Below are 72,089 nucleotides of genomic sequence, written 5' to 3' on the forward strand. Positions count from 1 at the left end.
ATTTTTGTTAACTCAAATTATTTTTAACTAAATTTAATTATTAACTTTTGCTAGTTTCTAAAAATGTTAAATTTTAAAAAGAGTATTTTATTTTATTTTATAATAAATAACTTTAGTTTTTAGTTTTGTGTAACATTGATTTTGGTATACCGAATTCAATATATACCGAAATCAATGTAAGGTAAATATAGGGGTAGGTCGGTACGATATACCTTAAATTTTATCCATATCTTATACCTTATTAAAAATTTCGGTATAGAAAAATTCATACATTACCTTACCTTGTTTTCGGTATACCTTAATTTCGGTATGGTATCTGTATTATAAATTTCATACCTAAAAAATATAATAACTTAAACAAAAAAAATTAAAACCAATTTAATATAGTTACTACATAAATGTTACATAAAATTAAAAATTAAAGATATTTATCATAAAATAATATATATTTTTTTAAAATCTAACAATTTTAAAAACTAGCAAAAATTAAAAATTAAATTTAGTTACAAAATTAAATTATCAAGAATAAACATAAGTATATTATTTAAGTTAGACTAAAGTGTATACAAGAGATTGAGATTCAGAACGGTCTTCAATTGCATTTGTATTTGCATTTGTATCTGTAATTTTTTTTTTTAAATTAATAATATAATTAATGTTATATAATAATTATAATAATAATAATCATCATTATTTTTAATTTGTTCATTTTCATTTAACCGTTCAAATTCATCACCTATAAGATATTTTTCTAAGTTGAATTTATTTTTTTAGCCAATCATTTATACACTCAAATTGCTCATAAAATAATCAACTATCCTTTTAGTCAAACTTAAAAGCATAATCCGATGAAGATTGTAAAAATATTCTTAACAATAATTGAAAAGATTGGATACTTAGTTTCACTCATTTTTACCGTTCCAAGAGATTTAAAGTTTGATTAAATCTTTTTTCAATATTCTTGATAAAGTAAAAATAACATATTACAGTCTAATTATATTTTGATTACATTTTTTAAAATTATGTTTCTATAATTAAATTAATATATAATTTATTTAATTTCTTATAAGTATAATATATATATATATATATTAATTTATAAATATTATTTCGGTAAATCTAGACATAACAAAATTTTAAAAATCTCATACATTTAACGTCCAAATAATTTCGGTATCAGTATCATACCTTATCTTTTTCGGTATACCTTAAAAATTTATATTTTTCGATATATTGCGGTATGATATTTTCGATATACCTATAATATCGGTAATTTTCCCACTCCTAGGTAAATTTATGAATTTTTTATACTGAAGCTATCAATAAGGTACAATGTATGGATAAAAAAATTAAGTTATACCTTATTGACTCATCCCTAATTATTAGGTCGCTAAACAACGAATTTAAACTCCAAGAAAACATGATATTAAATAATAATACTTTCATTAAAAACATCACTATTCATTAATCAAAATATTAAAATATCATTTATTTTAATTTATATTTTATTTTATCATTAAATGTTAATACTTTTTAAATCTTTTTATAAAATAAAAATTATCCCTCAACCTTGTTTGAAAATTTTTAAACAACTTGATTTTCTTAATAACCCAATAAGAACCTGGCCTTAAATTATTAAGTAAAATAATAAAATATTTTTTATTTTTAAATTAATAAAATTATTTTATCATTTTATATTAACACTTTTTAAGCGTTTTTATTAAACAAATTTTATTTTTTCAAAATAAAATTAATTAAATAATTTATAAATTATTTAAATAACTTGCCTTTATACCTTAATTTTATACTTTGTGTGATAAAACTTAAAATTAAGATACGAGTATGAGTATAATACTGATTTTTATGTATTCAATATTTGAAATGGTAGGATAATATTTAGGGTTTAGAGTTTAAGGTTTATAATAATATTTAAAATTAATATTAAAAAATAAATTAAAACTATTATACTCTTATATATTAATTATAATAATTAATAAATGAATTAATAACTGATCAATATATTAAGGTATATAATTAAATATATTAATTAAAATAAATGTTAATCTTTTTTAACATATATATAATTAAATATATTAATTAAAATAAATGTTAATCTTTTTTAACATATATATACACAAGATGTATTTAAAATAAAATATTTCTCTTTGTTCTCTATTTTATAATTAATTTAGATATATTATATTTTTATTTTATGATGTTTCAAATTAATTTAGTAAAAATAATTACATAAATTGTGATCAAAGAAAAGAAGAAAAAAAAGTCTGTTGTAATTCTAATGAGAAAAAAAATAAAAGTTCATATAACACAAACAACATCTTCATTAATGAAGATTGAGGTTACAAGTCCAATGCAGTTGTAAAATTTAACCATGATTTAAAAATATTTTATAAAATTGATTGAGTTAAGTATAAAGTTTAGATACAAAATATTTAAAAATATTTTTTTTCAAGTAAGGTGTAAATGTTGATGTAGAAAAAGAAACATTATAAAAAATAGATAATTAAAAATATATTCATAGATTTGTTAATTTTTATCGTTAAAACTCAATCTCAAATCAAACCCTTAAAAATATACATTTTTATATTATTGACTTTAAGCATTTTTTACCTAAATATCTGAAAATAAAATTAGTTGTCTATCTAAAAAGAAAATTGAACCACATAGCATGATTACTAAAAATGGATGCAAAAATTAAAAACCAAAATCTAAAAAACAAGTCACAGCACTGAAAAGAAGTCACAAAAAATGCTCATACATTATCTTGTGTCACTACCGCATGAAAATTGAGAATTTATTTATAATATTTAATTAACTCTTCTAAACTATTATATTAAAATCAAATAGTATGCTTATTACTTTACAAAAAAAAGTTATATAGTTATTATTAACTAATTTATATAAAATAAATTTATTATCAAACTAATTTAAATAATATATATTTTAATTATTTATTAAGATATATATATATATATATATATATTAATAAAAAATAAAATCAGACTATTATCTTGTTATCATAATTATATTTATTTATTTATATATATATATATAATATTATTAAGATATAATATTCATGATCAATTAACTTTGATCTGTCCCAATCCGGTCACCAATCTTTTGAATAGTAAAATAAAAACTAAAAAAAACTTTGGAAAAGTGAAAGAATATGAAAGAATAAGTTTTGAAATACGTGATTAACACATTTCTTTAAAGCATTTATATTAATTTTTTCTTGTGTTATAATTTATCGTAAAATTTTACATAGTTAATATTGATTCAACACTACAATCATTATTTCACAAATTGACAAATTATCAGAAAAGAAGAATGATATAGTTGATACTTTACATTAATATCTGAAAATAAAATTAACAATGAATCATGAATTTAACATTTGACCTTAATCATCTTTTTTTCTTTACATTTATTATTCATTAAAAAAATGTTACATGATTTTTAAATTGTTAATAAATTAATAGTAATAAATTTGTTAATGTATCTTTAAGAGTTAATTATATAACTAATAAATTTAAATTATTTTTAATTTATAAATTTATATCAAATTTTACCATTTAATTCAAGTTTAAATTTCATTTGTTTTTTTTATTCAAATTATTATTTCCATTTATGAATTATTATATCAAATTTTATCATTTAATTCACATTTAAATTTTATTTGTTTAATTTTAAATTTTACATTTCACTGTATACTCGCACGTTTGAACGCTCGGCCCGTTTTTGGAGCCCTACTTCAAAGTGATCGATTGTGAGTTCAACAGATTGTCACACTTTTAAAGTCTCCCTTAACACAAGTTATATAGTTGATGCAATTCACCATCTTCAAGTCTTACAACACCTCTATATGATGTCGAGATTTTTGAATGTTTTAATTTTCAAATGTTCTTTTATTAATATTTTTAAAATCTTCTTGGAAGGTATATTCTGTAATATAAATTTTGTAATTTAAAAGTTAAATACTAAGTTGAAGTGATATTTGATTAATTTATAAAATTATACTATTTTATTATTATTTATATAATTAAAAAACTCTATTTAAAATAAATAAAATAAATCACGAGACTTGTTTATTAGGGTGCACGTGTACGGAAGGCCCAAGTAGTTGATAGAGTCCGCCAAACAATCATATGCCAAACAAGGCATATGATGGTTCATGTGACACGAGAGGTTCTATATATAAGGCGGCAATTCCTATTCCGCGTTTATGAGTTTTTCTCCGTCGTCTCTTCTTTCTCTCTTTCGTTAAACACGAGGTTGGCAAAACCCTAACCCAAGGTTTTTCCATGCGCCTCTTCTTTACATTTTCATCTCCATTGTTTTAATACATTCATATAACAGCTCTTCTTACTTGATTGATCCGACTGTTCTATCTTCTAAGATCAGTCCTTTTTAGATCTTGCATGTATGTATAGATTTATCTGATGCTGTTTATTTGATCAGTGGTAGATGTTAGTCATTACCCTGTTTTCTGTTTATGATGTTTTTTCAACTTGATCTTAAGGATATAGAAGATTGTGGTGTAGGGTTTGCTTTGAAATCTATTATAATGTTCTCCTCTCTTTGTACAGTAATGGCTTCAAAGAGAATTCTGAAAGAGTTGAAGGACCTGCAAAAGGACCCACCTACTTCATGTAGTGCTGGTTTGTACATTCTAATGGTTATTGGATAATTAGACGCATAGTCTAATTAGTGAAAGTTAGACGTGAGTCTAACTCCTTCAGACAAGTCTGAGGTAGAACCGGAATTAGACGTGCAGTCTAATGGTTATTGTAATTAGATGTGTAGTCTAATTCTATTAGACCAGGCGGTCTATTAGACTCGGTTACTAGAAGGAGATGTTTAATTTCATTAGACTGATTTTCACAATCTGTCTAACTGAAATACGCCTAATGCTCAGTTTAAGTAGTATGCTTGAAACTAGCATTTCACCTACCCACGTGCTATAGCTGTACCCTACTCCTGTTCCACTTTCTAGTGAAGATCAGTACAACAACTACATGCAACCAACCAAGGAATGTCACGTAAGAGAATTTTCCTCACATTACTTGTTTTGCAGGTACATCCCTGATGGAATATTCGGCGCACTACCAGTGGTGTACGGCCACGATCCTTGTGCTCAGAACCTGCTGTGTACAATGGAGGCTTTCTAATGGAAGAGTGCCACGTTTCATTCTAAAAGATTCGACCGTTAGTTACTTCTTAGTATTTATCAAATCTCAAGGACAACGGACAATCGGCCTTACGAATTTTTCTGAATACAATGAACAAGCAATCTGATTTTGTAGAGAGAAACTACTCAATCATCTTGATTACTGAATTCATACTATGAAGTTGCTTTCTGATTGTACTGTGTGTGAATCAAGAGAGAGCTAGAATCAAAACACCTTTAGTTGAGTGATATTCTTCATCTTGTAATTGAACAGAAAGTGTTTTGTTCAATAGTGAGGTAAGTGTGTGTAAACTGTATTTGATTTGAATTATATTATAGTGAATTCTTCCGGTGGTTGGAAGAAGGGGTGATGTAGGAGAGTTTCTCCGAATATCCATAAACAAACTGATGTATTCTTCATTTCTGTAATCTTTTCATATTTCATCTTGTGCTTCAAACCCAAGTAAACAATTCCGCCTTGAATCTGTTTCAAGTGTTTACAAGAGTTTGCGTAGAATATAAAGCGAATTAAATCCCTAACAGGATTTTTTTCAAACCGTTTTTCATAAGCCTTCATCCTTAGACAGACCCCCGCCTCTATCGATAAAGCCGATCCTATCAATTGGTATTAGAGCAAGGTTTCTATTCTCAAGCATCAAGAATCTGAAGCATGTCTATCATCAATGAAATCCCTATTCTGTCAATGGACAACTGCAAATATTGGATGATAGGATGCAAGCTCACTTGGTTGCTCTTGACTGTGATATGTGGAGTGTCATTACTGATGGCCCCATAAAGATTTCAAAGCCAAGAAGTGAGTGGACTACTGAAGACAAGATGACCAACAACCTGGATAATGTGGCAAGGAATATTCTGTACCAGTCGATCAACATGAACATATTCTATGAAATCAAGTTTTGTTCCTCTGCTAAAGAAATATGGGACAAGCTCAATCGGATCTACGGTACAAATACTCAAGCTAAGAAGAACCAGAAAGCATTCATATGCAATGAGAATAAATTCAGATGGGCTGACAGTGATTCAGAGGAGTCTCTTGCTGAAAAAGAGAACGAACTTGTAACTTGTCTGATGGAAGATGGCCAATCTAAGGTAAATGATATCTCTGCACCAGAATTTACAAACGAGGAGTTAACTAATGCACTCAATGAAATGACCATTGAGTACAAGAAGTTAACTGACTCCTTTTTTGAAATGAAAGTCAAATATGAATCAACTGTTCTTTCCTCCAACAAAGGATCTGAATCAAACGTTTTTAATGAAAATTTAACAGAGATCTCATCTGAGAATGAGATGCTCAAGGAACAAATTCAGACTCTCTTATTTGAAAATAAGAGATTAAACTATGTAGTCAGTGCATGGACAAGGTCTGGAGACGCTGTCAAATATCAGATCAGCATGCTGAAACCTGTTGGATCTAGATCCGGATTGGGATTTGATAGCAATGACCCTAACCTGTCATGCAAAAAGTCAAATCCTCCAACTGACAAGTTTAAGCCTATAAACTTTGTCAAAGGAAGTATGAGTGACATTGAATCTGATCCTATTCATGAAGAAGTTGCTTTAAAAAATGAAATAGTTTATGTCCCGCCTACTGTTAGCTGACTTAAGAATAAGCTAGAAGCAGTTAACAAGTCTGGCAATCTAAAACCTGACTCTAAGTCAAGGAATTTTAAAAGAAAATCTTCTTCAAAAGTTAAGAGATCAGTGGCTAGCAGAAAGTTGTCTGCTAAGTCAAAAACATACGCATTAATCACGACCAAAATGAGAAATCCATCAAAATAACTCAAATATGGATTCCTAAGGGACTGATTGACCGAGGACCCAATTGAAGGTGGGTACTAAAAGATTGTAAATATTTATTTATGTAGGTACAAATAAACGAAGGACTAGAGGAATCTGTATGGTATCTTGATAGCGGATGTTCCAGGCATATGACAGGAAACAGACGGCTTCTCACTGATATATCAGATTGCTCTGGACCTAAGATCACGTTTGGTGACAACAAGAAGGGTAAGATCATGGGTAAGGGTATGATTATCCATGGTAACCTAACTATTAATGACGTGCTGTCTGTTGACAATCTGTGCTATAATTTGATCAACATTAGTCAATTATGTGATAATGGCTTGTCAGTAGATTTTCAAACTCATGCATGTCTAGTTAAAGACCAAGATGGAAACATTTTATTGACTGGAAGTAGAGTATGAAACTCATACAAAATGAATTGGCAAAAAGAGTCTTCTGATCCTATGTGCATGATTGCCAAGAATGACCAGAAATGGTCATGGCATAAACGTTTGAACCATTTGAATTTTAAAACCATCAACAACATTTGTTCAAACAATTTAGTTATCGGTTTGCCCAAACTTCAGTTTTCAAAGGACAAGATATGCACTGCTTGCCAGTTAGGCAAACAGGGCAGATCATCGTTCAAAAGCAAAGGGAAATCACAATCCAGACGTATCCTATAACTTTTACATATGGATCTGTTTGGTCCAATTCCTGTAAAGAGTATAGGAGGAATGAGATTTTCCTTAATGGTTATTGATGATTTCTCTCGTTTTACATGGGTTGCATTTTTACCATAAAAAGATAAAACTGCTGAAAATTTGATTAGGATATTTAAAGGAATTCAGAATCAGAAATCTTTGAATATCACGTGCATTAGAAGTGATCAGGGAACTGAGTTCACTAACAGATACATATCATCTTATCTCGAGGAGACTGGAATTAGGCACGAGTTGTCTAGTTCCAAAACTCCACAGCAAAACGACATTACTGAGAGAAGAGTGAGAACTCTAAAGGAAGCAGCGAGATCTATGCTTGCTGAATCAGATGTACCTCAGAGGTTCTGGGCGGAAGCCATTAGTATTGTCTGCTATACACAAAATCGGTCAATAATTAACAAACATTTTGATAAAACTCCCTATGAATTGTATTATGGGAGAATTCCTACAGTGTCTTATTTTAAGATATTTGGGTGTAAATGTTTTATCCATAACAATAGAAAGGTTTATTTGACCGCTTTTGATGCTAAAGCAGATGATGGATTCATGTTGGGATACTCATCAGTAAGCAAGGCTTACAGAGTATACAACAAAAGAACACAGACTGTTGAAGAATCCCTCCATGTAGTTTTTGATAAGCCTGTTGAGAGCAAATCTAATGAACCCATTGATCTTGCTGACAGACTTAAAGCGACTAGTCTTGAGTCTATAAGTGAAGAAGAAGAAACTTTGGATAAGCGGATGGCTCTGTCTGATCTAGTGGCTGATCCTGTTGAAGTTCAACCAGATATTCAAACTCCTGTTCAACAAGAAGTTGAGAGTTTGGATGTTGCGGTGTCACTAGTTCAGATGACCAACCCCCTTGGATCCAACTTCAGATGGAACAGAAATCATCCACCAGAACTGATAATCGGAAATCATTTCTCTCCTCGAAGGATAAGACGTCAACTGATGGATGAAATGGCCAACTCTGCATTTATTTCTCAAATTGAACCCAAGAAAATTGGTGAAGCTATAGTTGATCTAGATTGGATAAATGCTATGCAGGAGGAGTTAAACCAATTTGCTAGAAATAAAGTGTGGTATCTTACTCCTAGACCAACTAACAAGTCAGTCATAGGAACAAGATGAGTCTTTAGGATCAAGTTTAGTGAAGATGGTCTAGTCATTAGAAACAAAGCTCGTTTAGTTGCTCAAGGATACAGACAAGAGGAAGGTATTGATTTTGATGAGTCCTTTGCACTGGTTGCAAAACTAGAGGCAATCAGAATATTCCTAGGATATGCATCATTTAAGAACTTTAAAGTCTTTCAAATGGATGTGAAAAGCGCATTTTTAAATGAAAAATTAAGTGAAGAAGTATATGTTGAGCAACCCCCTGTTTTTGTAGATCATGTTTTGCCAAATCATGTTTATAGGCTTGACAAATCATTGTATGGTCTGAAACAAGCTCCTAGAGCTTGGTACGACACTTTTACCAATTTCTTGTTTGATCATGACTTTGTTGTTGGAACAGTAGATAAAACTCTGTTTAGATTTACTAAAGATTCTCACATTCTACTTGTTCAGATATATGTTGATGACATTATCTTTGGCTCTACTAATCCCAAATTGTGTGAGAAATTTGCTAAGCTGGTGCAGGACAGATTTGAAATGAGCATGATGGGAGAACTTACATTCTTCCTTGGGCTTCAAGTCCGTCAGCAAGAAAACGGAACTCTTATCAACCAGGCCAAATACACCAAAAAACTGCTAAAGAAGTTTGGCTTGGAGAACTGTTCTGAGGCAGCTACTCCAATGAGCTCTTCGACTAAATTGGATAAAGATGAAGATGGTCAAAGTGTCGATGTAACAGCATATAAAGGACTCATCGGATCCTTGTTGTATGTAACTACTAGCAGGCCAGACATTCAATTTATTGTTGGTGTCTGTGGCAGATTTCAGACTGATCCTAAACTCTCTCATTTCACTACTGCTAAATGTATTCTTAAATACTTAAAAGGGACTCAAAATGTGGGACTGTGGTATCCGAAGGATTCCAGTTTCAATTTAACCAGTTTCTTAGATACAGATTATGCAGGGTGCAAAATCGATAGAAAAAGCACAAGTGGAACTTGCCAGTTCCTTGAAGATCGTCTAATCACTTGGTTTAGCAAGAAGTAGACATCGGTCGCCACGTCTACAGCTGAAGCAGAGTATCTTGCAACTGGAAGTTGTTGCTCTCAAGTTTTGTGGATTCAACAACAGCTCAGAGACTATGGGATTGAGGCTGATGAATCTCCAATTTTCTGCGACAACACAAGTGCTATCGCAATCACCTACAATCCAGTTATGCATTCTCGGACAAAGCATATTGAAATCAGGCATCATTTCATCCGAGAACATGTCAATCAGAAGCAGATTCGTCTTGAACATGTTTCTACAAATCAACAAATTGCAGACATCTTCACGAAACCTCTACCGGAAGCTAAGTTTTCTCACTTTAGAAACATGTTAGGTCTTGTTGATCTTGATTGATGTGATTACGTGTATAAATTAAGGGGGAATGGTATTGTTCAAAACGCAACTGAACAGACATGAAAGATAGAGGTCTTAATTTGTCCTAAGGATTCAGAGTTTGAGAAACACAGCTACTTAGACGTACGTCTACTTTAGCAGTTTCATCTTAATCTGAAGTTATCGTCTTGGTTATTCTAACATGAATGGTTAGACGGATGCGTCTAATAGACGGACACGTCTAATAGAAGCTAGACGTTTTTACGTCATGAGCAAGAGGATGCTCACGTCTAACCAGACATGCGTGTCTCACGTGTTGTTATTGCATAATTAGACGTATACGTCTAATAGACTGATTTTCGAAAGGAAGTTGAAAATGTGAAAAGGAAAAATAAACGTCTAACTATTGATGTAATTAGACTCTTCATCTTCTGGCTAGTTGGACAACTGTCCTTTGCTAGTTTCTGCTCAAGTTTATTTTCCCGCCGAAAATCAAATCAGTCATTCCTCAAAAGAATTGAAGACACGTGTCTCTCAATATACAAAGAATGACTAATATTTCTGACAACTTTTGCTTGTACATAAAGTATTAAATGTTTAGTTTCATGCTAACATTAAATGATACGTTTATTGGGAACAGACTCTTGGGTTCTTGACGGTAAGAGTAATCATTAGAAAATTTCTACACATTAGACATTGATATTTGTAGGGTTATTCATTCTAAAGATTAGAGCTCTTCGAAATCCCTCTCTCTCTAGAATTCGAATCGTCTAAACCCTTGTTCATCAAGTCGAAATGTCATTCTTTCGTCCAAAGTCGATTCAAGTGGATTTTAGATCCGTATCCACTCTACAATCTCCGGGAATGCATAAGATGTTTGAGTCTTTAAAAGCTTCCGGGCTGAGAAAATTCCTCACCCCTCATGAAATCTATCATGAACAGTTGGTTCATGAATTTTTCGCAACCGCTGGGTTCTATCAAGATAAAATTATCGTTGGGGTCGTGATGGGCCAGATGATCTCCATAACAGAAGAGTCGTTTGGTGCGTTTTTCCAACTTCCAAAAGTAGGTATTGATGATTTCTCAACCACTCCTCCTAATATAATGATTATAATGATGAGAGTCTTTTCTGATTCTCCTCAAGTAGACATTCATGGAATGAAAAACCTTCTGAAGGTTGAATTTGCTCTGTTAAGCGATATCATATCGAAATCTCTTCTATCCAAAGAGTCTTCTTACAAGTATTGTACGAAGGTCTTCCAGATAATGGTGACTATCACTAGGGGCGTTCCTATCAACTGGACAAGCTTCCTCTTCGGAAATCTTGTCAGAATGGTTGTTGCTCGGAAAACTATCTTTGGTTTTGACGGTCCTTTTAGCTCTCTTCTGTGCTTCCTCCTAAATGAACCCGGTAAGAGTTTTCCCCTTCCTTCTAAAATCCTGAACTACTAGAAGGTTGTAGATTACATTCAAAGGGTGGAGACGCTTAAGTCTAAGAAAAGGAAACGAGAAGACTCCAACTCCCCTCTAACCGCAGTCTTAGAGATCTCTTAGGTTGAAGTCTATCATTTCCAAAGTAAAGTCTAAGAAAAAGAAGAAGAAGAAGAATAGAAGTTAAATTTCTTTATGAAATTTCTTTTGAATATTTTGATGATGTTTTTGTGATAAACTTATTCTTGGTTACTTTGAACAATGTTTTTGTGTGTTTCTTCTGAAAACACTCATTTGTAATTCATCTGATTTTGATATCTTGAATGTTTTACTTGCATGCAAACAGGTTTTAGTTTATTTATATGATGAATGCATATTAATATATATGCAGGTTTGCAATTTCTTCATCAAAAAAGGGGAAATTGTTGGGTCAAATTATTTTGACTAAGTGTTGAAATAATTTAACCACTGAGATTTTGATGATGAAATGACTTATGAGTTTTGATGCAGGTGTATTGAAACAATATTTCATTAGACTTGGCTCTAATGAGGATCATTAGACCGATTTTGGCAATTAGATGCATAGAATTAGACGTACAGTCTAACTCATCGAAGTTAGACGTGTAGTCTAATGAATGCATAGAATTAGACGTACAGTCTAACTCATCGGAGTTAGACGTGTAGTCTAATGAATGCATAGAATTAGACGTACAGTCTAACTCATCGGAGTTAGACGTGTAGTTTAATGAATGCATAAAATTAGACGTAAGTCTAACTCATCAGAGTTAGACGTGTAGTCTAATAGACTTGTAATTAGACGGATGGTCTAATAGATTATTCGGAATTAGACGTACAGTCTAACTCATCGGAGTTATACGTGTAGTCTAATATATTTGCAATTAGACGGATAGTCTAATATATTCGGAATTAGACGTGCAATCTAACTCAGTGGAGTTAGACGTGCAGTCTAATAGAAAGTGAAAGTTAGACGTGAGTCTAACTCCTTCAGACAAGTCTAAGGTAGAACCAGAATTAGACGTGCAGTCTAACTCAGTGGAGTTAGACGTGCAGTCTAATGGTTATTGGATAATTAGACGCGTAGTCTAATTAGTGAAAGTTAGACGTGAGTCTAACTCCTTCAAACAAGTCTGAGGTAAAACCGGAATTAGACGTGCAGTCTAACTCAGTGGAGTTAGACGTGCAGTCTAATGGTTATTGTAATTAGACGTGTAGTCTAATTCTATTAGACCAGGCGGTCTAATAGACTCGGTTACTAGAAGGAGATGTTTAATTTCATTAGACTGATTTTCACAATCTGTCTAACTGAAATACGTCTAATGCTTAGTTTAATCAGTATGCTTGAAGCTAGCATTTCACCTACCCACGTGCTATAGCTGTACCTTACTCCTGCTCCACTTTCTAGTGAAGATCAGTACAACAACTATATGCAACCAACCAAGGAATGTCACGTAAGAGAATTTTCCTCACATTACTTGTTTTGCAGGTACATCCCTGATGGAATATTCGGCGCACTACCAGTGGTGTACGGCCACGATCCTTGTGCTCAGAATCTGTCGTGTACAATGGAGGTTTTCCAATGGAAGAGTGCCACGTTTCATTCTAAAAGATTCGACCGTTAGCTCCTGCTTAGTATTTAACAAATCTCAAGAACAACGGACAATCGGTCTTACGAATTTTTCTGAATACAACGAACAAGCAATCTGATTTTGCAGAGAGAGAAACTACTCAATCATCTTGCTTACTGAATTCATATTGTGAAGTTGCTTTCTAATTGTACTGTGTGTGAATCAAGAGAGAGCTAGAATCAAAACAATTTTAGCTGAGTGATATTCTTCATCTTGTAATTGAACAGAAAGTGTTTTGTTCAATAGTGAGCTAAGTGTGTGTAAACTATATTTGATTCGAATCATATTATAGTGAATCCTTCCGGTGGTTGGAAAAAGGGTGACGTATGAGAGTTTCTCCAAACATCCATAAACAAACTGCTGTGTTCTTCATTTTTGTCATCTTTTCATATTTCATCTTGTGCTTCAAACCCAAGTAAACAATTCCGTCTTAAATCTGTTTCAAGTGTTTACAAGAGTTTGCGTAGAATAGAAAGCGAATTAAATCCTTAACAAGATTTCTTTTAAACCGTTTTTTATAAGCCTTCATCCTTAGCCAGACCTCCGTCTCTATCGATAAACCCGATTCTATCATATATTACAACTAATTGAATAAACAAAATTATATTAAAATCAAGAAAATATAATTTTAAAAATCCAGATTTTTAAACTTTATTTTCAAAATTTTAGTTTGATCAAACATGATCAAAACGTGATTACAGTTACTTAGAAATTATCCAGACATGTTTATAAACATGTATTACAACTAATTGAATCAACAAAATCAGATTAAAAGAAAAAACACTGAATTTTAAAATCCAAATTTTTAAGCTTTTTTCTCAAATTTCAGTTTAATCAAACAAGATCAAAACTTGTTTACAGTCGTTTGGAAATCATTCAAACATGTATAGCAATTACTTGAACAAAAAAATCTAATTTAATCCAAGAACATAAGATTTCAAAAAATCTAGTTTTCAAGTTTGATTTTTTGAAATTTTTTATTCATATAGATTTGATCTAACTTCTTTCAACATAAAGCATATATGTGATATATAGAACGATTCTCAACAAAGAAATTCCATAATCAACATTAATAACAAGATCAAACCGATCAAACAAGAAAATTTGAAAACATTCAAAATTTTCAATTACAAATTGAAATTCAAGGCTTTTGGAATCATACCAACAGCTGTGGGAGGTGTTCAAAGTGGTCCAAAAGTCTGGATCGAAGCTTGGCTCACCGGAGAAAGTTTTGACAAAAATTGTTCTTGGCCGGAATTTGCAGGTCTTCGTCCGGGGTGAATTGGGGTGTAATTGATGGCTATTGTTTGATGATTTTGTAGTGGAAAGGTAGGGGTATTTATAGTAGGGGAAGGTCGGTCGAGGAGGGTTAATTTGAGACGAAATTAACCTCCGACGAGCTTATCCCTAAAATCCTATCCGGCAATTGGCAGTTTTATTTGCAGTGTGATAAGGCTTCTAGATAGAGGGTTATCGTAGGCGCTGACGAGAGGAACGTGTAGGCGAAAATATCAGTGGATTTGATCACTTGTGGCCGAAACTAGAGCTTTTGGAAGAGTGGACGCTTGCGACGATCGTGAATCCAGCGACCCTTGCATCTTAGCGAAGAAGACAAACAAAACGGCATCATTTTATGTAACGGGACGTTGAGTTCCGTCTGGTTCGTCCGCGGTCAGTCTAGTTGACTAATTGGGTTAGTCTGTCCCGTTAGTTGATTTAGTGCGAGCGCGCGCGCGTGGCTCTGCTACATTCGGCTGTGTGGACATCTGATGGTTCAGAATCCTGCTGCAGAGATTAAACATAATTTCAGCTACACAGAATTATGCAATTATATTTTAATCTAAAAGGTTATTAAAAATTGGTTTTTAATTTCTTTTAAATCCATTATTTTACTAAAAATTTCACAAAAAATATTTCAAGAATCATTTTTTTTTTTGGAATTTTGGAGTATTTTATTTAATTGGTTTAAGTCATGAATTAAACGTAAATCATGAATAAATCATAATTAAATATTTTTAACTCATTCCTTAGTCTAATTTGGGTAAAATATATACAAATATTTTATCCTCAAATTATTTTGAAAATTTTGTAAAGATTCTTTAATTAAAGTTTAATTATCATAATAATTAATCCTCACTTAGATTTTAATTACTTCTTTAAGTTATTTTAAATATAAAAATCTAAAATACTGTTTTAATATTATTAAATATAATAATATTATTTTATAAATAGGGTAAGTCAAATTTTTATACTTACACAATATTAAATAATATTACAATATAATTATATTTTAATATTATGTTTCTATAGATAAATTAATATATAATATATTTATTTCATTATAATATATATATATATATATATTAATTTATAAATACTATTTTGGCATATCTCGACAAAACAAAATTTTGAAAATCTCATACATTTAACGTATAAATAATTCCGGTAACGGTATCATAACTTACCTTTTTTCGGTAGACCTTAAAAATTAATATTTTCGATATATTGCAATATGGTATTTTCAATATATCTATAATATCAGTCATTTTTCTCACCCCTAGATAAATTTATGAATTTTTCGATACTGAAACTTTCGATAAAGTACAATGTATGGATACAAAATTAAGTTATACCATATCACTCATCCCTAATTATTATGTCTTTAAACAACGGGTTTAAACTCCAATAAAACTTGATAATAAATAACAAAAACAAAAAAAAAAATATTGTATCAATCATTTTCATGATTTCAACAATAACATCACTCAATTTATTAATTAAAATATTAAATTATCATTTATTTTATTTTATCATTATATATTAATACTATTTAAATCCTTTTGCAAAACAAAAATTATCTCTCAACCTCATTTGTAGGTTTTTAAATAATTTGATTTTCTCAATAACCCTTGTCTTAATTTATTATTAAAATAATAAAATATTTTTATTTTTAAATTAAAAATTTATTTTATCATTATACATTAAAACCTTTAAATTTTTTTATCACACAAATTTTATTTTTTCAAAATAACATCAATTAATACTTTTTAAATAATTTATAAATTATTTAAATAACTTGCTACATAATTATACCTTAATTTTAGACTTTGTGTGATAAAACTTAAAATTAAGATATAATTATTTAAAATTCATAATTTGAATTTGTTTAATAATATTTAAAAAATAAATTAAAATATACTCTTATATATTAATTATAGGGAAAATTATTTTAGTGACCCTCAAATTATTTTAATCGCATACTTTTAACCTTTAAATTATTTTTTGAAACAAATCAATATTTTAACTTTTAGAAAGATCACTAATGACCCTTTTTTTTCAACTTTCTTTTTAAAACATAACGTTTAAATTTAAAATATTATTTTATATTTATTATCTTTAACCATTTATATATATATATATATAACACTAATGATAGGTAACGCTGGGTCCGAAAAAGTCCGCGAAAATAGAATATTTCTTTTAAACACATCATATTCTTTCCCCTCTTATTAATTAATTTTTCTCTATATCTTTACCAATTAATTAATTTTTCTCTCTTTCTTTGAATTAATTAATTTATTTCTCTCATCTCTATTTAATTAATTTATTTCTCTTTATTAATTAATTTCTCTATTTTTATATTATTATTTTTTTTCTTTAATATTAATTAATTTATTCTCTTGTCAATAAATTATATTTTGTATTTTTTTCTTTTCTATTACTCATCAATAGAATCAACTTAAAAATTAAAAATAAATTTTTATATATAACTCAAAAATTAAAAATAATATCTTATTGAAATATCATAATAATATTTTTAAATAAAAAATAATGTGATATAATAAAATTACAAGAATAATGAACACAAAATTATGATGAATTTTATCATTTCACAATATTTGACTAACTAACGGTAGAAGAGATATTAATTTAGGGTTTAGGTTTAGCGAAAAAAGAAATTAATTAATAAATACAACACATTATATTTTATTTAAACATATTATTAAAATATTTAATATGAGAAGTGTTAAGTTTAGTTAAATAGTTAAATAAGAGATAATAAATATTAAAGAAAAAAATGAATAAAATTCATTTATTAATAATTAGTTATTAAATTAAAAGATAAAATAATTAATCGTGAGAATATGAATAAATTAATTGGTAGAGGTAGAGAGAGAAATCAATTAGTAAAAGGAAAGAGAATATTCGATGTTTAAATAGAATATTCGATGTTTAAATAGTATATATATCATTTATCAATAATTTTTATATTTATATAATTATTAAATTTTCTTTATATATAAATAAATATATTATATATATATAATGAGGAGTGATAGAGTGAGGGAATTTAGTGAGGGAATTTGGTGAGGGAATGACGTGTCATCACCTTCATTGGTTGTAAAATGTATAAGTGGGAGGAAATAGAGAAAAGAGAGAAATTATTTGATTTTTTCAGCGAATAAGATTATGCCACGTCATTCCCTCACCAAATTCTCTTACCAAATTCCCTCACCTAATTATTTCTCATATATAATATAGATAATGTATTGATAAAAATAAATAATATATATATATATATAATAGAGATTTAATAATTATATAAATATAAAATTAATAATAAAAGTTATATACCTATCTAATATTATATATATAAACGATTTAATAATTATATTAAAAAAATATTGATTAAATATAATATATATAAAATAATTTAACAAAAATTTGACAGCTTGGGACAATTTATTTAAAAATTAATTTGAAGGGCTTAAATTAAGTGATCAAAGTAATTAGTTCTATTAATTATAAATCAATATATTGAGGTTTATAATTTAATATAATAAATAATAAAATAAATGTTAATATTTTTTAATCAGTATATTAAATTATTAATATATATGTGAAGAGATAATAAAAAATATTTCACTTTGTTTTTTTATTTTAATTAATTTAGATATATCATATTTTTATTTTATTTAAAGGAGAAAAAAAATAGAAAAATAATAAGAGTGGAGTAATTTTATTAAATTTAGAAATCATATTATATTGATTTTTTTTTTATTGGCTTAATTTTTTTTCATGTTCTAATAATTATCCTCACTATAATGATCTCTATTTAAATTATTTGAATAAAAAATATTAAAATACTTTTAATACTTGGTATTTTAATATATTATGAAAACTATGTATATTGAATATTGAATTATTTAAAATATTGCATAATTTTATTTTTGAACAAAATTATATTTAATTAATAATCTAATCAGTAAAGTCCTTACTCTTTAGTCACTAAACAAACAACATCTTCATTAAAAATTGATGTTACAAATCCAATGCAGTTGTAAATTGAACCCATTTAAAAATATTTTATAAAGTTGATTGAGTTAAGTATAAGTTTAGATACAAAATATTAATAAAAAAATTTAAAATAATTTCTTTTTGGTGTAAATGTTGATGTAGAAAAAGAAACATTATAAAAAAAATAGATAATTAAAAATATATTCATAAATTTATTGATTATTCTAGTTAAAACTCAATCTTAAGTCAAATCTTCAAAAAAATATACATTTTTATATTTTTGACTTTAAGCATTTTTTTTTTTTTTAAATATCTGAAAATAAATTATAAACTTACTAGAAAATTGAACCACATATGCACGGTTTCTGAAAATGGATGCAATAATTAAAAACCAAAATATAAAAAACAAATCACAACACTCTTGAGAAGAAGTCACAAAAAAATGATCAATATTATCTTGTGTCACTACTGCGTGAAAATTGAGAATTTATTTATAATAGTTAAACTCTTCTAAACTATCATATTAAAATTAAATAATATGTTTATTATTTAAAAAAAAAGTTATATAGTTATTATTAATTTATATAAGATAAATTAATTATCAAACTAATTTAAATAATATATATTTTAATTATTTATTAAGAAATATATATTTATGTATATTAATAAAAAATAAAATCAAATTATTCTCTTGTTGTCATTATTATTATTATATATATATATATATATATATATATTAAGATATAATATTCATGATCAGTATCATAATTCCATTACTGCCTCAATCCTGTCACCAATCTTTTAATTTGAAGAGTGAAAGAATATCAAAGAAGAATAGCATAATAAGAATATGAACTGTCTACTAATTTTAATTACTGGTACAATTTTCCTATTTTGTAAGATTCTTTCTTTAAAATTACATAAAATATATATAAAATATAATGTTATAAAATTAAATAAGTTCAATATACAAAAAAAACAAAATCATTGTTCTGAGTATATGTTACACATTTTTCTTAAAATATTTATATTATTTTTTTTATGCTATAATGTATCACTATTCAACACTACAATCAACTAACTTAAAAATTATTTGAACTAAAGAAAAAAAGTTATATAGTTAATATTAGGTGGTGTAATGAATTTGATACAAAATTTATTTATATTGTTGAAATAATAAACTATCATAAAAATAAAAATAACAAAATAATTAATCATGTATACATTAATTTTCTCTTTATTGTGTATTGATTATTTATTAAGAAAGAAAAAAAGTTACATAATTTTTAAATTATTAATAAATTGATAGCAATAAACTAATGGAAGTTACAATGTCAATTAAAAATATTAAATACATTTATTTTTTTAATTAATTTTAATTAAGTCATTTAATGTAAATTATATAATTAATAAATTTTAATTTATAAATTTATATCAAATTTTATCATTTAATTCAAGTTTGAATTTTATTTATTCAAATTATTATTGAAATTATGAATTAATTTAAAATTATAACATTTCACTCTATGGTATACTCGGCTAGTCGAGCCCTGCAGGTGACCAATCGTGAATTTAACAGCATTGTGAAACACACTTTTAGAGTCTCTAACGAGATTTATAGTTGATGTAACTCACGAGTTTAGAGTCTAACTCGAGATTTTTTTAATTTTTATTTTCGAATATTTTCTTAATATTTTTAAAATTTGTAATTTAAAAGTTAAATACTAAGTTTAAGTGATATTGTTTTATAAAATTATACTATTTTATTATTATTATTCATATAATTAAAAAAACTTGATTTAAAATAAATAAAATAAATCACGAGACTTGTTTATTAGGGTGCACGTGTACGGAAGGCCCGAGTAGTTGATATAGTCCGCCAAACAAGGCATACGATGGTTCATGTGACACGAGAGGTTCTATATATAAGGCGGCAATTCCTATTCCGCGTTTATGAGTTTTTCTCCGTCGTCTCTTCTTTCTCTCTTTCGTTAAACACGAGGTTGGCAAAACCCTAACCCAAGGTTTTTCCATGCGCCTCTTCTTTACATTTTCATCTCCATTGTTTTAATACATTCATATAACAGCTCTTCTTACTTGATTGATCCGACTGTTCTATCTTCTAAGATCAGTCCTTCTTAGATCTTGCATGTATGTATAGATTTATCTGATGCTGTTTATTTGATCAGTGGTAGATGTTAGTCATTACCCTGTTTTCTGTTTATGATGTTTTTTCAACTTGATCTTAAGGATATAGAAGATTGTGGTGTAGGGTTTGCTTTGAAATCTATTATAATGTTCTCCTCTCTTTGTACAGTGATGGCTTCAAAGAGAATTCTGAAAGAGTTGAAGGACCTGCAAAAGGACCCACCTACTTCATGCAGTGCTGGTTTGTACATTCTTATATCAATACTTGCAATTATGTTCTGCAATTATGCTGTGTTAAAGAGAAACATATACATGTGAATACTCTTTGACTGAATTTTGTAAATGTAAGGCTGTTGTGTACTGTTTTACTTATATGGGTTTGGATGTAAACTAGTTTGGGTTGGATCATATAGCTAGGAATATGATGTTAGTGTAATGGCATGAATTTTGGATCAATAATTTGCTCTATAAACTTTGAATTCTTTCGATTTGTTGTGAATTCTGTGTGTGATCGATCCCTGATCAAGAGACAGTGGGAGTTAGACAATTCTTTTAGGGATACAAATCTAATAAGAGGAGAATTTAGCTAAAACTTCAACGGTATGGGCTGGTCTATTACCTTATTCTCAAAACATTTAATTGCCATGTTTTTGTTATGATTGAAGGTCCTGTTGGAGAGGACATGTTCCATTGGCAGGCTACTATATTGGGCCCAGCCGACAGTCCATTTACAGGAGGAGTGTTTCTTGTTACTATCCACTTCCCACCGGATTACCCATTTAAGCCACCAAAGGTTTCTTTTTTAAAAATTCAATCTTGCATTATTATGTTCATGTTGTACATTTTTATTTTATAGTGTTCAGTGTAACATTCATGTATAGATGAATAATGGTTGCTTCATTTTCAAAGGTTTCATTCAAGACCAAAGTGTACCACCCTAACATTAATAGCAATGGTAGCATTTGCCTAGACATTCTCAAAGAGCAGTGGAGCCCGGCTCTCACCATATCCAAGGTAGTTTTCATTTTCATTGTTCTAAAATCTAAATTTGTTCTGAATTCAAATAAATCTATGGTTCATTCATAAGAACTAAGAAGAAATCTTAATGTTAAAACAGGTTCTACTGTCAATTTGTTCTCTACTGACTGATCCAAACCCTGATGATCCTCTAGTCCCGGAAATTGCTCACACTTACAAAACAGACAGGGCTAAGTACGAGATGTCAGCTCGTTCGTGGACACAGAAGTATGCAATGGGATGAAAAGGAAACACTTATGCATCATCCTTTTCCCTTTTTATTTCAATCAATTTCCCTATTCCAGTAAATAAAGTAGTAGCAAAGATTGTTCGCTGGCTAGCTAATACTTATGTTACTGGTTTCCTTTTTTCTATCCGTATCTGACTAAGTTAATATGCTTTAACAAAACTATATGAAGCTATTTCATTTTCTTCATTTGAATCATGTTTGGTTAATTTTCTATTAGCTGTCATTCCTGTGAGCCGCAAAAGGTGAATCCCTTAATGGCTAGAAAGTTTAATGGACCACAATATGGGGGGTGAGAAATGTGGTCCATGTTTATAATAAGGATATGCATATTAATGAAAGCTACATAAGCTAAGGTTATGATGGGACCATGACCATATGAGGGCAAAGGGAAAGGGAGACAGAAGGGCTATTCAATGATACGTCTCTTTTTTATAAGTAATCAGCAATATGAATTTCCCTCCTGTTTCTTCTTGAATGGGTTCTTTCACAATTTTATTATTCCTTTTTTGTTTTGGTTGTGTGCGTAATTTGTATTAAGTTGGCCCGCAAACAACTTAATCATCTAACCTGACGTAGAACTCGTCGTCTGACGGGCTCGAACCTAAGATTCACAAGGAGGCTGAGATATCCATCTCTTAAGATTCACAAGGAGGCTGAGATATCCATCTCTTATTATCGCTAAGCTAGAAGACGGGTTAAGTTTACATTCTACATTTGGGTTTTCTTTTACCAAAACCAAATTAAAAGGAATGATAAAAACTATAGAATAAAATTAGGCAGTAAATGTTAAAAAAACCAGAGCAGGTTTCTCTTACCTCTGTGACATTGGAAAAAGACTACTCTTTCTGTGTGTATAGGCATGAGAGGTCGTTTTCCCTATACAAGCAGAAAGAAATCCAGCTTCTTATTTAAATATTTTTTAACTTGTTCAAGTCAACCAGTGAATATACAAGTAGAGAATTTGCATTCTTCTGTATATTGGGTTTAATGATTGACTAAATAATTTATAAGAATCAGTTGTCACATCAAATCTATAGAATTGAAATTTATGATTAAAGATAGATAGATCATCACATTACCACACTACTCAGATTCTGCTTCATATTTCTTTGTTTGTTTTAGCCTCTCTCTAAATTCTTATCTGACACTGTTAAAAAGTAAAAATATTTCCCCCTTTTTCTATCATATTTAATCGATCACGTTAAAAAAGTAAACATCTTAAATTTCCACATCGGTTAATTTTATAGAAACAAGTTACTTATAAGTAATTTGCTTTTGAGATAAAGAAAAAGGAAAGGAAAGCTACTTTTGTACACCCTATAAGATCTGCATGCTACTATTTCATGGCGAAGTCTATTAATAGGGAGGAAAAGCAAGCATAAACTCGTATACAAAAAGGAAGGTAAGCTAGGCTGGTGACGATAAGAGAAAAGTAGACAGCTTCCTTTTTGCATCTCTGATACAGAAAAAAGCACCGCTCTCTTCTCAATTATGTAAAATCTTCTTCCATATCTTCTTCTTCTTCTTCATATATTTTCAGATTCGCAGTTGCCAGATCGATTTTCATTTTCTCTGCATAATTTGCTCTCGCGCGATCGCCGGAAGATTTCTCCAGTCTCCAGGTGCAGATTGATTCGAAGAACAGCGCATTTCCTTATCTGAGGACTTAGGAAGTATCAGGTATGCGTTATCTATCAATCTATCTCCATGAAACAGAATTGTATGGAAATATTGAATCAATGCTTGACGCTTGTTTATACTTTTAGCAGAATTGTGTATGAACTCTCTAATTAGTTCTTCGCATCTTCAAATCGGAGTCACTCAAGCATAATGTGAATATATACTCAATATTTTCATCGATGTACATTTTTAGATGGAGAATCTCTCTGTTTATTGCATATTCCTACTGTTTTTTTGGTTGTAGAAGAAGTTTCATGTTATATATCTCCGTGAAACCAGAATTGCATGGAAATTGTGTATGAACTCTTTCATTAGTTCATCGCCTCTTCAAATCGGAGTCACTCAAGCATATTGTGAATATATAATCTCAACATTTTCATCGATGTACATTTTTAGATGGAGAATCTCTCTGTTTATTGCATATTTCTATCTATCACCGTTGAAACAGAACTTGACGCTAGTTTCTACTTCTAGAAAATTTGTGTATGAACTCTCTAATTAGTTCGTCGCTTCTTCAAATCGAGTCACTCAAGCATATTGTGAATAATGTACATTTTTAGATGGAGAATCTCTCTGTTTATTGCATATTCTTACTGTTTATTTGGTTGAAGAAGAAGTTTCATGTTACAGTATATATGGAGATGATATTTGTCCTTTACAAGCTGCAAAAATGTCACATTAGTCTTGATAAAAACTCTTGATGACATTGTAATAGATAAGAAGCAAGGGATGACTGCCTCGAGTAAAATCAGTCATTCACTCAAGAGAAGTAGGAAGAGTAAACTTGACTACATAGTTCCATCAATTTCCATGGAAGATATACATGATGCTAAAGAAGAGAGCGCTGTGAGGGAACTGCGTCAAAAGCTACTTGACAGGGACTTGTTACCTCTTAAACATGATGACTACTATATGCTGTTAAGGTCAGATTTCCATGAATATAATAAATTAGCATATTCATTGTTAATTTTCAAACTGTGAAAGTTGAACAATATGGTACTGTTCGACCCAAGTTGATTTTGGTTTTTTCGTATGGTGAAACCTTTCAACACTGGAAACCTCTATAGATATGTATGGATTCACTGTTCAATGAAATAGTATCAGCAACTAGCTTGCATTATTGCATTTAAAGTTCAACTAATGTTCATTCACTACTTTTAGCTTTGTTATTCTAGGTTCCAGCTATTCTACAATGGTTGCATAGCACAATAAGTTCTTGAATAAGCAGTTAGTATTTCATCTGATTCTTCTATTAATGTAGATTTTTGAAGGCTCGAGATTTCAATTTAGAGAAAACAATCCAGATGTGGGCAGAGATGCTTAGATGGAGGAAAGAATATGGAGCAGACACCATAATCAAGGTAATCACACCTGCGCATATCTCTTAGACTTATAAAACAGACAACATGTGTTGCATGGTAAACCATACCAGGACATATTGATTTCCTTTTTGAAATCTAGCCTTTCCTGTTTTCCTTAACACTGATCCTAATTAAAACGGGAACATTGGAACTATTAAAATATTAGGACTTTGAATTTGAAGAACTGGAAGAAGTATTACAGTATTATCCTCATGGATATCACGGTGTTGATAAGGAAGGAAGACCCATTTACATAGAGAGGCTTGGAAGAGCTAATCCCAATAAGCTTATGCAAATCACTACAGTTGACCGCTTCTTAAAATACCATGTTCAAGAGTTTGAACGGGCTTTTTCTGAAAAGTTCCCTTCATGTTCATTTGCTGCAAAGAAACGCATATGCTCAACCACTACAATTTTGGATGTACAAGGCCTGGTAAGTTGGCTACATTATGTACTAGGGAATGTGATCTCTCTTATTCATGTTACGTATTAGAAAGGTGGCAATATATTGAAATATTTGGTTGTTATGCGCACAGGGTATTAAGAATTTCACGAAGACAGCTGCAAATCTTCTTTCAGCAATATCAAAAATTGATAATAACTACTATCCAGAGGTAAGCTGCCTTTTATAAGCATAAGGTGCTTTGTGGTATATAGTTGGAGAAGGGCTTCATTTGAGTTCAATTATTATACATGTTATCTTCAGGGAATTTAGTACTATTTCCAATTTGATAACTTATTTAGGTTTTCTTGCATTTATCTATAGACACTACATAAAATGTATGTAGTCAATGCTGGTCATGGCTTTGAGAAGATTTTGTGGCCTGCTGCACAGAAATTCATCGATCCAAAGACTGTTGCAAAAATACAGGTAAGGATTATGATGAATGTATTTCTGGACCTTTTGCCAAATGCAAATTACGAAAATGGTCTGCTTACATGTTCTCGGATTTTCTTGGTAGGTTTTGGGGTCAAAATCTTTATCCAAGATACTCGAAACAATTGAGTCAAGGTTTGTTTTGCCTGGTTTGTCTCAAGTAGAAATCATCTTGGTCCTATGGACTTACATTTTCCCAATCTTCCTTCAGTCAACTTCCAGAATTTTTAGGTGGCTCATGCACATGCTCAACTGAAGGAGGGTGCCTGCAGTATAGAAAGGGTCCATGGAACAATCCTGAAATTATAAAGGTATTTAACGATTAAACTGTCCTACGCGGGTGCTGTTTTTTCTGGATTAAAGTATATATTATAAGTTAACCAATGAGTATGAAATGGATTCTCTCTTCTTTTGTTCATTTGTAGCTTATTCTCAACCTAGAAGCAAGATTTATGAGGAAAAGCTCCAAATTATCCAATCATCGTCGGGAAGTTGGTCCATGCCTTCATGTCCCAAAGGCAAGTGTCTGGCTTATACATCACAATCTGCTTAGTAATAAGAAAAAACAAAAGCACCATTTAAATCAAATCATTTTTACGGGATGTGCAGGAAAGTGAAGCAATTACAGATGCTCATTCCAGTTGTAATGTCGACTCAGTTGATGATAGAGTTAAGGTCCAGAATGCGATGCATCCTTGTGGTAAGATAAAAACGTGCAGTTTTAATAGTGCTTAATTTGTTTCTTCTGATATTCTTCACCCATCTTTGACTAAAGGTACAAATCAAACTGACCAACTGCTAAATGTTGAGACAATGAAGCACATTGCGAAGACAGTGATGTATTCCATGGCGAAAGTGGTTGTATTTATATGTAAAAAGTCGTTCGAATTATCTTGGAGAAGGGTAAGTCATGTATATCCATCCTCCGAAACTGGAATCGATAAGCTGCATGGAGCTGAAGCTACTATAGTCACATTCAGCGAAGAGAACAGACTTCTTTCGTGTTGTGTTGAACGTGTAGAAATATTAGAAAAGTTGTTGAAAGAAGTTGACAAGAAGCCAGCTGAAATTCCGTTTATAAAGGAACAAATGCTTCAGCAATCATTGGATAGAATAAGATGTCTCGAACACGACCTCAAGGAAACCAAAGGAGTAAGAAAATTTAAATAGTGTTGAGACTCATAGCTCGGTCTGACCAAATCATGAACTCATGTACTCAAAATCATGGGTTCGAGTATTCACCTTCCCATTTTCTACCAGGCTTTCTTCTTATAACTGTTTTTTTCTTTTGTGTGTAGGTCTTGCATGCTACGGTGAAAAAACAACTTGAGATTGAAGAATTATTGGAAAAGTCATATTCGTCGTCGTTGAGCTGCCGTGTAAGTCTTGCAATTTGAATAAATTTGAACATTAATTAAAGTTTAAAATTAAAAATAAAAAATTAATAATTTTTTGTTATTTTTTTTATTATTACAGAAGAGGGGACTATGCTGAAACAATAGAGAAATTAATTAAGGTGTCCTGGTTGGGTGGTATATATAGAAGAGAATAAGCAAGAAATTAAGAAATTAAATTGATCGGTAGATTTTTTTTATCACTAATTTGTAACGTGGTATGAATTATTGACAATTTTCTTTTTTAAGCTAGAAGAGTTTTGACTTTCTAACTTTTGAAAGAGCGATAAAATTAATCTTTCACGTTATCAATTGAGGAACGATAAACTTAACGAAAAAATAAGTGAAAGCAAGCAAGTTTACGAATCTGATATGGTTTGTCACGTTGCCCCACGTTTTGAAATATGAACGTTTCGGGATCTGAAATGACCGTTTCTGGACATTTTTATTTTTTTCTCTTCTACCCACGTGCGTTTCAGGATATTTTTAAAATTTTCTCTCCCCTACCCATATAATATGCCACGTCATTTGTGTACTTAGCTTTTTTTTCGTATTAATAAAAATCAAGATATTAACACGAGTTAGCCCTTATTATTATTGATAACTACATTTTAATAAGAGATCTATTTAAATATATTTAAAAATAAAATATAAACAAATGTTTCTAAAAAGATTTTCTCTAAAAGTTTAGAAGATGATTTGTTCTGTAGCTATAAGTTAGGGGTTATAATTTTGATATTAGTTCCGAGAATATGAAATCGTAAGGACAATTTCGTAGTTTTTGAGTTCTACGAGGGGCACATATGTAACCGACCAGTATTTTACTAATGGAGTCATTTTCACTCGTATTCTCGACGTTTTCTTTTGAAGAAGAACTCAATCCTGCAGATTAACGATAGAGACACTTTTCTCTCTCTTTCTCTCTCTCTAAATTCAGAGCGACACCGCGTTTTACTCGCCGGAAATTCCATTAATGATCAATATCTGATTACAGTTAAGATCCGGGGTAATCACTTCGTCAATTTTTGGTCCGTTGAATTGTTAAAGGTCAGAACTTTCTTATGCTATCGTATTTTCTAGATAGAAAAAGTAAAACCTCTGTAAAATGTTCAGTGATTTTCTTCTGTTAAGATTCTAGGGTTTCCTTATTTTAACCCTGTTCTTAAATAGGTCTTCATATTCTTTTTGTTGAGATTTAGTCAATTGTTAGTTGGTGTTGGTTTGATCTTGTGAGGTTAGGGTTTATAGCTATAGGGATTCTATTTGAAGCATTGCATGCTGGTTTCAGATGTTTTGTTCAATTGAGTCTTATCTCCTTTCTGGAATGAAGCTCAATCTGAGGTTGCTGATTGGGTATTAGTTAATTTTTGGTTTGTTTGTTGTGATTCATTTAGGGTCATGTCTAGTCATCGAGTTGACGAAGCTGAGGCTGAAAACATGACTGGGGATAATGAAGTGGATGGTGTAGATGATGATATGGATGAAGAGTTTCACGGTGAAGAGATGGATGGCTCAGACTCTGATGTGGATGAATACTATTACTTGGTTTGTTATCTTGATCTTAGAATGGTATCATAAACTTATCCATCTTTGGATTATTTTGGAATTTAACTATTGTTTCATTTGTAGAATAATAAAATAGCGGATACAACTGCTTCTCAAGCTAGGAAGGGGAAAGATATTCAAGGGATACCTTGGGATCGCCTTAGTATTAGTAGAGAGGAATATAGGAAGACGAGGTTAGAACAGTACAATAATTATGAGAACGTCACCCATTCGAGCCAAATGGTTGAAAAAGTAAGCAGAGATGTATTCTTTTATGTTCCAAATTGACTTTATATTAGACATTTTGTATTTAACATTGATATCTTAATACAGGAATGCCAAGTAACAAAGAAATGGGGATTGTATTATGATTTTAGGCGAAATTCAAGATCCGTGAAATCAACAATACTTCATTTCCAGGTTAGTTTTCTTTTCAATCTTCTAAATTGTGTTTGAAAAATTCGATCTTTTATGTGGCCCATGAAATTTGAAGTTTCTTTTTTTGTTTTCGCTATCAAATAACCTATTATCCCATTAATATTCAAATCATGACCAAAAATATCAAATTACCTTTACTTTATTTTGTATACAAATTGAAATGTCAAATACAAAAAAAGTATTTTAGTCATTTGAAGGATAACAAGCTCCTGTCTTACTATCTGAACTGATCTTTTCTTTTATGAAATAAAGTAAATATTCTATTACTTAATTGGGTGCATATCAATGCAGTTGAGGAACTTGGTTTGGGTCACGTCAAAGCATGATGTCTACCTAATGTCTCATTTTTCTATTGTTCATTGGTCTTCATTAACTGGTAACAAGACCGAGGTTCTTAATGTTTCAGGCCATGTGGCACCATGTGAGGTAATTGTTTCTTATTTGTCTTGGAATAATTATGTTATGTTAGTTACTGATTTTCATCTACTGCAGAAACATCCTGGAAGCCTGCTTGAAGGATTCACTCAAACGCAAATTAGTACCCTTGCAGTAAAAGATAATTTGTTGGTTGCTGGTGGATTTCTGGGTGAACTTATATGCAAGGTATCTCGAAATTTAACCATCATTCTTTACCTTGCTCAGGTCTCCTTAGATTCTCATTTACAGCTTGTGATTCCTTCCTGTGAATGATTGTGATGACCTGGATGTGTGATTTTGTCGTGTGCATTCTCTTTTCTTTGAGTTGTCGTATCTATTGAATGAAGTCACTTTGAGTTGTCGTATCTATTGAACGGACAGACGTTGAATACTGAATTTTACGTGTCTAATGAGTTAGGTCATAGAAAATAAATGCAGAATCAACTAAACAAAAATATCTAAATATTAAGTATGATTTGATATTTAGATAGTCAAATAATAATGTAACTTAATTAATGTCGGTAAATAGTCAAATAATAATGTAAATTAATTAATTGTACTGGATTACCGTGTTATTATGTAGCTTACTTTGAGATTAATCTAATTAAGTAACTGACTTAAAATAATTTAGTAATTTTATCAAATCAAGATTCATGACTAATGGATGTTAATAAATTTCACAGAATTTGACCAGACCTGGAATATGCTTCTGCACAAGAACTACATACGAAGATAATGCAATTACTAATGCTATTGAGATATATACCACTCCAAGGTAAATTCAGTAATCCTTTTGTTACAAGTATTCACTAGTTTAGAAGATTTCAGTCAATTGATCTTTTAAAGTCTCTGTTCCCAGTGGCGCATTACATTTCATCGCTTCAAATAACGACGGCGGAGTTAGGGTTTTCGATATGGAGAAATTTCAACTCTCTAATCATTTTATCTTCGACTGGCCAGTGAATGTGAGTTATTCTCTTTCGATTGCTTGCTGAGATAATAATCATGTTGCTTATGGTTCCTATTTTTTTCCGCAGCATACGTCTCAGAGTCCAGACGGTAACCTTATAACAGTAGTAGGAGACAGTCCGACTGGATTGTTGGTTGATTCGAGAACTGGAAAGGTATGAAAAACTAAATAGCTTGTTCATAATAATAATTACTTAATTAAATTTTCATTTCCTGTTTCTGGTTTCTGCAGACTATTGCTACTTTATCTGGTCACGCGGATTACTCGTTCGCATCAGCATGGAATCCAGATGGGGTCACGTTTGCAACTGGAAATCAGGACAAGACATGCCGAATATGGGATGTACGAAACCTATCAAAGTCTGTTACTTCTCTGAGAGGTAACCTTGGAGCCATACGATCAATTCGTTACACATCGGATGGTCGTTACTTGTCCACGGCTGAGCCAGCAGACTTTGTTCACGTTTACGATGTGAGAAGTGGGTACAAGGAAGAACAGGAAATAAACTTCTTTGGGGAGATATCTGGAATGGCTTTCAGCCCGGACACAGATTCACTGTTTATAGGTGTATGGGATCGAACTTATGGTAGCTTACTGGAGTTTGGCCGTCGAAGACAATACTCCTATCTCGACTCTATCATTTGATTTTGTGATAATAATTCGATTCTGAACTGGGAGAATGTTATTGTTTATTTATGGGGATTATTTTCTGTATATTATTGAACTTTCTTTGGTTGGTTGGAGGAACTTCTTGTAATTCAATTTGTGTTTCATCCTTTACTTGGATTATAAAGTTTTGTTTTTAACAACAAAAAAATGTCAATTTTCTAACATTATCATAAGATGTGATCAAATAAATCTTTGATCCAGAAACAGCCAATGAAAATCTTCCATGTCAACACCCAAATCCATCTCATTTCATTCTCATCCTTACAATTTTCCTAGTCTGTTTCCTCCATTGATTCAGATGTCAAAACCAGCAAACATTAACACAATTTCTATTATCTTCAACACTTTCTGTTCTTTCTGATATACACATTTTCAAAAAAAAACATAATGGCTTCAACCTTGTTCTCTGCACCAACATTCCAGGGACTGAGGCCACTCAACAAGCCCACTGATTGCCGTCTCTTCGCTGCCGCCAAGACCTCGGTTCGAATCTCCAACAAAACACAAATCCGGCCCATCATCAAGGCAGAACTGAATCCCTCTTTGGTAATCAGCCTGAGCACCGGCCTATCTCTCTTCCTTGGAAGATTCGTCTTCTTCAACTTCCAGCGAGAAAATGTAGCCAAACAGGTGCCTGAACAGAACGGTATCACCCATTTTGAAGCCGGCGATGTCAGGGCAAAGGAATACGTCAGTCTCCTTAAATCCAATGATCCAATTGGATTCAACATTGTTGATGTTCTTGCTTGGGGATCCATTGGTCACATTGTTGCTTACTACATTCTTGCCACCTCCAGCAATGGCTATGATCCAAGTTTTTTCGGCTAGATCCAAAACTGTAATCTTGTATAGTTGTTGAATTTGAAAAGGGGGGGAAGAATCAGCTTTAATTACTTGTGTACCACAAATTGTTTGTTTATCCAAAAAGATAATTCACATTAATATTTCATGTGGGTACATCACCACCACCTATATAAGGAGGAGGGGGAGAAAACTTCAACAAGTTAAGCCAGATAAAGAACAAAACTAGCAAAATAAACTGAGTAAGAAAACAAAGTGAATACTTTCGAACTCGATTCTCCAGCTTCAAGACTTCGTCTGAACCAACTATATCGTTGCAGTACATTTCCAATCTTTCGGCTTTCTTGCTTAAATCAGAAGCCTTTCTTTTGACATCTTCGAGTTTATTCACTACCTTGGCTGTAGAATTTCGTCCTTCCAAGAGAGCTATCTGTTCAACCGCTATCTTCTGGATTTGTCTCCGCATTGCTATTTGTTTTATTTCAGCTTCAATTCTCTTCTTGAACAGATCATCAATCTTCTCTTCCAATTCCCTTTTAACATTTAACATTGACAAGAACTCTTCCTCGGGCTGTTCCAATTCCCCGTTTTTTACAGCATTCTCAAGTTCAATTACCTTGGCCTCCTTCTGATTAAGCATGAAGATTGAATCTTCAAGCTTTTTCTTTAACATGTCTACCTCATGCTGTAAACTAGTAGAGGATGAGGATGAGGAAGAGGAAGAACATTCTTCTTCAATCTCCACAGATCTAAAGGTGCAGTCTAATGGTGAATGATTAACTTCAGATAGTAAGACATGTTCACTTGCAATAATCTCGCTGAATTCATGAACTTCTGCAATTGAATTTTCGCTAAAAACGAATCAGATCAAACCAATATTATATCTTTTTTACAGGAAAGAAAGAATTAAACAAATTATGTTCATACCCTTCTCAAGTAACTCCTGCACGAACTGCAGTGAGAATATGGAATCAACAAGGGGATCATCATCATCATCACCACCACTTAAAGTACTCTCACCAATTCCTTTGGCCTTACCAGAGAAATCAGAAACAAGTTGATAATCAAATTCTCCCATTGGTTTCTCTCTAACTTCTTCTTCTACTTCACCGCTGCTTTCATCATCATTGTAATGTGTTCGTCCTTGATTTCGCATCACATTTCCCTGCATTTTAAGACGAGTTTAGAGAGTTTCTCCTCGTCGAATTTGTTCCCGATGAAGAACGATCTAACATAATCCAATCTAATTAAAGGGTACTGACTGTACATAAAATTGAGATTTGGAACGAGATCGAGAAAAAAGTAAACAAGACGACGATTAAAATGAAGGGTTATGGAGAAAAAAGCAGATGGGAAATAGAGACGAAAGAATTGAAATGAACGTTACCTCATCCTCCATGAACGAAAGCGGTGAAATTGAAATTGGAATTGGAAAAGTCGAAAATGGAGAAGAAGATAATGAATGAATGCTTGCTTGCTTCGTGGGTTGGTTCGGACGTGGGGAAGCGGTTCATCCGCCGCGTGGAACGCGATGCTCGACCGGCCGGTCGGTGTTTCAAAAAAACATAAACTTAATAAGGACAGTCTTTATTAATATTAAATCTTATGTATAATAAAAAATTGTAGGGAATTGTGAGGTTCTTTATTATTGCAAATTTGGATTTCCCAGCTCATGTTATTAATTGTTTCAATTAATTATCGAAATTTAAGTTAAATAAATGTTTTGACTACGAATTTATTATGTTTTTTTTAAAAAAGAATAATATTTAAATAAAACAAAACAAAATTGAAATATTAATCAGATGAGTAATGTGTTATCAAAATATAAATAAAATAAAATTAATAATAATATTTATTCAAAGTTTAAATTTTTAATAAATTATGAGTAAATTTAATGTTTAATTTTTTAATATATTACGAATAATATATTAAAATAAAAAAAAGAATGTTCTCATCTAATTTATAATTTAGTGTTTAATTTAAAATATAAAATATTATTAACTTAATTTGATAAAGAGTTGTACTTATTTTTGTTAGGTTTTGAGTTCGAAACATACATATACATTATTAATTTTATTTTAAACCGTTTTAAGTTTATGAGGAAGTCAATCCAAATTTTCATATATATTATATCGAAATTAACCACAATTCAATTCTAACAATTCAGACTTTAAAAATTAAGTAATATTATATATTATATATTATATATTATATATTATATATATATATATATATAATTATATATAGATAACACATATTTAAATTAATAATGAAATTATTATCAACATAAAAACTTATTAATAGACTATAAAAAATATTAATTATTATTAACAAGTTTTATTTTAAAAATATTAATTAAATTTTAATGTGATATTTAATAAAAAAATATTAATAATATAATATATTTGTGTTTTAAAAATTATGATAGGAATTTATGAATTATGTTATCCTACCTCATTCATGTTCATCGCAATTAAACCGATTTTTTCAAATCAAACTGATCTAACCACATCAATGATTTGGATGTGCATTTTAGTAAATAAACTCATCAAACCCGAGCAAATTTCATTTCAGAGATATTAGGGTTTTGACTTACAAATTCAAGTGATATTATGAGTTTTGAAAAAATATTATTGATAAATAAATATTAATCAAAGATGATTTAAATAATAAAAAAAAAGGATGTTAAGAATCCACACTTTAAGCTCTTTGATTGATTAAAAGACCATTCCCAAACTGTACACAAAAGGTTCTAAAGCACACACACTATGAACCCTAATTCAAAAAACACAGAAAAAAGCATACAGAAATCAAATCAAATCAAATCTCACAAATTCCCTAGTAAAATCATTGTCTACAATCAAGATAACAAACCTAATTCAATTGATTCCTTAAAAGAGGGCGAATGTTTGTAGAACTTTCAGGAGAACCAATCAAACCATTCCAAGCAGCATCATGTTCATCCAAATACAATCCCTCCGGATTTCTCAAAACTCCATGAATCGCCGACGCAACAATCCCAACAAATACACCAATCAACAAAGTCTTCACCTTACCAGTAAACAATACACTGATAGCAGTTACCAGAATCAAGCAGCCAATCAAGATCAGATCGCTAACGTGACGACCCCAAACCACCATCGGATCTTCTCGAAAGAAATACAGGACCATCCATAAGGTAAAGATCATGGCATAGACGATAAGTGCAATTGGAGAACCGATTAAAGAAGAGGCGGTGCAGATTGTTATGAGGATTCCGTAGTTGATGCTGAAGTATGATGAGTTTTGTCGTAATCGGGCGGCGGCGGAGGAGAGAGAATCGGGGAAGTTGAATATTCCTGATGCGATGAATTCTGGCCATGGACGGCGGGAGGATAGGAAGTTGGATAGGTTTTGGAAAGACCTGGAAATGACGTCGGATCCGGAGATGGGAATGGTTGTGTAGACGGAGGGAGTTGTAGCGACGGTGCCGGCGCCGGCGCCGGAGGAGGAGGAGGAGGGTTTTGTGGATTGCATAATTGGGATTTGACCTACCTATGGTGGTGGACGAATAGAAGAAGAAGAAGACAGATCATCTGCGCTAAGCATCCAATTAGCAACTTATTTTGACCTGTATTGCCGGTTTTACCCTTCGGGTGGATGGATCCATTCAAACGGGTCTAGTTTTGGGTTGATTTTCAAATCACTAGATGGAAAATTGGGTCGGATCTTGGAGATCCAACTTTATATAGAATTTTCATTATATTTTAAGTTTTTTTTTAAAAAGAAATTAATTTCAATTAATTCATAGAGAGTTATTATTGAATTGTAAAGTTTTATAAATCAGAATGTAATGGATTATAAATTGAATTGTAATGTTTTTTAAAATTGAAGTATAATGTTGTTTCAATTGAAATGTAATGTATTTATAAACTGAATTTTAATAATTTTTAAAACTGAACTATAATGTATTTTAAATTGAAATGTAAAGTTTTATTATAGTTTATAAAATGAAATATAATGTCTTATAAATCGAACTGAAATGTTATATATAAACTGAATTGTAATATTTTTTTAAAACTGAACTATAATATTATAAATTGAAGTTTAGTATTTATAACATTTTACAAATATCTAAATATATTAAATATACAAATGTTCATATAACTATTATGTTCATTGAATGTCGTTGTCTTGTTATTCCCAGACGCGAAAGATACTTGACCTCTGTCTCCCCTTCTACTCATTTTCTCCAGCAAGATCTTTTCTGTTTTTGTTTTCTCATTCGTAGCCACCCTCGTCCTAACAGTTGTTTGGTTTCGTTTGGTTGGATGCAAATAATTAGTTATTTTTCCGCTTAAAAACAAAACAATAGATTGAAGAATCATTTTAACTTACATTGATCTCATTCACTGCCTTCTTCACTTGTGCATCTGGCTCTATATCAATCAATTATTGGAGTTTCAACAATCTCATATACATAAGCATACATAACATCACCACAAAAAAAATATTTATAGATTTTGTCTGTCTTCTCCAAGGAATAAATTTTGTTTTTACCTTCTGAAGTTCTTATTGTTTGCAAAAGCTTAAAAAAGTTGAAATAGTTAAGAAAGAGCCTTTAAAAGGGTCTTTTTAGTGAGAGTAGTAAATCTAAAGATGATACTGATGGAAGCTCCCAAGGCAAAGAAACAGAAGATCCCGTTATAAACTATAGATCTATTTAAATTACCTCAGAAAACTGTTTAAAAAGCCCTAATTAATCAATAGTAATAATATTTTTCTTAAACTGAGCCGAAAATATATCATTATCTGGTTAAACATAGGTTAAACCCTGAAACAAAAAGACCTGCAACGTCAAGGTTATCATAGGTTAAACCCTGGAACTAAGCCGAAAAAGTCATATATTTTTTAATAATATTTTTATAAATTCATACTAATGAACAACATTAATAAAAAAAAATCCAAAAAATAACAAAATAATTTATTAAAATAAAACACAAAATATAAAAAATAAAAAATAATAATCCATTACATGTTAAAAAATTGAAAAAAACATTTAGATTACTCAACTAAACACTTAAAAATAAAAAATATATTTCTCACAATAATTAAAAATACAATATAAATAATTATTGATTTATAATTAATTTTATAATAATTTTCTTTAATAGGTGTGAATTTGAAAAAATATTTAGGTTTAATTTGTAAAGTTGATATGGTTAAAAAAATTGTATTAAAAAGAATATTTTTATAATGTTCTTTTAAGTTTGAAAATGAGTTTTGATTTCGTTATTCCAGCACCTCCATACAAAGATCGTTTAGAATCATCAAGCAATTTATTGAATCTCTGCGCATCTTCGACTAGTTCATGGTTGTTTGAGACATCATTAACATTGAAAATATATCGTGTATAAAATCTTGCATATAATGTTCTTCATTGACCTCTTCATTGACTGTATTATTAAACTCCGTTTTAATATCATTGAATTATGATACGCCATCATCCGATTGACCATCATCATCATCATCATCATAATCCAAGTCATCGGCATCATCATCATTATTATAAACCGCGTTAGTAGTAAGTCTATTTTTCTCCATGAAAATACCAGAATTCATAATTAATATATATTCTATAAATTATGAGGTGAGTCTTCACATCGACTATTTTCTTAAAAGTCGTGTTCAAGCATTTCATGCAAAGACATTTCACTTTTAATTTGTCATCTTGTACTACTCACTACAAACTCGAGGAATTTGTCAACCCCCTTCCTCGTATTTTGGATGATCTCGACGTAAGCTCATCCAAGTTTTATTAGGTACTTTCATAATTCTAATCAGATGACAAACAATCCGCATTAATATTTACTTAGCATGATCTAAATATAAATTAGACTTACATATTTCTCTGTTCTTCATATATATAGCCAAAAATGTGGGTCGATTATCCATATGTATACTCTAATTAATCCAGAATAGTACCCTAATTAATCAAGTCAAACAATATCACTAATACCCTAAGGCCATGGTTGATAAACATTACTAACCTGTAGATATAGTATAATAATACTAACAGTAAATTAGATTTTAACTGTTTGGTTAAAATATTTTATATAAACATTATTAAATGTTATATAATTTATACATCAAACTAGGTATAAGTTTGTACCTTGTCAAACCAGTTACAAAGAAGTATAAAAACAAGATTTTCATATTTACCCTTAAACTTCATTTCCTTGAATTCTCGATGTAACTTCAGACATTTTTTATGAGGTGGAAGTTCCTCCTTTTATTTCTTGTATTTCTGAAACTAGTTTAGATTGATGAGAGGTTTTTATGTTGTCCCCTTTTTGCTATATGATTCTTGTTTTGTCTCCTGTATAGAACTGTCAACCAATTCACCTCCTTGAATTCTCAATGCAGCTTTCAGATCTTTTTTCTGAGGTGAAAATTCTTCCTTTAATTTCTTGAATTTCTGATACTTGTTTTGAATGACGAGATATCATATTGTTGTCCCCTTTCCTACTATATGATTCTTGTTTTGTCTGTTGACTCGAATTGTCTTCCCTACTACTTAACCGCTTTCCTGAGATATAAGTAGTATTTTCAGAACTCATTATGCGGTTCTCTTCCATCTCACTAATATGTTGATGGTTAGTTCTTGATTCATTTAGTCCAGTAATTTGACTATCTTCCCAACTATATTGTTTTCTTTGCTCTTTAGCATGTATGCCCAGGTTTAGCTTATGTTCTTTATCAAGAGATTTCTTGTGAGAATTAGAAGTCTTTCTGTAGCAACTTTTCTTTGTCTTAGTCTATTCGATCGAAACATCATTAAATTTCATTTTCCAATCAGACTCATTGACATAAGAGGACTCTACAACTTTCCCATTTTTGAAAAACTTGCCCCTTTGTCTCTCTTTAAGATTTTTCTGCATTGTCTCTGCATTATAAATAACTGGTTCATGTGATTTTATACTCATCTTGGTTTAGTGGTTTCTCACAAAATGTGATCACAAATTTTTGTTAACATCATTTTATTTAGTGTTATTCACAAATTACAAGCAATAATAAAAAAACACATAAATAGAGAGAAATAATAAAACAAATTAAGTAAATATTAATTTAACAATTAAATTAAATTTATATAAATATAAAGGGCAAAAATGTCTTTTACATTTTATACAGTATTTTTATACTACCAACCAAACACAAAATTATAAAATATATACAATTTATAACCCTCTTATACTTTCAATCAAATACAAAATAACATATATAACTTATATCTCTTAATACCTCTCTACAATTTATAACCCTTACAATTAATACTTATATAACTAATACCATTTAAGAAACGTTACTTAATTATACTCAACAAGTCAAACAGATTCATCAAATTAAATCAAACCCTAGAATCATCATAAATGAAGCAATCAGATTCAAAATCAAAATCTCATACTCAACAAGTGAAACAAATTCATCAAATTAAATCAAACCCTAAAATCATCATAAATGAAACAATCATATTCAAAATTAAAATCAAACCCTAATTAATCAATCAGATTGAAAATCTAACCTAAATGCTAACAAAATCTAACATAAGTCTAACCTAAATATAACTTAAATCTAACCATAATATAAACTAATTAACTAACCTTAAAGTAGGGCATTGAAGAGGATAAAACAGGGGTGTTGAATAAGAGGAAGCGACGGCGGTAGGAAGCAGCGGCGACAGTAGGAAGCAGCGATGCGAGGAGCTCGAAGGGGCGACGACAAGAGGAGATCGGCATCGGTTGGTGGGTGTCATCGGTCGACATCGCCGATCAACATCGTTGGTCGCCTGCAGATAGCTAAGGAGAAGAGAGGGAGGTGCACACAAGAGTAATCGGGAAAGAGAGGGTTTCAATCTAAATTATAAAGGTTTTCCCTGAGAGGTTTGATACATCTCTCGATAATGACCTTAATTTGTTACCAAGAGATATACAAAAATTTCTCGATATTACTAAGGGAACAACCGAGAGATATGTTGACATCTCTCGGTAATTACCTTACCGAGAGATATACACAAATCTCTCGGTATGACTAAAGGAAAATACTGAGAGATATGTGGACATCTCTCGGTACTTAACTATAAAATGCCTAAAGGATTGATATAAACTTTTGGTAAAGATGACTATTACCGAGAGATATGGAATAATCTCTTGGTATTCCTAAATTTTTTTAAGTTAATTTAACATATTTCATATCCTTAAAACATTAAACACATTCATCTAGTTTTAAAATTATAAACAATCCCTACACATTCATCTAGTTTTAAAATTATACACAATCCCTACACATCTTATAATCAAACACTACACACATCCTATTTATCATCAAACACAAACATATATATACACACTTGTTTATATAATAAAACACAATTCATATACTTAGAAAATAACACACACTTAATGTGCTTAGAAATTTAGACAAGCTAAGAAAGTAAAAAAAATACCTAGATAAACAAACAAAATTAAGTGAAGAAGAAGGCCAATACCGAGAGTTGTTTTAAATATCTTTCGGTATTGAAGGGGAATGCCGAGAGATATACTCAATTCTCTCGGTATTTCCCCTCATTCCTAAGTGTTTTGGAGCACATTTCATATCCTTAAAATATTAAACACATTCATCTAGTTTTAAAATTATACACAATCTCCCTACACATCTTATAATCAAACACTACACACATCCTATTTATCATCAAACACAAACATACATATACACCACTTCTTTATATAATTAAACACAATCATATATACTTATAAAATTAAACACAATTCATATACTTAGAAAATAACACACACTTGATGTGCTTAGGAGTTTAGACAAGCTAAGAAAGTGAAAAACCACTTAGAAGAGAAGGCCAATACCGAAAGATTTATATACATCTCTCGGTATTTATGTGGAATGTCGAGAGATGTGGATAAATCCCACGATAATGACCTAAACTACGGAATTTTGAGGAAGAGACAATATGAAAGATTTATATACATCTTTCGGTACTAACCTCTTCCAACACTTAGAATTATTTTCGTTTTTTTGGGATGAGGTCAATACCGAAAGATGCATATGAATCTTTCGGTATTGACCTCTTCCAACACTTAGAATTATTTTTGTATTTTTGGGATGAGGTTAATACCGAAAGATTTATATACATTTTTCGATAAAAAAATCTTATTAACGACATGTTTAGAAAGTTGTCGGGAAAAATTCTTATTAACGAAATGTTTCTTCCTGTCGGGACTTTAAACCGAAAGATTTATATATATGTCGGTAAAGATCACATTTTCACTAGTGAATATAGTTGCCAAATTTTAACTAAAAAATGTATTAAAAATGGACTTATTAATATTTTGTCTTCTCATTTATGCGCGTTGAACAGATTCTAAACTGGCTAAAAGATTAGAGTGCGTTTTCGAGATTAGGACGATGAAGGTATGTTAGAACATTGGTAAGTGCTACAAGATCTTGTGCTATTTTCTAAGTGAAATTCCCTAATATATGAAAGAGTAAAAAAAGGGTTTCGTTGTTTAAAAATTCTTCAAATCTTAATGCACCTATTTAATTTATTCGAAGCATTCTAAATGTAAAATCTTTCACTTTTGAATGATTCATTGCTCTCTAAACTGACAAGTTTAGCTTTGATAATGCTCTCAGAAATCATTTTTGGTTTTGGATCTTTCAAATTATTTCCGCAAGAGGTCTAGACTCATTCTTTTTTCTGATTTTTTATTAAAAAAAACAATTAAAAAAAAGAGAGGTAGAGTCAATATATTTTTATTTATATATATTACAACTAAATACAGCCTAAATTTATTTATTTACTTTATACATATTTAAATTAATTCTTTATAAATTTAATTATTTATATTTTAATACATACATTTCAATTATTGTTTTGTTTTGTAAAAGATATTGACAATGAATGAGCTTGAAAATAGGGTTTGGAGAGACAAAATGGGTCTGAAGCGTGTAAAAGGATATGAACAAGGGTGTAAAGAAGGAATGTAGAGACAATCATAAGAACAATCTAGATAGATTAAAATATAATTTATATAAATATATATATATATATTAAAATATAAATAATTAAATTTAGGATTTATTTATTAATGTGCCAACAAAATGGATCGAGTCCTAATCGTTGTTGGGCAGCTGAATGTAGGGATGTGGGCTACAGCCCACTACTTTGTAACATTTTAGCCCTTAGGGATCATTTGAAAAATATCTAGGTAATCTGTTTTTGAGCATAATAAAAATATACCCTTTTAAGTATTCCTTGTTTTTTTAACATAAACTCTAACTATTAGCCTCGGATGTAACTCAAATTTTTATATTTTTTTAAAATTAAGAAATATTATTCTAATTGAATTCAAACTATTTTCAATTTCACTCGATTTTGTTCAAAGTTATATATATTTTTTATTTTGTGAAGTCAAAATGTTGAACTTATATATTTTTGTCTTAATTTAAAAGTTAAAATTTTGAAACGATATTTATTTTTTTTAATTTAGAAGTTAATATTTCGAATAAATATTGTGTATTTATGAAGTTAATCTGCCGAACCAATATCGATTTTCAATTGAGTAAGTTAAAATGTATTTTTTCTGGATGAGAATCGAAATATAGACAAAAACTATTAACACTTGAGTTATCGACTCAACAAATATCTTAATAATATAATAATATATATTCAAAACGTTTTTATTATATTCTTTTTTAAACATAATAATACAATATTATAATTCTTTCACACATATAAAAAATGAATAAATCAATTAATTAAATTGTGGAAGGCTTCATGAAGTGCATCTATAGAATAACTTCTGTCTTGAAATATGTTGTGTATGATATCTAGAGAAGTTACATATCTAAAATCTTTTACCAACATATACATAATTCAATTCTAATTGAAATTAAAATTTCATTTATCCAAATCTATCTTGATAAATTATTTTTTTAATTAGGAAGATATTTATCATCTCAAAACAAAAATCACTAACAGACTCCACCTTTCATCCTCATGAAAAGACTTGTAGACCATAAACAATAGAAGACTTTTACTTCTATATAATAACAATTAATTTCCCTACCAATAACAATAATAATAATTTTCAAAATTAAATTAAAATTATTATATGAAGAAGAAAAACCTAAAACTTGACTTTTTCAAATAAAACCAATTTATATTTATTTAAGGTAAAAAGTGAAAAAGAAATTCCATGACATTTTGTTCTCCATTGCATTGGGGAGGGAAAAAATAGTCATCACACAAGTGGAAAGGAAGAAAAAAAAGAAAAAGAAAAAGAAAAAAAGGGTTTTGATTATTTTAATGTTGCCATGGCCAGCCTGCAACTGCAAGTCAAAAAAGCTATGTTTAATTTGATTAATAATGGAAGATGACAAATAAATAATAATAATAATAATAATAAAAAAGAAGAAAATAAAAAATGTAGGGTCCACAGAACAGAAGCTATTTTTAAAATTTGGGCTGTCGAACTTTCACCATGCAATCAAACTCCCACCACACACATTCCATCCCACCCTCCGCATTATTATTATTATTATTATTTGTCCCCACTTTGCAGTTTTCATAAGAATAATTGTTTAATTAATATAATATATTAGTAAAATGTAAATATTATAAATGGGTATTTTTTTTATGAAGGTGAAAAAAGATTTTCACAATCCAATATTATTAAAGGTACTTTTGTTTCTCTTCTTTGACCACATTCACAAACATATGATATAAAAACCAGACACAAGACACAGTACGATATTATCTCTCCTTAACGGCTATATTTCATGCAATGATTTGCTGTTATTTTCAACGGCAGTACGAAACTAAGTCTTTCCATTTAATTCCCACAGCTAGCAATTGATCATTATCCATACATATTGCATTCAAAAATCATCTACATTTCTTAAATTACATAAAATAACGTGCATTTAATAGAGTTTTAAGATCATCAATAAAAATCTTAAAAATGATTCATAATAAGTTGTAATTACCTTACTCAAAAGCAGCAGCAGCAGCTAGCTGGCTGGTGTCAACCTGCAAATGAAGCTCATAGAAACCGAAATGAAATGAAAATAATATGTTTGTTTAGTCTGTCGATATCAAAAGAGGACTTCACTTCATCATCATCAGTCCAACTTATTATTATTGTTCAAAAGTTTTGCTACTACTTATATAATAATATTAGTTCTCGCGACGATATCTGAAAAAGCCTTAAAAAAAAACAACACTTCATATGATCATGTCCCACGTTCATCTCTATATCTTGTCATCAGATTTGGAAAACCCTAGTACTTGTTTTCAATGCACAATATCCTTCCTTCTCCTCGATCGACGATCCTATGAAAACCCGCGAGAATAGTATAACATTCCTCCAGGATGACTTGCAGAAGGTAGAGTAGTAGCAGCCACTAAATTAGGATTGATCTGAGCAGTCTGCATATTCGAATTCGATGATCCCTCTGAGTTGCGGTTCAACCTCGTCATAGGCATTTGGAAGCTACCATTAGTAGGTGTTGACGGCAATATTCCACCATAAGGAAGACCTGAATTCTGGGTTTGATGATGATGATACCTATAAAACGGGAGGATCTTCTCCCTTGAACTCATATTAGTATTGTTTGCAGGTACCATTGGCCTCACCCAGTTCTGTCTCGTTCCACTCCCACCCATTAATACGTCGGAATCCGAGTCAGTTTTAGTAGTTTCAGGCGTGTCGTCAATGACAATTATCTCCTTCATGGGATCATGATGATAAGCAGAAGCAGCAGCAGCAGAAGGAGTCGGTCTCCTGAATGGTGGGTCGTTTACAAAATTATATGAACCGACCAAATGAGATATTGAGTTATCAAACCCACTATTATTATAAGATCGGACATGATCAAAAGGTTGATGATTCTCGACCCGATTGTATTCAGAACTTAAATTAAAGACGGGTGCTGCTTGTTGATATGCCATGTGATTATTGGTGTTGACAGCCAGCTGTTGTTGAATCGGATTAATCGAATCTGACGTCCATTGTGGACGATATTGTTGTTGCTGCTGCATTGAACTATTATCATCTTTGTTCACTACCATCAGATTCTTTCCCATTAGCCTGAGAACTGGATTCGGGGATGATGGACTTACAGAAGAAGTACTGCATTCACCATTGATGGGGAACTTTATTATTAGGTCAGGATCAAGTTTGAGGTTTTTCAAAGATTCATGATCAGGGCCATGGATACCATGATCTAGCCTATTTCTGTTTGGATCTTCACTCGTCATCTGTTTCCATATAACGTCCTGATCTTTCCTAGCAGCGCAGCAGCATAATTGATCGGCTAATTTCTCTGAATGAATAATATTATTTGTCGCATCAGGAGGATTAACCTTTGAAAAGTTTTCTCTGCTAGAGATGGTTGATGCTAGAGAAGTTGGAGAATCCGATGAATCTCTGACGTTATCAACATGATCATGATTATCAAGGTACTGATTTTCACAAGATTCGGGTAGACTGCTGTTAGTTAGCGACGAATTATTCCCGTGAAGTTCATCCGTCCCACCCATATGATCCATCGGGCTTGGACTGGGTAGAAACGACCCAGGAGGTCCGGGAATAGGTATAGGATCGACACCATGGAAGTAATTACTACTTTCGTTTCCTGTAATTACCCGATCATGATCATGATCAACCTCTTCCAGATCCAATATCAAAGGATTACCCATTTCATGATTTGCATTATACAGATCATGATCATGATCATCGCTCATATTATCTTCCAACAGGCACAAAGGATTGACCAATGAGTTGCTCAAACTAGTTTGAGGATTCCCTTCTTTGTGAAAATTACCCGACAAAGATCCAATGGTTTGGGGAGAAGGAATGTGAATTCCTTCTAGTTCTTCTCCACTGTTGGATGCAACTCTCCTCCTCTTCTTTACAAGAATTTTTCTTTTTGCGCTATTGTTGTCTTCAGAACGCAAAGAGGAGAACTTCTTGGATTTTTCCGAAGAAGAACGATGAAGATCAAGAGCTAATTCATTCGGCTGACCATCACCAGCATTGTCGATTTCATGAGTATCGCCTCCTTTGAGGCCACCGTGAAAGGAACTGATTCGGTTTAATGGTTGTTTCACTTTATCACAAGTCTTCTCCATTCTTTCACTGCTTTCAGGAGATGAAAATGGAGTAATACTCTCAAACGAGTTCCGAATCCTTTTATTGGAAAAACTATTTTCCATGACTGGACCATCTGAGGAATGACATTCGAGACCTAGCTTCTGAGGAGAGTCTTCTTTTCTGGCAGTCCTGTTAAAGAAATTGGTGCGTTTAGCACATGCCCATTTCTTTATTGGTGTGAAATCGCGGTCTTTCTTATGTTGCTGTGCTTTAAATGACTTCTCCGTTTTTTCAGAAACATTGCAACTTTTCCTGGATGTGAAATTCATTTCGGGATCTCTAGGAATCTGTTACAAAACAATTTGATTAATGATCATAAGTTTTCAACTGTTGTTTAGATTTTTTTTTCTCCTAATATATATCTCATCTAGGCCAATTGAAAATAGAAGAAGAGATAAAACGAGTTGTTGACGAAGTGATCTATTGAGGATTGCAAAAAAAGAAAGAAGAATCATACCTCTAGATTATTTGAAGACTTGGGAAAGCTGGCCTTTTTGCTCTGAGGATCAGCAAGTTTCAAAGGTTTTTGGAGCTTCTGCATATGATGATGACGATGATGAAGCCTTTTCTTACTACCTGGCAAAATCTTGTTGGTAGTAGAACCCTCAACCGGTTTATCATCAGATTTCGATAGAATCCTCAGTTTCGTGCCATTGGCATCAATGTAAACTTCACCATCATCACTGTTATTATCTTTCTGAACAACAGCCTTAGAAACCGAAAGCTTCTCCTCCTTATGATGAGACTTGTCGATGGCTTCCTCTCGAATGGGCATGGGCCTCGTGGCCCAGCTAGTTCCGTTTCTCCTATCCAACTCTTCCAAAGTACAATGTCTGGCAGTGACATAGATATCAACCATCAATCTCATCTTCCTAGGCTTTATTTTGTTCTTGGAAGTCGTCGGTGGTGGTGGTGGCCTAGGATCTGACGTTGCCAGCTTGTCGTTTGATGATTCAGTGGAAAGACATTGATCGATATGAGCATTCAAGGTTGTGTTTGAAGACGAAGAGAAAATCTTACAAACCGGGCAAATTTTGGAAACCATTGCATGATCAGCAAAATTCATAGTATCTACCAATTCCTTTGAGTTCGGATCAAGACGATTAACAACCCTACACTTCTTAACTGGAGGAGGAGGAGGAGGTTGAAGGGTATTCTCGGGTTTGTTGATAATTACAGATGAACTGCATGGAATAGGAAATATAGGAGTCTCTTCTTGTTGATGACTATCATTATTTACTATTACTACTTCATCTTCTTCATCAAAGCGGCTATTATAATGATTTTTCATGGAATCAAAAGATTGGAAAGGTGGCAACAGATGTTTGACATCATTCTTCAAGCAAATCTGCAAACTTTTCTCTGAAAATGGCCAACTATTCTTGATATCCTTGCTCCGAGATTTGAAAACGTAATCCCTGAAGTAATAAAAGATTTAAATAGCAATGAAAAATGAAATCATAAACAGAGACCGAGAGATTAAGGTTTACAGAGAACATTAAATCTTGATGGAGAGAGAAAGTAATTACCTTATAGAGAATTTGTTAATTGTTGGGCCCTTGGTCAATACATGTTCATCTGGGATGGAAACAACTTTGTTATTATCAAAGGAGGTGGAAGAAGAAGAAGGAACAAGCGTCTCATCACTGCTTTTAAGACCGGAAATTTCTAATTGAGGAATGAGTGGTGAAGAATTTTGAATGGATAACATCTGCAGATTGTTTTCTCCCTTCTTGTGCTGTTTCTCCAACAGTCACAAGAACTTCTTCTTCTCCACAGCTATCCCTTCTAAACTTATGCTTCAGCATAACATGAATATCTGGCCAAAATTCAACTAAATAGCTTTAATCAAGCAAAACCCACATCAAACTGTTTGCCCGCCTGCACAAACAAACAAGAAATGTTAACACATGATCAGATCGGGAAACATGGAACCCAGAATGGAGAAAAAAATGGGGGAAATTAGTTTAAAGAAGATCCTACTACGTTATTTTATGTAGTCAAGAAAGATGATTTTGAACCATCTAGATGAGTTGAATCACTAAAACAAACTCAGATTCATCAATTGTAAAAGAGATGAACGAAATCAGAAACAAACATATTGGGTGTATCTAGAAAGTGTTATTTTATGTGATAGAGAATCGATATAATCGAAATCGGGAAAACATAAATGGGTAGATGGGAGATAAGTTAGCACTGTTCATCCAAGATTCAAACGATGAAATCAAACCGATTAAATGAAGATCGAAGACAAGTAACAAGTTAAGATTTTACAAAAAAGACTGAGATTTTTCGTCTACAATAAATATCTAAAAACAAATAGTAGAACTTGTGAAGAACAAGAAAACACCCAAAAGAAACAAACATCACTTCATCTTCATAGTGAACAGTATTAAGAGACCCTAAACGTCAACAAACAAAAAAAAAAAGTACAAACATAATCGGATTTGTTTAGTTTCAAAGGAAATGAAGATGAAAAAGGGTTTGAAAGATGGATCCATGAGCAAAAGGAAATTGATAAACTTGATGTTTCCATCTTCATATCAATAATAGAAATAGGGGACCTAAATTAGAAGCAAAAAGAGAGATGAAAATGAACAAAATAGTATAGATCATTTGAAATGAAAACAGATGGAAATCAGATCTGCTAAGAAAACACAAAGAGAGGAAGAATTAGTGTGAAAAAAGTAGAAGTGGGTGATGATTAAAGAACTTGAAGCTTAAAGAAAAAAACCCAGATGAAGATCGAAGAGAAGAGATTAAAAGTTCAAACCTTCATATCATTAAGCTGTTGTTTGATTGTTTGTTTGTGTTGTGTTTTCACTGAGGCAGATGAAGAACTTTTGCTTTGATAGAGAAGAAGGAAGAGAAGAGAAGAGAAAATGAGGAAGAAAATGGGGGCACCTGTCAAACCAAAATAAAGAGAAAGAGAAAGATATTAGACTAGAGGAAAACAGCACCACCCACTCATACATCCAAAGAGATCACCCCCCAAAAAAAAAAGTAAAAAAAAAAAAAAAAAGAGGTATCATATTCTTCTCTCCACCATGAAATAGCAGGTTTGAAGAGAGAAAAGGACCACTTGATAGTGGGGCCTAGTAGCTTCTAAATTAATTGCAGATCTTAATGAATTTTTTTATTTTTATTTATTTTATAATAGTAACAAAATCGAGCTTAAACTTATTTTATAATTAAATAATATATTTATAAGTCGGTCATGGTATTCTCATACAGTATAATAGTATCTGTATGAACAGAAATCAAAATACTATTATTATAATGTTATTATTATTTATGAACAAAAATCAAAATACTAGTCTATTATTCTATCGTTTTATTAGTCTATTATTCTATCGTTTTACGTGGTCTATTTGGTTGGTAAGAAATTGTCAAGTAATCGTCGAGTAATCGTCCGATACGTATCATTAATAATACTCTTATTATGACCTTTTTTTAGATTCGTTCAGGAAAGTCATTATAGTCTATCATGGAGTTCATCGTTCTTCTCCAGAATTTATGAATTTGATAATATCGTTTTTCTTTTTCTTTTTTCATTCTTTGTCATTTTTGGTTGTTATGCTTAAACGGTTTTTTTATTTTTAATATATATATTCTTTTAAAATAAAATAAAAAATATTTATATGTATTCTATTTTAGAATTATTGTTTTTGTTTCTTTGTAAAAAAAAATTCAATTGATTAAATTAGTTGTATTTTAAATCATTTTAGTAAAACAAGTGGATAACTTGATCTCAAAATGAAATTGGGTGGACAGATGATACCGATCTTAAACATTGGGGGTACTTAAATGATTTATTTTTAAATATATTTTGTATATTTTAAAATATTTCAGATAGTTAGTTAAATCACTTAAAATTTGTTATTATAAGATTGGGTTGAAGATTTGTAAATTTGAGTATATTTTGTTAAAATCCTTTAATTTTTTTATTTTATTCATAATTTTTTTTTATTCATAAAATCAGTGTCATATAGGTTATTTAGTTCGCCTAACATAACTCCAACACAATTAACTGAGACACCAATATCTCATTGCCTAAATATTTAATATGATGACCCGTAACACATATTTAATACTATTGCTTGTTAATTTCAATTTTTAAGTCAAAATTTATATTAACAAGTTTTCTAGAATTAAGACTTCTTATTCCATATAAACGAGTATTCAATAAAATGATGAAGAGATGGTCAAATAATTAACAGAACCATTTTCTTTTTTAAATCTCAAACAAAAATAATGATAAGTTTTTTGAATACCAATTACCAACCAATCAAACGGATGCCTTTTATATTGCTTAACTTTTATTTATACCTCTAGTTTTATTCTTACACCAATAATACATTATAGTAAACTTATTTTAAAAAATAATAGACATTTCAAAATTTCCTCATACACAAATTCATATTATAATTTTATTAAAATGATGATGTATCAAATAGTTTATATGGGGTCAAGTTATAATTTCTTAATACACAATAAGTCTATTTTTACTTTTTTTTTTTTTTAGAAAAGCTAGTCCTATTTTTAATACCCAACATTTATAATCAATTGTTTTTTTAGTTTAGATTGTAATTTATAAAACTGACACAAAATTACAATAAATTAAAGTAATAAAACAAAAAATGGGAGAAGTTTAGGCGATGCTATATTCGGGGTAACTTCTCTAGTATTTTTAGGGTTTGAGTTGTGGTGTTTCAATTGTTTTACTACGATATCTATAACAACAACGTTGATGATCCCGGATTCAATGCGATAAGCGATCTCGATGTTTGAGAGTGAGAAATAAAGCGTTTAGGAACAACCAAACAAACAAGGTCTTAGAAAGGCGTGTCCTATGGTATGGGTACCTAATTGCCTACAGTAGAAACTATTTTGGTTATCTTTTGTTTTGTGCTTATCTTCTCCTCCTTATTCAATGCAAAGTTTTTTTTGTCATCCTTATAATTGTACTCCTGTTCAAATTACATTTTTCTCCCTCAATTTACTCCCATATTTCTACTTTGTGCCATGGCCTTGTTTGACAAGGCAAGATAAGAATTAAATATATATTTTTTATTTTACTAATTAGTGGAAAGTGATGAAATTTCATGTACTCATAAGTCAAAAAATACTGACGCTTTATTTGGATAAAAATTTAAATACACCACAAATGTGAATGATACATTTGATTAGCAGCCAAGAACTGTAACAATTTTTAACTTTAACTTTAATAAAATAAAATCAATTTAAATACTCAAACTTATTTTATCTTATTTTAAAAAAATGGGTTTGTAATAAAGATGAAAAACCAGTAAAAAAAAAGCAGACAAAGACATCTCATCAACAGTAACTTTGTGACAAAAGTAGCATTAGACAAAATGATCTACACTCCAAGGAAATCTTTAAATAATAATAATTAATATATGATTATATATATTTATATATATATATATATTTATTTTGCTATTATATTGAGTTAGTTGATTCTCTATACATATCTCGGTATTACATTTTATTAAAATTATATTATTTTTTTTTCTCATTAATGTCTGATATAATAAACTATTATTCATGCTCTCTTTTTTTCATGAATATATATTTTTTTAAAATCTACAATAAAATATAAAGGATAATCATTAGACCAAACAAAAGATTATTTTAAAAACATCCGAATTAATATTAATACAACTTAGAAATATAATGACAAAAACAATAAAAAAATATGAGGTTCATTTTGTCACTAAATATTCATGAAACATAATAAGATTAACATTTTTAAAAACAACAATGAAAACGTAAACAGAAAATTATCACAAACGAACAAACATAACATAAAATTTAGCATTAACAAGCTCGGAGATCCTCAAAAAAATCAATGAGTTCACCGACCGTCTTCACCAGTTTTTCCGAAGAGATCCCCCTATCATCATAATTATAACGTTATGGAATAAACGCATTAATCGACCGCGATCACTGAAAGTCCTACGGTTATTTTCGAGCCAAATAGTTCACAAAAAATAATCGGGATAAAGACTCGTCAACTCAATCCAACCGAGCTCGCACTTTTATCCAAACATCTCAATAACCGATAATTGACTCAAACATCACTCACTCAATGTCAATCACGTTTCAAAATAGGCTACAAATCGCATCCACTCATTTGCAATACAAAAACAAGTGAGATGTCGTTTCCACCTCTTTGCAACACATTCTGCCACATTTTTTTTATTAATCTATCATCCGTCAAGTTCTCTCACTGCATGACACTTTATTTGAAAAACGAGATTTTTTTTAAGGGAATTTGTCATATTTTTTCACGAAGTATTAATTTGTTTTAAATTATAGTATGCGATTTTTTTTTATAAACTCACCCGGGAATAATTACAAGAAATGGTAATTTAAAAGTGATAATAAAAGTAAGTACTCCTTGCCTAACCTTAATCAGAAAGATTTACATCATTTGTAGTAGTACATTAATTACTATTTCACTTTCATTTGTCTGATAATATATAAGAACCTTTTATTTTCGCATCATTATTATCATTGATTCATAATTAAGTTATAAATTAACCCAGATATTAACATCATGCTTAATTGTATTTTTGACTTTAATCATTCTTAACACTATGTTTAATTATTCTATAAAATTATTGTTTATTCATTAATATTTATATTGTTTATGTATGGTACATATTTAAAATATCTTATTTTTGTAGGACAAGTATTTAAATAAAATTATATTTGAAACCGTTTGTTAAGTGTTAACTTGGAAATAGTCACTATTAAATATTCATTAAAAACATAACTTTTAGATGAATTGATTGTCAATATTGCTACAATAAATTTCATTTTAAAAATATAATTCAAGTAAGAAAGAGTTTTATTAGGTCAAAATTCACTCTCTTTTGTTTTAAGTAGGATCTGATCATAACTAATTTCTGGGAAATTATCATGAATTTTTCACCAGTCAAAGGGGAAATTTGATGAAATGGCCCCCATAACAGGGGAAATTCCAAAAAGGGTCCCCGCCTACTAAAGTTGGCAAAAAGGGCCCTTTTGCCCCGCGAAATGTCGGAAATACCCCTTCGGCGCCATTTCTTACGCTCAAAGACGCGAATTACCAATCACGCGATTCATCTAAATCGCGTGAGTTCATCACCGCGATTTAGATGAAACGCGTGATTCGTAATTCGCGTTTTTAAATGTACGCGATTTACCATGCACGCGATTTAATCTAAATCGCGGTGATGAACTCACGCGATTCAGATTAAATCGCGTCCATGGTAAATCGCGTCTTTAGTCGTATATATAATTTTTCGGCCCTAATTTAAAACAAAACCTCCCCGATTCTCCCTCCCACTCCGACTTCCAAAACCACGTCTTCTCAACTGCCGACTTCCTTCAACATCGATCAAGATCATCGTTCCTCAACATCGTTCCTCGTCCAACATCTTCGACTTTCCACCGTCTATTCGACATCATCGTCTTTCCACCGTCTTTTTGACATATTCCGGTGAGTTTAGGGCTTAAGAGTTAGGGTTAGGTTTTGATGTGTATTATTCCGTTTATATTGATTTATATTGATGTATTTAGGGTTTAGGGTTTGGTTCTGGTTTCGTTTATGTGTGTAAATGCTTTTAGGGTATATGACGAGTATTGTATCAGTGTTCTTATTCTGCATGCATGCATTTCACGCTTATTCATTCATTTCTCGTTTAAGAAATGACATTTCCGTTTTTGTTATGTGCTTGTGAAGAAATGGTATTTAGGGTTAGGGTTTAACTTTTGCTGCTTTACTGCACCTTAATAGAATGCCAATGAGACAGGTTTCGTGTTTGTTATGTGCTTGTGAAGAAATGGTATTTAGGGTTAGGGTTTAACTTTTGCTGCTTTACTGCACCTTATTAGAATGCCAATGAGACAGGTTTCGATGTTATATTAAGAAATTTAGTCAACACGTGCTCCTAATTTGCCGTGCTGAATCAAAAGCCATAAATGATCCACACTGTATGTTCACTTTCTTGGACCATATTGCACTTGCTATAGGAAGCAAATATATCTTTCACTTTTACCTTGATTGAATGCATTTCTAAAAGTTGATCAAGTGTTAATATGTTTAATTGGAGGCTGCATCTAGATGAGTGTTCTTATATTGAATACATTGATTGTAAAATCCTTTTTGATGAGTGGATGACTCGGGAATATATATGTGCATCTATACACTAGATGCTATGATTGAACTGGACCAAACTATTTTCTGTCATGATTTATTCTGTTCCATTTTTGTTGTTGGTCTTACTATTTAATTAAATACTTATTTTGTTTTGCTAATTATCATGGTGATCCCATCTTCTTCCTTGTTTTGTAGATGGAGTCCACTACAATACCCGAGTTTGCTGGGAGGGTATCCTGGAAAACCAATATGGGAAATATTGCTGCCAAGTTTGCCAAGATGAATCTAACTGAAAGGGTAGAGGAAACCCAATTCAGATTCTTATTCAAAGGGCACCCGTTACTGCGTTTCTCAGGAATGATTATACACCACATGCTCCTCAGGAAGTCCAGCTCAAATTCTATGGAGATGAAGTTCCTTGTGAATGGAGAAGAGCTGTGCTTCGGGATGAGGGAGTTTGCATTGGTTACAGGTCTCAATTTTGGGAGATTCCCTACTGAGCAAACAATTTTCAACCAGGTTGAAGAATCTCCAACTTTGGTTCTTAAATATTTTAAACGTATTCCACTTATTAGAATAGCAGACCTTCATTCAAAATTCCTGTCCTGCTCTGATAGGGAAGATGCATGGAAATTGGGGCTGGTATACCTTGTTTCCCATTATCTCTTTGCCCTTGACCCGAGGAGGATAATAAATATGAAACTCTTCAGCATGGTCGATGACATCGACACCTTCCTCAATTTTCCATGGGGAAAGGTGGCCTTTAGAGCAACCATGAAGGGTTTGACCAGAGACCTTGATCGCTACAGGAAGCTGTATCTGCAGAAGAAGGATGCCGCCTCGGGGAAGAAGAACAAAGACAAAGAAAAAGATGTCGATGTTTCTTATATCGTATATGGGTTCGCACTAGCCTTACAAGTGTGGACTTATGAGGTGATCCAAACTTTTGTCCCCAATCTTGCAATTAAAACGACGCTTCAAACTGAAGAGCCTGTCTGCCCAAGAATAATACAGTACAAATCAAAGAGGAAGAGCACTGCCTCTGATCTTCAAACTGCCCTGCAAGGCACGATTGTTAAGCAAATGGAATTGTCTGAAGAAGAGAAGATCTTATATGCTGGGGATGACTTTGAAGATATGGGAGGTAATGTTTATGATGTCTTTTTTGATCTTGACTGCAGAAAGAGGAAATTTGGAGATATTGACGATGGAGTTCCTCATAAAAAAACTGTCATGAGGAAGAAAAGACAAATTACTCCAGCCAAAGCCAAACCTTCCACAAGAAGAAGAACCCGCAACCCTACCCCCAGCACCAGCACCAGCAGCTCTTATTCTGTCGAGAGCGCCACGAGTAGAAAAGATGAAGAAGAAGAAGAAGACGAAGACGAAGAATCCTCTCCCCCAACTCCAACAGCAACAACTCCCCACGATAGATGTAGATTGGATCAACTTTCGAAGGAGCTAAATGAATTCAAAACTGTAATGAAAAACGAACTGACTCTCTTCAAAACTGAAATGAGAAATGAAATAAGGCTCATCAAAACCGAAATGAGAGATGACATAATTCTCATTAAACGGATGTTAAAGCAACTACAGCAAGGGGAGAATGATGTGGTGAACACTGAGGACAATGATGTGGTGATTTTGGAGAAAGACAATGCTGTGCTTGTGGAGGAGAATGAAGTTGAGGTATGTATTTCTTGTATTTCCTTGAATTTGGATAATTGGTGCATTTCTTGCATTTCGACTAATTGAAGGCTTTTCTGTTTATTGTAGGATGGACAAGAGGAAGACAATGATGTGCTGATTTTGGAGAAAGACAATGTTGGGCTTGTGGAGGATAATGAAGTTGAGGTATGTATTTCTTGCATTTCCTTGCATTTGTATAATTGGTGCATTTCGACTTATTGAAGGCTTTTCTGTTTATTGTAGGATGGACAGGAGGAAGACAATGTTGGGCTTGTGGAGAAAAAAATTGTTGAGGAGGACAATGAAAATGAAGAGAAGACAGTTGAAGATGGTGTTAAAAATACTGAGGTATGCATTTCTTGCATTTGGGGCAATTCGCGCACTTTTCCTAATTCTTGCATTTGGACTAATTGAAGGGCTTTTCTGTTTATTGTAGGATGGACAGGAAAAAGACATTGTTGGTCTCTTGGAGAAAACCACTGTTGGGGAGGGGGAGGACAATGGCAATGAAGAGCAGACAGTTGAAGATGGGCAAAAAAATTTCGAGGTATGCATTTCTTGCATTTGGTGCAATTCGTGCACTTTTCCTAATTCTTGCATTTGGACTAATTGAAGGGCTTTTCTGTTTATTGTAGGATGGACAGGAAAAAGACATTGTTGGTCTCTTGGAGAAGAACACTGTTGGGGAGGGGGAGGACAATGAAAATGAAGAGCAGACAATTGAAGATGTGGAAAAAAATTTCGAGGTATGCATTTCTTCCATTTGGTGCAATTCGCGCACTTTTCATATTTCTTGCATTTGGACTAATTGAAGCGTTTTTCATGTTTTTGTAGGATGGGCCGTTGTTGGAGATGGAGAATGTTGGGAATTTGGAGGAGAAGACAGTTGAAGATGGGCAAAAAAATTTCGAGGTATGCATTTCTTGCATTTGGTGCAATTCGCGCACTTTTCCTATTTCTTGCATTTGGACTAATTGAAGGGCTTTTCTGTTTATTGTAGGAAATGGAGAATGTTGGGAATTTGGAAATGGAGAAGACAGTTGAAGATGGGAACACAATACTGAGGTATGCATTTCATGCATTTGGTGCAATTCGCGCACTTTGCCTATTTCTTGCCTTTGGACTAATTGAAGGGCTTTTCTGGTTTTTGTAGGATGGGCTTTTGTTGGAAATGGAGAAGACAGTTGAAGATGGGGAACACAATACTGAGGTATGCATTTCATGCATTTGGTGCAATTCGCGCACTTTACCTATTTCTTGCCTTTGGACTAATTGAAGGGCTTTTCTGGTTTTTGTAGGATGGGCTTTTGTTGGAAATGGAGAAGACAGTTGAAGATGGGGAACACAATACTGAGGTATGCATTTCATGCATTTGGTGCAATTCGCGCACTTTGCCTATTTCTTGCCTTTGGACTAATTGAAGGGCTTTTCTGGTTTTTGTAGGATGGGCTTTTGTTGGAAATGGAGAAGACAGTTGAAGATGGGGAACACAATACCGAGGTATGCATTTCATGCATTTGGTGCAATTCGCGCACTTTGCCTATTTCTTGTCTTTGGACTAATTGAAGGGCTTTTCTGGTTTTTGTAGGAAATGGAGAATGTTGGGAATTTGGAGGAGAAGGTGGAGGAGCAGGTGGAGGAGCAGGTGGAGGAGCAGGTGGAGAAGCAGGTGGAAGATAATGAAGATGATGTTGAAGAGAAGGTTGAAGAGAAGGTGGAAGAGGAGGTGGAAGAGGATTTCGTTGTGCAGAGGGGTAGGAAGGGGGTGCAGAGGGGTAGGAGGGTGGTGCAGAGGGTGGAGGATAATGAAGATGAGGTATGCAATTCTTGCATTTGGACTAATTGAAGACTTTTGTTGCCTAATTCAATGATTTCTTTGTAGGTGGACGATGATTTCGTTGTGAAGAGGGGTAGGAAGGGGGTGCAGAGGGGTAGGAAGGGGGTGCAGAGGGGTAGGAAGGGGGTGCAGAGGGGTAGGAGGGTGGTGCAGAAGAAGGTGGACGATCATTTCGTTGTGCAGAAGAAGGTAGAGAAGAAGGAGGACAAGCGGATAGATGAGGATGTGGTGGTACTGGAAGATGCATCCCACATCCTATTTAAGAGAAAGAGGACGGCGTCGAAAGCTGTACTTAGTCCCTACGTCGTCCCTCGGCCAAGAAAGAAGACGATTGTTGTCGATCCTATGTCGACTTGTAATGAGCAACTGAGGAAAGAGTTCAGGAAAGAATTTGCGAAAGGGCCTAAATTTAAAGATGTTCAACTCCCTGATGGTGCTGGAGACCTTAAGTTCTTCACTACAATTCTGAGGTTAAATAGGTGGCTAACTGATGTGGAGATGAATGCAGCAATTTGTCTGCTAAGAGCAAGAGCAATCGCCTACCCTAAGTCGTACCCGGAGGATTTCACCATCTTAGATTGCCAGTTTGGCCCTTTGGTTACTTCATACTATGACGATTTTGTTGCTGACTCGGTTGATCCAGAAAAACCAGAAGGCCATACTTTCTCTGACGTCTTTTACCACTACCACTGGGGTAGAGAAGATAAACATATGCCCGGTTGGAGCAGTGTTGATGTTATTTACTTCCCCCTCAACCTCAACAACGTACACTGGGTACTGTGTGTTATTCGATTGCAAGGATGGAGAATTGATGTTTATGATTGCGATCAGACAATTTTCAATGATGAAGAATTAGGAAAATACATGAAAGCCATTTGTGAGATGTTGCCGCCCTTCCTTCATAAAGCAATGTCTGAAGTTGAAATGGCCAGGTATCCTAACATGATAAATGAAACTTTTAGATTTCATAGAATCCCACACCCTGAAGTACCAAAAGCAGAATGGAGTGGGGACTGTGGCGTTTTTGTATTAATGTATTTAGAGTACCTGACTGCTAAACTTGGTCTAGAAAATTGCATATCAAAGAATATGCAAGTATATAGAGAAAAGTGGGCAGTCAGGTTGTACCACCAGATTTTAGAGCCATGAAGTTGTAAACACTGAATTATTGTTGTATATTGTTTTGTAAACACTGAATTATTGTTGTAACATGTTTTGTAAACACTGAATTATTGTTGTATATTGTTTTGTAAACACTGAATTATTTCACGTGTATTGTAATATAATTCACGTGGTAATAGGTATCATAAAATTCACGTGTTTATATATTTAACGTGGTTGTAATAGGTATCATAAAATTCACGTGTATTGTAATATAATTCACGTGAATTATATAAACACGTGTATTACGTGTATTGTGTTCTGGAATATACCAATATAATTCACGTGGTTGTAATATAATTCACGTGACTTATATAAACACGTGTATTACGTGTATTATGTTCTGGAATATCCAAAAATAATTCACGTGGTTGTAATATAATTCACGTGTATTGTATTACGCGTGATTCATAACTCACGTGTATTACAATATGACTCACGCGTATTGTAATATTACAATACACGTGAATTACATTACAATACACGTGAATTATACACGTGAATTACATTACAATACACGTGAATTAGCATTGTGCAATATATATGCGTGAGTCACTCACTGTATGGCCAACCTGTATGGAAATATCTGTATACAAATTTCAATCACCATACAATATTCGAAAACCAACAACAATCAATCAGCATACAATATTCGAAAACCAACAACAATAATCAGTATACAATATTCAAAATTGCACAGACAATATTCAAAATTGCACAGACAATATTCATGTTTGTGGCTGAGATGATGGCGGCTGAGATGATGATGCTCTTGCAGCTCTTGCAGTAGAGGGTGCAGGCATTACTGATTTGCATGTTGCCCTGTTGTGACCCTGACCACCACATGAGCTACATCTTCTCGGCACCTTACGAATTTCACCTTGGGATGACCTACGCTTTGTTTGAGGACGCCCTTTCTTAACCTTAACAGGTGGTTTAAGGCACACTCGTTGCTTGATATGTTCTGGAATATCCCAATACTCTTCATGACAAACTGGATATATTGTTTCCGCGTAAGCATTGACCCACATTTCACTTGAGTAATACCTGAAACATGACAATTGAACATGTGAGAAATAAAGTTAGTTAGATAAATTCAATAGCAAATAATCTAAAGTAAACCTTGAGCAGAACTCATAGGCATCCAATCTATGGGTACGTGAAGCAGCCAGGGCATGAGTGCAAGGAAGACCAGATACATCAAATACCCTACAACTACAACTCATTCCTCTCAAGTCAACTTTATAATCAGATTCACCGTCATGGACATAAAACTCGAAACGGTTAAGTGGATGAACGTTATATAATCTGGCCTTCTCAGCTTGATCACGTAAGAACTTTTCATAATAAAAAGATAAACGTTCATTGTGATTGGAAGCTTTTTCTCTTCGACTGTTAAACCAATCTTGTAATGTGAATCTTAAATAATCAGCTAAGATTGATATGGGATACTTTCTAGCTTCCCTACTTTGACTATTGAAGCTCTCAGCGTAATTACTTGTCATTTGATTGTATCGTTTACCCGGAAAAAATGCACGACTCCATCTCTCAAACCCAATATCTGCCAAATACATAGCAATACGAGGGTCCTTAGCATTGATCTTGTCAAAATGCTGATTAAACTTCAAGATTGTGTATGCTTGAGAAGCCAAACCAAACTCGGCGTGGCAGTGATCGGTTTTGAATTTGGCCATAATATTCATCTTGATATGATATGTGCACGCACCGTGGTCAGCTTCTGGAAAAACAGCACACAAGGCATTGGCGATGCTTGGGTGTCTATCAGATACAAACACGAGATCATCAACCAATCCAATTGCATCTCTAAGTTTTTGCATGAAATAAGTCCAGGAGTTGTTATTTTCAGAATCAACAACGCCGAATGCAACAGGATAGAGTTGTTCATTCGCATCTAATGCTATCGCCACCAATAGCTGACCTCCAACCTTGTGCTTAAGAAAACTGGCATCGACGCACAATACTGGACGACAACAGTTTTTGAAACCCCTAATTGAGCAGCCTAAGGACATGAACATATACCTGAAATGACCGTGCTCATCCGTCTGGATGTCTGTTATGGTACCCGGATTGTTCTTCTCCAACATGTACAGGTATGATGGCAATTTACCGTAAGAATCTTCTACAGTTCCTCGCACCGCCATTAGGGCCTTTTCTCTAGACCGCCAAGCCTTATTATAAGACAACTTTATTCCATAAGTAGTCTGTATGTCTTCCATTATTTTCTTGGGCATGTGGTCATGGTGATGGTCCATGTACTTGCTCTTCATGCATTCCCTAAACACCCATGCTGGTGCTGGCCTTTGATTCTCTTGCCTCGTCACAATTGAACAGGTATGATCTTTTACGAATTTACGAATCTCAAACATTTCCGAGGAATTTACTCTGACAGCACGCAGTCTCCACTTGCAATTCTTATCCAAACATTTCACAACCCAAAGTTCTTTTTTTGACTTCAACACTTTGAATTCAAAATGATTAGTCATGGCATATTTATATAACCTCAGCTGAAGTTCTTTTTTATTCTCAAACAAAGAACTGACTTCCAATCCGATTCCGGTACTTACTGCCTCATGTAAAGGATTTTCACTACTTGGTATGTTACTAGCAACCCATTCACTGCAGCTTGGTTGAGTACGAACAACAACATTGTTTTGTTGTGTACTAGGAACCCAAGAACCGCTTGGATTTGGATTGGTACTAGGAACCCAATCAGAACTACTAGGTTGGGTAATAGGAACCCAATCATCATCAGCATCATCCCCCACATTCAGACGCAAATGTTCATCTTCAATGTCATTTTCAAAGAAAACCTCACGCTGCATCGGGAAGACGTCGGGGTCATCAATTTCTGGAACAGCTACACTTTCTTGAGTTGGTAGTGACTTCTCTACTAAGGATACACACAATGGAGTGCGGTTGTGGACTGAAACTGCTTCATGTAAAAAGAACTCCACATCCACATCTTTTTTTATATCAGTTATATAAGAAAATTTGGCAATCATGCCAGGAGCATTATACTTGGCTTGAAGCAATAAATCATATCTAGATTTGTCAACATCGGTAGCAGAATAAATTTGATCAACTAATTGGGCATAAGTAGAATTTTGGGGAACAATCATACCGCTGTTTGACTTTGCAGAAAAATGAGTAAGATCGTCCGTAGTTTTCCACTCTCCATCAAAGTAAAGAAGTACAGGTACTTGAGCTGCAATTGAAAACAGTTCAACAACATCACAAGAATTCAAAAAAGTTCAACAACATTACCATAATTATTGTGTTAACCATAGGATGATGATAGGTAAATTGAGAATTTAGTCAAGGGTACAACACATACAAGTAAATAGACACCAACTAAATAACATCTTCAAATAAGTATTCAAATTGAACAAACTTTGTTTCTTACAAGACTCTAATGAAATCAAGTCTATCAGTACTAACAAATAATAACATATAACAATTGTTAAGTGTAAATGAACTAACTGAAAGAGAAATATGATTGAGTAAAGACTGTTTATACCAAAACCATATATATACCCAGCTTTATACTCTATCAAGTTCAAAATTTATCATCATTGTTAATAAATAATCCAAGGTTCAATATATAAGAAACAAGCCATAGAAGTACAGGTTAGGGTTTGATGATAAACAATTTCAGATATTATTCTTCCTTTCAATTCAATTCATTTCTTCTATCTGAATCTTTCATCTCTCTTACTCTCTTAGTAATGATAACTAAGAGTGTTTACGTAATCAAATCATTTCAATCATCCACAAATTACCCTTACTTTATTTGAATAGCATTTTAAATATTACATAAACATACCCATTTTGAGAACGAAGAGTAGTGGGTAAGCTGCTGCTGCTCGTGGTCGGGTTCTTCAGGGTATCGTGGTGTCGTCGTAGTCGTCCGCTGCTGCTGCTCGTGGTCGAGTTCTTCAGGGGAGGGTCGAGTCGGAGTGGCGAAAGCGAGAGAAGAGAGAAGGGGAAATTAAGGATTCGTGGTTTTGTTATAAATTAGGGCACAAAAATAATATATACGATGAAAGACGTGAATTGTTATTCACGTGTTTCATCTAAAACACGTGAATAAACTCACGCGTTTTATTGTGAAATGCATTCACGTGTTTCATCTAAAACACGTGAATAAACTCACGCGTTTTAATGTGAAATGCATTCACGCGTTTCATCTAAAACGCGTGAGTTTATTCACGCGTTTTAGATGAAACACGTGAATAGCAACATTGTTCCTTGTTCCTTGTTGTTTGAGTTATGTGGAGAATATGCGTGAATAACAACATTGTTCCTTGTTGTTTGAGTTATGTGGCGAATAACAACATTGTTCCTTGTTGTTTGATTATACACAATACGCGTGAGTTATGAGGATAAGTTATGATATTGTTAACATAAGTAATAAAGCATAAATAGAAGAATATTCAGTAATATAAACCACCATAAATCATAAATATCCAAATTAAGTATTGTTATAAACCATAAATATCATAAATATCATAAATAAGCCATAAATAGAAGAAGAACAGTAAGTCTAAACAACTCCAAATTAAGTAAGCAAATGCTGCAAATCACAAGCAGCAACAGATTGAAGCAACTTTGTATGAGGAACAACATGTTCATCCAATATGCTTGACAAAGCAGCCGCTGTCTCAAAAAGCCAATTGTCGGGGAGAACATCAAAATCCTTTTCAATTGATCGATACCTGCTGTCTATCTCGAAGTATACTATTATAGTTTTCGCATCCCTTGGCTCAGCAAATGGATAATCTGGATTATCCGATTCTTTAATAGTACCACCTCCAGCAACTATTAACTCAATGAGATCCTGTTTGTAAAGTGTGTTGAAATTCCCTACAAATATAAAAATGTAACCGTCGAACAGTTTCGAACGCTGAAAAACCAACAAAGAAGATAATTTCAGTTATCATGCAAAAAAAAGAAAAAGTACAGATAGGAGGAATAATACCAAACTCACATTATTCAACAACAGAAGTCTGCCTTTTCTAGGACCACCTTGGGCTCCATGATTATCATGTTTAACCTCATAAGGTTCCTCATCAACACAGTTTTCGGTTTTCAATGATGATTTTATCCCTAAACAAATGTGTATGAAAATAATTTTTAATCTAATTTAACAGACATATGTATGAAAATAATCGTGTTAACAGAGACTCACAATCAATAGTAAGGACCCATTTCCCGTTCAGAATTGCCTTCAATACTTTTTGAGTTCGGCCGCATGCACCATTGGGATCAGTGTAAGCAATAACATGAGTTACATCTTCTCTCCACTTCGGAGACACCCTTGCACCAAAAGTGCGAGCAAATTCAACTATCAACAACTGTGTAAAACAATAATATAATGGTTATTACATACAAAACTAGTTAATATGGACATAGTAGAGAGAATAGAACATACATTATTTTCAGGTGATAATTGATTGGGACATAAGGTCATAACAGTGTTTGTTGCCTGCATATTATAAAAAAAAAGAGTTGAACGAACTGAGAAAACAATTTTATTAACAACCATTTTAATACATACCATTTTGTTGAACGAACTGAGAAAACCACACGGCAGCTCCTGATCTAAATACTACAATATCCATCATTATAAACAGCAGAATATACATCAATAGCTAACCATACAATATTCATGTAATTGAAAATCAACAATCAATCAGTATATATAGGAAAACCAAACCTTAAACCCTAAATACAACAATATCCATGAATATGAATGGCAGAATATACATCGAAACCTAACCCTAAACATAAATACTATAATATCTATCAATATAAATGGCAAAATATACATCAAAACCTAACCCTAAACCTAAATACATCAATATCCATTATAAACAGCATAATATACATCAAAACCAAACCCTAAACCTAAATACATCCATATAAATGGCAGAATATACATCGAAACCTAACCCTAAACCCAAATACTTCGATATACATAGGAAACGGCATAATATACATCAAAACCAAACCTTTACCCCTAAATACACCAATATCCATGAATATAAACGGTAAATATACATCAAAACCTAACCCTAAACCTAAATACTTCGATATACATAGGAAACGGCATAATATACATCAAAACCAATCCTTTAACCCTAAATACATCCATATCCATGAATATAAACGGTAAATATACATCAAAACCTAAGTCTAAACCCTAAGCCCTAAACTGACCTGATGATGTTGAAGAACGATGATGTTGGAAGGATCTCGAAGATGTTGAGGAACGATGATGTTGAGGAACAATGATGTTGAGGAACGCTGATGTTGAGGAACGATGATCTTGATGGATGTGGGAATGGAAAGTCGGCCGCAGTCGGAGTGGGAGGGAGAATCGGGGAGGTTTTGTTTTAAATTAGGGCCTGAAAATTATATATAAGACTAAAGACGCGATTTACCATGGACGCGATTTAATCTAAATCGCGTGAGTTCATCACCGCGATTTAGATTAAATCGCGTGCATGGTAAATCGCGTACATTTAAAAACGCGAATTACGAATCACGCGTTTCATCTAAATCGCGGTGATGAGCTCACGCGATTTAGATGAATCGCGTGATTGGTAATTCGCGTCTTTGAGCGTAAGAAATGGCGCCGAAGGGGTATTTCCGACATTTCGCAGGGCAAAAGGGCCCTTTTTGCCAACTTTAGTAGGCGGGGGCCCTTTTTGGAATTTCCCCTGTTATGGGGGCCATTTCATCAAATTTCCCAGTCAAAGTGTATTTTTTTTTTTATAAAAGAAATATGCAAAAAATTATTTAATAAAAGCTTTGACATTTCAGATAATATAAATATTAAACTGATATTGGGATCTTAATCACTAAACAAGTAACAAATTTATTTTCAAAATTTCAATAAAATAAAAAACAAAATCAGATATACTCATTATTTTTTGTTGAATAAGGATGATGTTAACCTAGGAAAATAAAAATAAAAGTATAAAAGTGGTTTTATTAAACGTGAATAATGTATATGCTTTGATTTACGTGAAACTTTACATCTCCAAAATAAAATATCAGACCCTCAAGATTCTCGATAAACTATTACTTTTATATTGGGAAATTCAAAAAAGAGAAAATAAATTATAGTATAATTGTAGAATTGGGCGGTGGATATAATAGATAGATTCAAGTACCAATTTCATGCTTCATAATTAGCTTTGAATTAAAATATTAGTTTTCCATTTTATATATTAATATCATGCATGCCAAATTGTTTTCAAATAATTTAAATATTTGTTTAGTATTAAATAATCAAAATTTGGAATTAAACAATGAAATATAAATTAAAAAGGTGTTTAGGAATATAATTATGATATTATCATAATATTTATTATTTTTAATAATATTTTATAAATATATTATTATTATATATGATAAGAATATAAATAATCAAATTAACAATTAAATTAGGACTCCTATTTCCACTTTATCATAAATTTGGGCATAAAATTAGTAAAATATTTAAAATCAAAACAACTATTTTTGATAGAGCCGTAATCCCATAAACCAAAGTTGAGTCTAGAATTGAACATGTAGCAGATGTTGTACCCAAAATTAATTTTGGGTGTATAAACATAATTAAAATAATAATATTTGTTTGAAAAAATTATGAGATTATAACATGCTTACACAATTTTATTTATTTGTTTTTGTTAAAATTTATTTAATTATTTTTTTTGTTTAAGTTTTATTAACATAGATATTTTATTTTTATTTTTTATAATAGATGAATGCGAAATAACATGATTATTGTAAGTAATATAAATTACTAAAAGGTGTAAAAAAAATTTCATAAACTTTTACAAGGAATGATAGAGTGAGGGAATTTAGTGAGGGAATTTGGTGAGGGAATGACCTGGCATCACCTTCATTGGTTGAAAAATGTAAAAGTGAGAGGAAAGAGAGAAAAAAGATAAATTATTTGATTTTTTCAGCGAATAAGATTATACCACGTCATTCCCTCACCAAATTCCCTCACCAAATTCCCTCACCTAATCATTTCTCAACTTTTACATTGTCATGTTATATATGAAGTTTTTTTTTGTGAAATTTTACCGTAATCCAATATGTTATGCCTTTAATCGTCATTGACTATTAGGAGGTATGCCTAATGGTCATTTAGGAGGAGTGATTTGAGAGGGAATTCGAAGGAGTAAATCAGAAAGAAAATGATGTGTCATCACTAACTCACTTACTAAAAAAAAGTGTGAGGAGAGAGAAGAGAGAGAAAATTTATTATTTTTTCAGCGAATTATATTACGCCACGTAATTTTCTCTCCAATTCTCTATTCCAAATTCTTTTAAATCATTTCTCTTTAAAAAAAATGATACTTACAAAATGAATTTTATCTCTATAATTTTTGGTAGACTATTTGGTTAGAAAGAAAACAGAGAATATTAAACAACCAAAGTAAATCGTTAAAGATTATTTATAATGTCTACATTATCATGACGATATCGAAAATTCGAAAAACCTATGAATTCGTGTGAATACCTTATTATTTTCTTAAAGAACTTCAAACTAATTAATTGTATTTATATGTTTCATATTTTTTTTCATAATTTTTAATTTGTTTTTTGTTTTTTTTATGGTATGAATCATTTAAAAAATAAATAAATAAGAGAAAATGAAAAAAAGTTTAAAGTCAAAATGACTATTAATTTGGTATTATAAATTAATTGTTGCTTAAGCGTGTGATAATCATCCACCACCAATTGAAAGTGGAAAAATGACCCCACATGAAGTTCTTGATACATACACATCCATTCTCAACAAAAATTGCTTTTATAAATACCTGTCAAGTCTTTGATCTTCTTATTAGTTAATTGTTTGTCAAATCATTTTTTAAATCTAAATATTCAATTATTCTGGTTCTTTTAATCAAACTATTAATCTCAAATTATAATAATTTTTAATTGGTTAGGTTTTCATGTAGAAGGGGACATGGATGATACTATATTATTATAAATACATGTATTGCCTCTCAATAGTTGGACTTCTAAGACATAGATGTTACAATTGTTCATGTAATGCAATAGTTGAATGAACACTCAAGTCCATGATCTTGAGATTGTTCATGTTATATTTTGTCATTTTGAATTAATATTCAAATCCATGATTTTGAAGACACGATTTAATGTCACTATTGTTTATGTTATAAATTTGTAACTTTAAATAAATATTTAAATCCGTAATCTTGAGGATATGAGTTTATGTACTTTAACTTGAGTCTTTACAATTTATTTTAAATCATATTAAATAAATATAATAACTTTATTTTTATAGTTAATGTATATTTTTTGATGCATAATTCAAATCTTACATATTAAATTGTTTCCTCTTAATTGAGATTTGATTAAGTAAAATATTTTAAATAATGTGTAATGGTTGAAAAATAATATAATTTATTTTAAGGGAATATGCATCATGTTTTCTATCAATTTAACTTCAGTTTGAAATATCTTTTTTTACCTAATATTGTTTTAAATTATTTTTCAATATATTTTTGTTTGAAATTATTCCTTCTATATATTTATTTTGTTTGAAATTGTTCCTTATACTTTTATATTAAAAATATACCTTAATATCTAAAATCATTTAAAATGTTATAAACCGTTAATTTATATTAAAAATATACACAATTTTCTCTTATCTATGATATATCAATTAATTTTTTTTCTAAGTCTTACTGAGAACAGAACTTTCACATTCGTTTTAAGATAATTTTTTTAGTTTTATTCTCAAACGACGACACATCTACAATGTTCAATTTCCAAACAATGATATTACAGACTAAGACGACAACAAAATTATTACCCATTTACCAAATTATCTCTAAAAAATAAAAAAATATTGATGTTGAAGGAGAGTAAAATGTCCGATAATAATATAGTTAACATTTAATAATATGATAAAGATTACGAAATATCAAATATGATATTGTAATGAAAAATCCGTAACATGCTTAAATCGGGCGGCTTGAAATGACTTAGACCAAAATTGCGGTCATCCCTTAACAAAAATGAATTGAGAATGAGAATGAATGTAATTTGATTTAAATACGAAATAAATTTATTAGTCAAAAATAAGGTTTAATTCAAAGATGACAAACACAACTTAATTAAAATATTAGACAATTTTAAATTTTGACAAATAAGAATAATTCACATGATTTATTTTTCATTTTGTACTTTTTAAAAAAAATTAACTATTTCAAATAAAAATAAATATAAAATAAATAATTTCAAATAAAAATAAATATATAATGAACCATTTACAAAATCATGTATATAAGAAATATTTAAAACACAATTAAATATCCATGAGTATTATACATATTATCATTTTTTTTATATTATTGATGATTTTAAATTGAATCAATCTTTCAAAAAGAATGTATATATATTGACGAATTTTTTAGTTTTTTTTGTATCATTTTGAACTAATTAAGCTGATTCATTGTTGATACTTTACATTTATTTTTATAATGCATTAAGATATTAACAACGATAAATAAATAACATTATTATTAAGTTTTAAGGTTTTTATTTGAAATAATATATATTTTATAACTTGTAAATATGGTACTGAGTGTGAATAATATCACTTCCAATTGTCGGGAATGAATCTATGATTAAATATTTGGGGTGAGCTTAAAATTTTGTTAATATAAACTTGAAAATTAAATGAAAAAATTAAATAAATATTTTATTGAATAATAAATTAGATTAAAAATTGACCTTAATTTATTATAAAAAAAATAATTTTTTTTTTTTGTTGGAATTGAGCTTAACACAATCCTAACATGGATCTGTCTCGGATTTTCATCCACACTCCCCTAAAACCTCATTTAGTTTCATTGGTTTAGTATCAATTGATCATGACTTATTTGTCTAAAATTGTAATTAAAAAATACCAATATATATTTACACTAGTTAATTCTCAAATTGTAAATGCTATAAGCTGAAAAATAAACATAACTTGGAACGAGAATATGAGATAATAAGTCCTTGCTTGTGCAATTGAATTCTTCAACCCAATTGACCGGGCTTTAGTCTTCTATATACATCTAAGGAGACTATATATATATATTTCTTTTAATAATAAAAAATATATATTTTAAATGATGACATTCACACATTAACCAATCATTCTCTTAATTATAAAGTTCATTAAATTCATTTTCTAACTTGATAGAACTTAAAAGAAATATATTATTTTGATAATATTGAATTAATAAGCATTATAACTTTCAAATAGTTTATCCCTTCCCCTTATTCTTTTTGTAAACCCTTATCCTTTGATCTGCTCGAATTTGAATCAGTTGTTAATTAATATGACAATATTTTTATCTTTATATTATATTATAAGATTTTATATACATTTCAAACACTGTTAGGTATGATAGTGCTTAAGGAGCTACCAATGATTTGAAATATGTTTACATTTTTTTATTAATCTAAATTCTAAACCCCTTTAATCTAAATTCTTCTAAAACATTCTGATTTTGGACCATTTATTAGGAATTAATAAAGATTTTGTGTAGAAATTTGTCAAGAATCTAAAAGCCAAGTTATATGCATTATGGAAGTTTACTTTACAATGTTATATACATGATTCATATGTAAAAATAAGCTTATACATCAAATTGCTTCTTAAAGTATATTTATTGTTTAAAATAAGAAATAAGTTTATTAATAACAATAATTAATTTTTGTAGGTATACAAAATTAATATCTACAACAATAAAACAATAACTCAATTAGTATTAAAATTGAATTGACTAAGATTTAAATGCACTTGTCTCAATATTTTGAAAATCAGATATAAAATTTCAAAGTTAATGTTAATGTACAAATAGTCTTTTAGTTGTTGAATAACAATCTCCATTGATAAGAATGATATAAATGTTAAATAGTCTTTTAGTGTGCTGAATAACTCTCTTAAATATGTATTTTTGTTTAGATTTTATTACAAATATTGTACGGTGAAAGTTTAAAAGTTACGAGAATTTTTTTTTACAAAATGATCTTTATAATAGGGATAAATGAGCTAATGACTAGCGCATAATTTTAAATATGTTGGTGACTCCTTTATATTTTTTTGACGAAATTGTCTCTGTCGTGAGACGCAACCGGATATCATGTGAAAAGTCCACAATCGCGAGACGCAACCTCAGTTGCGAGAAGCAACCGGCAATCGTGAGACGCAAATTTTTTCAAAATAAAAATAAAAATTTGTGTCTCGCGATTGCCGATTGTTTCTCGCGACAAAGACAAGTCACTAGCACTTATAATATCATTTCGTCAATTTTCCCGGTTAAAGACTTAAAATATATATAATTAAAATAGTTATTATAATATTATTAAATTTATTTTTATTTCAAATAAAAAAAATTATTTAACTCTGACAAGTGATTTGATAATAGATTTAGAGCTTGTTTGATCTTTAATTTATTTTTACTGATTGTTTTCTTAAAAGAAAAAACTAGTTTGATTTATTTTAAAGTAAAATAGATTTTTTTGTTGAGTGACAAAAAAAAAATATCCTGACCAATTTTCTCTCTTAATATATCTTGATTGAATAAAAAATAATTAAATAAATGATAATTTTAATATTTTATAGATAAAAAAGTAATAAAGGTATGAAATGATGATTAAGTTGTAGGTAAAAACCAATGAAACCAAAAAAAAAAAATCAAATTAAAAGTAAGGACGACATTTATAATATATTTCACAATTTTCGATTCAAATTATTTTGTTATGAACGATTTTTTTATTTTATCGGTAGTTAATTGAGAATGAA

General features: G+C 31.4%; 7 protein-coding genes across 8 annotated transcripts; 4 read left to right on the top strand and 3 right to left on the bottom strand.

Annotated features, from left to right (window-relative positions):
• The first annotated feature begins 20,863 nt into the window (after nt 1-20,863).
• Nucleotides 20,864-22,188, top strand: LOC124921614 (ubiquitin-conjugating enzyme E2 28-like). The gene is made up of 4 exons (XM_047462286.1): nt 20,864-20,976; nt 21,401-21,528; nt 21,645-21,749; nt 21,853-22,188. The coding sequence occupies exons 1-4, from the start codon at nt 20,883-20,885 to the stop codon at nt 21,994-21,996; spliced, it is 471 nt and encodes a 156-aa protein (XP_047318242.1). The 5' UTR covers nt 20,864-20,882; the 3' UTR covers nt 21,997-22,188.
• Nucleotides 22,189-23,283: 1,095 nt separating this feature from the next.
• LOC124921122 (phosphatidylinositol/phosphatidylcholine transfer protein SFH13-like) lies at nt 23,284-27,583 on the top strand. Of its 2 annotated transcripts, none has more exons than XM_047461739.1 (14): nt 23,284-23,404; nt 23,551-23,682; nt 24,398-24,605; nt 24,944-25,043; nt 25,210-25,476; nt 25,580-25,657; nt 25,810-25,914; nt 26,006-26,055; nt 26,132-26,231; nt 26,346-26,438; nt 26,530-26,620; nt 26,696-27,072; nt 27,219-27,299; nt 27,397-27,583. In XM_047461739.1, the coding sequence occupies exons 3-14, from the start codon at nt 24,412-24,414 to the stop codon at nt 27,412-27,414; spliced, it is 1,554 nt and encodes a 517-aa protein (XP_047317695.1). In that variant the 5' UTR covers nt 23,284-23,404; nt 23,551-23,682; nt 24,398-24,411; the 3' UTR covers nt 27,415-27,583. The 2 variants fall into 2 exon arrangements, with proteins under 2 accessions (XP_047317695.1, XP_047317694.1); XM_047461738.1 differs by having other exon boundaries at nt 23,294-23,404; nt 23,543-23,682.
• A 589-nt stretch (nt 27,584-28,172) lies between these two features.
• LOC124919003 (uncharacterized WD repeat-containing protein C2A9.03-like) lies at nt 28,173-31,464 on the top strand. Its single transcript, XM_047459098.1, has 10 exons — nt 28,173-28,361; nt 28,709-28,859; nt 28,944-29,111; nt 29,193-29,279; nt 29,589-29,723; nt 29,790-29,900; nt 30,398-30,489; nt 30,574-30,679; nt 30,752-30,838; nt 30,916-31,464. The coding sequence occupies exons 2-10, from the start codon at nt 28,713-28,715 to the stop codon at nt 31,327-31,329; spliced, it is 1,347 nt and encodes a 448-aa protein (XP_047315054.1). The 5' UTR covers nt 28,173-28,361; nt 28,709-28,712; the 3' UTR covers nt 31,330-31,464.
• Nucleotides 31,465-31,687: 223 nt separating this feature from the next.
• On the top strand, nt 31,688-32,320 carry LOC124919006 (photosystem I reaction center subunit V, chloroplastic-like). Its single transcript, XM_047459100.1, has one exon. The coding sequence runs from the start codon at nt 31,741-31,743 to the stop codon at nt 32,179-32,181; it is 441 nt and encodes a 146-aa protein (XP_047315056.1). The 5' UTR covers nt 31,688-31,740; the 3' UTR covers nt 32,182-32,320.
• Nucleotides 32,223-33,686, bottom strand: LOC124919004 (WPP domain-interacting protein 1-like). The gene is made up of 3 exons (XM_047459099.1): nt 33,542-33,686; nt 33,082-33,319; nt 32,223-32,988 (listed from the first exon to the last, which is right to left on the bottom strand). Exons 1-3 carry the CDS (start codon nt 33,551-33,553, stop codon nt 32,300-32,302), a joined length of 939 nt encoding a protein of 312 aa, XP_047315055.1. The 5' UTR covers nt 33,554-33,686; the 3' UTR covers nt 32,223-32,299.
• Nucleotides 33,687-34,838: 1,152 nt separating this feature from the next.
• Nucleotides 34,839-35,709, bottom strand: LOC124921597 (PRA1 family protein G2). Its single transcript, XM_047462272.1, has one exon. It carries the CDS (start codon nt 35,668-35,670, stop codon nt 35,029-35,031), a length of 642 nt encoding a protein of 213 aa, XP_047318228.1. The 5' UTR covers nt 35,671-35,709; the 3' UTR covers nt 34,839-35,028.
• An 8,591-nt stretch (nt 35,710-44,300) lies between these two features.
• Nucleotides 44,301-49,320, bottom strand: LOC124918934. The gene is made up of 4 exons (XM_047459009.1): nt 49,135-49,320; nt 47,891-48,242; nt 46,819-47,779; nt 44,301-46,648 (listed from the first exon to the last, which is right to left on the bottom strand). The coding sequence occupies exons 2-4, from the start codon at nt 48,070-48,072 to the stop codon at nt 44,540-44,542; spliced, it is 3,252 nt and encodes a 1,083-aa protein (XP_047314965.1). The 5' UTR covers nt 48,073-48,242; nt 49,135-49,320; the 3' UTR covers nt 44,301-44,539.
• Nucleotides 49,321-72,089: the final 22,769 nt, after the last annotated feature.

This window comes from Impatiens glandulifera, chromosome 1 (assembly GCF_907164915.1).
Source record: "Impatiens glandulifera chromosome 1, dImpGla2.1, whole genome shotgun sequence".
Lineage (NCBI taxonomy): Eukaryota > Viridiplantae > Streptophyta > Magnoliopsida > Ericales > Balsaminaceae > Impatiens > Impatiens glandulifera.

Bases quoted from the DNA above. Each gene is read 5' to 3' on its own strand.
- LOC124921614 (XM_047462286.1), top strand. From the start codon at position 20,883: ATGTTCTCCTCTCTTTGTACAGTGATGGCTTCAAAGAGAATTCTGAAA. The intron at 20,977-21,400 runs GTTTGTACATTC...TTATGATTGAAG, and splicing joins ACCTACTTCATGCAGTGCTG to GTCCTGTTGGAGAGGACATG. The intron at 21,750-21,852 runs GTAGTTTTCATT...ATGTTAAAACAG, and splicing joins CGGCTCTCACCATATCCAAG to GTTCTACTGTCAATTTGTTC.
- LOC124921122 (XM_047461739.1), top strand. From the start codon at position 24,412: ATGACTGCCTCGAGTAAAATCAGTCATTCACTCAAGAGAAGTAGGAAG. The intron at 25,044-25,209 runs GTAATCACACCT...TTAAAATATTAG, and splicing joins GAGCAGACACCATAATCAAG to GACTTTGAATTTGAAGAACT. The intron at 26,232-26,345 runs GTATTTAACGAT...GTTCATTTGTAG, and splicing joins ACAATCCTGAAATTATAAAG to CTTATTCTCAACCTAGAAGC.
- LOC124919003 (XM_047459098.1), top strand. From the start codon at position 28,713: ATGTCTAGTCATCGAGTTGACGAAGCTGAGGCTGAAAACATGACTGGG. The intron at 28,860-28,943 runs GTTTGTTATCTT...TTTCATTTGTAG, and splicing joins TGGATGAATACTATTACTTG to AATAATAAAATAGCGGATAC. The intron at 29,724-29,789 runs GTAATTGTTTCT...CATCTACTGCAG, and splicing joins GCCATGTGGCACCATGTGAG to AAACATCCTGGAAGCCTGCT.
- LOC124919006 (XM_047459100.1), top strand. From the start codon at position 31,741: ATGGCTTCAACCTTGTTCTCTGCACCAACATTCCAGGGACTGAGGCCA.
- LOC124919004 (XM_047459099.1), bottom strand. The intron at 32,989-33,081 runs GTATGAACATAA...ATTCAATTGCAG, and splicing joins GCAGGAGTTACTTGAGAAGG to AAGTTCATGAATTCAGCGAG.
- LOC124921597 (XM_047462272.1), bottom strand. From the start codon at position 35,670: ATGCAATCCACAAAACCCTCCTCCTCCTCCTCCGGCGCCGGCGCCGGC.
- LOC124918934 (XM_047459009.1), bottom strand. From the start codon at position 48,072: ATGTTATCCATTCAAAATTCTTCACCACTCATTCCTCAATTAGAAATT. The intron at 47,780-47,890 runs GTAATTACTTTC...TTATTACTTCAG, and splicing joins ATTAACAAATTCTCTATAAG to GGATTACGTTTTCAAATCTC. The intron at 46,649-46,818 runs GTATGATTCTTC...GTTTTGTAACAG, and splicing joins AGTCTTCAAATAATCTAGAG to ATTCCTAGAGATCCCGAAAT.